The sequence below is a fragment of the Thamnophis elegans genome, chromosome 2 (assembly GCF_009769535.1).
Source record: "Thamnophis elegans isolate rThaEle1 chromosome 2, rThaEle1.pri, whole genome shotgun sequence".
In the NCBI taxonomy this organism is placed as follows: domain Eukaryota; kingdom Metazoa; phylum Chordata; class Lepidosauria; order Squamata; family Colubridae; genus Thamnophis; species Thamnophis elegans.
The window spans coordinates 84,963,387-85,035,475 of record NC_045542.1 but is presented as its reverse complement, the minus strand read 5'-3'; the positions used below and the strand labels follow the sequence as shown (position 1 = coordinate 85,035,475).

Below are 72,089 nucleotides of genomic sequence, written 5' to 3'. Positions count from 1 at the left end.
AAATCTATCTTCTAGTTCCCGCCATTCAACACTCTTTGGCTAAGAGGATTTGCACCATGCCCAATCTGCTGGACAAATAGAGATTGTTGGAAAAAGATCATCAGTTGGATAGCCCTTCTTTTCACACCAGAGAATACCAACTAGAACTAGAAATGCACTGGCTTAATTTTTCCCTTTGCTTCTGTCTCTCCAACAGTTTGCTTCCAGCTACTTTTGTCCAACAAGCATTGTATTGATCTGAAACAAATAACCAGCCAAAGTAACCTAGCTATGTGATATCGTGCAAGAACCACCATTAAAAGACAAGATGTGCTAGATGTGAAATAATTGAAAACACTGATGGGGTGTTTACCATGAACAAATGGGATTTGAAATTAGTAGTCTGACATTTAATTAGGCTAAAAATTTAAGCATCTATTTGAAAAATAATCTTCTGCTGGGATTGGGTGGATTAATATTATGAAGCCAAGTTAAAAGCCCTAGTTGTGGAAACTTTTGGTTGGTGGTCCATTTTCTTTGTTTTGTCAGTTCCCATTAAACATCTGTTTTGAAGAAAAATTAAGTGCACAAGTGGCTATAAACCAAACTATTTTCATGATGTCATCATTGAACAGTTTCTGTTTTCTATATATTAAAGAATTATAAAGCTGTTTTAGGGTGGAAATGTAACTCATATACAGTAACTAACAGAAACAAAGGACTAAAGATATTCCAGCTGAAGTAGAGATGTCAACTTGTCAACAATGACAACTTTGTATAAAGGAAATGTTTTAGGAAGAGACCACAGAGTACTATGGTTAAGCTGAATAATACTGAGAAATAGTTTTGGGTGGAAAATCTGTTTACCCACATATCTGCATGTTTGGGGACAAAGGTTAGACCAGCTGTTTATAAAAGGCTTACAATTTTAAAACTATAAAATAGTTAAAACAATTAATACCAATAAAAACAACCAAAGATAGAAAGTTAACCAGTTAAAATAAAGCCAAGAATGGGGCCCTTAACACATTTTAAGCCTTAGGCCTAGGTAAACAGCCATGTTTTTAAAGTCTGGTGAAAAGCATGTTCCTGTTCTTAAGGTCCCTTAAGGTTGACCCTTAGTTTCCTTCTCTTGTCTCTTTGATTCCTTCTCTTGCCCCTTAATTCATAAGCTTATAAAACATCAATCATATGTTTGTGTGCACATGCATCTACACCCCCCCCTCTCCGCAATACTTCATGAAAGAGCTTGCATCCCCTGGTTCAGTTCCCAAGAACTCATTTGTAGTAAAGCATACAAATGCTCTTGAAAGTTGCTGCAAAATATTTATTTATGCAAAGGAATTCTCTATGATAATATGATTGATTGTGAACTTACTTGATAATTACAATGCAAATGTAATAAAAATGTACTTAAATATGACCCCATAAAACTGCTGTATCATTTACTTCTAAAACAAATTCTAGAACTGAGCACTCATCCAAGAACAATCATTTGAATACCTCTTTTCCATCTCAATCAATCAATCAATCAGAATAGAGCTTGGAGGTCTTCTAGTCCAGCCCCCTGCTCAAGCAGGAGACCCTATACCATTTCAAACAAGTGGCGGTCCAGCCTCTTCTTAAAAACCTCCAGTGATGAAGTTAAGATTAAGATTAAGATTTAGTTTATTTGTATGCCGCCCTTCTCCGGGAGGGACTCAGGGTGGTGAACAACTCAAAAGGGGAAAGGGGATACAAACACAATACACGTAATTAAAATACACAAGAGTCATACAGCCATACAAGTCGTGAGGGGAGGGGAACTCATCAACCCCAGGCCTGCTGGCACAGCCAGGTTTTGACGGCTTTCCGGAAGGCGTGGAGAGAGGTGAGGGTCCGAATCTCCGCGGGGAGTTCATTCCAAAGGGCCGGAGCTGCTACAGAGAAGGCCCTCCCCCGGGTGGTAGCCAGATGGCATTGGCTGATAGACAGAGCCCGGAGGAGGCCAACCCTATGCGATCTAACGGGTCTATGGGAGGTAATTGGCAGCAGGCGGTCTCTCAAGTACCCAGGTACAAATGATTTCTCTCTCTCATATTTTTTTTTGCCACTGAATACCACTGCTACTATTATTAATTTATTACACTTGTATCTTGTCCAACTCTCAATGATAAAACACACCAGGTTTTTTAAAAAGCCTTCACAAATAATAAAAATTAAAGGAAAAAATATAGCAAAGGCAATAAAGAGAGGTCTCATTCTCCCCCGTGGAAAGCCTGGGTAAACAGCTAGGTCTTCTAAATAACAGCAATAGTGAGGGACCATCTGGATCTCTGGGGAAACATTATTCCAGAGGGCAGGTGCTGCTTCAGAGAAGATACACTTCTGGGGTCCTGATAGAATAAATGTATGTGGTGAACTTCAGTATGCAGGGGTGGATTCTAGCTGGCATTATTGCTGGTTCGCTCATGCCCTTGCACTGGATGCGTGCTGCATGAGCATGCACGGTTCAATGGAAAGTGTTCTGCGCATGCACAGAGCTCAAAAACAAGATGGCAGCGGTGACGGTGGTTAACGTGGAACTGGTTAAGAGCTGTATCCAGCCTGGGTCTCTGTTGGTTCTGTGAACCAGACCAAACTGGTAGGAATCCACCTTTGTCAGTATGTTACCACGAGTCAAAGACGAGTGACCATCCACTTCACAATGGCAGAGGACACCGAAAACAAAAAAGGACATCAGCATGGGGACAATACCATCACCCAAGAAGAAATAAATAATTCTTAGATATTTTTTTTAAAAAAAATTTTTTTATCTTAATTTCACTAGACAGGCAGATTAGTCTGGAAAACATTGTTGGGAATCCATACATCTGATCCATACATCAGAACCAGAACTGGGTATTGTACCCAGAGATAGGCTAATATTAATTGTGTATGAAAATGCTGCTGAAGATTCTAAAAGCATTTCTATTTTGTTTTGCTAAAAATAAAAAAAACCTAACAGGGCACACTAACAGTGAAGGAGTTGGATTAAAGTTGGGAAGATCCAGATTCAAGGCTTTCCTTGGTCACCGAAACCCACTGCATGACTTTTATGCCAGATGCTTTCTCTCAATCCTAGCTACCTCATAATGATGTTGTTGTGGGGAATAACATGAAGAGAGATCTCCAGCTTAATCTCACAGAGCTTGTTGGGGGGGGGATGGGATAGAAATCTAACCACTACCACCTACATGTAATTAAAGTCTTATAATATTTTAGAAACGGAAGCAACAAGGTGCTGAACTGAAAGAGCTAGCTTGATTTTGTATTAGGTTTTGTATCTTAAAATATTGTCAATCTACATGCCTTAATGTGGGGGATGGCGGGGCTACAACAACAAGAGTCTCAAGGTTCAAATTATGGAGTGTACTACATGAAGATTAGTTCATTGGCTGAAGATGACAATGCTGAAGACTTTTTATATGTTAATACAAAAGGTGACATATTGATTCACTAGTTGAAAATGAGGAATAGCCCAACTAAAAACTAAATACTAACCATTAAATACATACATAAATACACACACACACACACACACACACAAACACACACTTTATTGTGAAAGAGAGATACTTGAAATTCAGAAATTCAGACTTGCAATGTAATCTTTTCATTTTAGCTACTTAGCTGGCAGGGTTTTTCATTAAGTAGAATACCAATATGTTTTACTGAGTTGATATGTAATATTTTTCCATCATCACCACCTACAAAGTATTGGAGAGGCCATGAACTAAAGGCAAAAACGGAAACCTTTTTCTGTTGCTGTACATCTTCATCAGCATAATCAACAATTGCTTGATCTTATTTAGAGGAGGATTAAGTGCCTCCTAGAACACCAGATACCCAAAGCACTATGGTAATTTTCAGGGGGGTGGGAATGAGGAAGATCTGTCTTACTTCCTAAATCTGAAGTAGTGTTACTCTTTTAAGCTTCTACTTACACTGAGACTTAGCTTTCAAAATCAGTTTTTTTAAAATATTATAAACTTCTGAACAGAGTATTTTCTATTTGCAAAAAAGTTTATTTTGTACTTTTTATTTTATTGATGATAATATTTCCAAGCATCACCAATTTCTTTCCAACTAATGAAAGTTCTAATTTTATTCTTTAAAAAGTCCCCCCCCCGAATCTACTCGAGATGAAATTTCTTTGCGGCTTTCACTTCTTATTTTTAACAAAAAATAATAATTACCTCTACTAGGTGTTTCCTTAGTATTTTTTTTTCAAAAACCTCAACAACAACAACAACAACAACATCAACACAAAACAAAAACCTGTAACATAGCAGGAAGATGTGGACACAAGGGTGGAGTTCAGAAAGCATTCTAGAAAAACAAACTAACCACATCTGAAAAACATAATTTTCACCCAGGTAGGTGAAATAAACAGAATGGTTTCTGGCCAATTAGTAGTGGCTCATATTGAGCTGATAAACAAATTGCTCCTTTGATGAAGTTTCTCTACCAAGCTATGTGCAGAAAATAAGACACTTTTGGGGAAGCCACTTCTGAGCTCGGAAGGAGAAATGATTGTAAAACTGTTTGCATTTCCTAGAAAGGTCTTCCTGGAATGGATAATGTAACAGCTACTGGTTTCTCTTTGCTTCCTTAACTATATTTCTATACTCACCCATATTGTACATAGAATATCCTCAGAGAAAAAAATATTGACTGAATTTGTATTGCACTAAACTGAAATCAAACCACATTATGGCTTATCATGATGTACATACCCAGCCACAGGCCTTCAAGCCAGCAGGCATATAACACACTAACTCATACACATTCACTACCTTATTTTATTCATGTAATATCTGTGTCAGTATTCATATATGCCTTATCTTTATAGATTTTGTTAGAACAGTTAGTTAGTTTATTAGTTTTGTATGCCGCCCACTCTTGGAAGAGATATGTAGCTTATACTGGCTGAGCTGAAAGCAGTATGCAACTGTTTGCAGTATCTTCTCCAGGTTAGGTCTAAGGATACCTGGGGTGAACAGTACCACATCCCTAAAGCCTAAAACCACATAGGGATGTATTTCTGTCTTAAAGAGCAGAAGAGGGAAAACACACTCCCCAACAACTTCTGTGTTGTTTTTAATCTGCCAGATACTTCTTGTGTCAAGGAGGTATCTGAACTTTTTGTTAGTTTTAACACTTGGAACTCAGAGTTCATACAGTTTCAGAACTTAATCTTAACTTTATAGCCAAGGCGCTTGTCACTATCTCCTTTTTCTTGCAATAATGTTGTCGTTGCTGAGATAGGTATTTCAGCAACTCCGAATTTGAGAGTTCTCCTGACAAAGAATGATATGAAGCACTCTAATCTTTTTTCTTCTTCTATCTACAGTACTTCTAACATTTTGCAAGGACACAGCCATAATGTCCAGGAAATCGTATGTCTTATACAGAGGTGGGTTCCTACTGGTTTGGCCTGGTTCGGCCGAGTAGGTAGTAACTCAGCCTGCCACCCCACCCCACCCCCGAACTGATTCTATCGGCGGTGCCATAGGCACTACCATCTTGTTTTTTTATTTTTTATTACTGCGCATGTGCACGTAGTATGCACGCCCCCGAAGCACATCCCTGAATGAACCAGCAGTAGCAGAAGCCGGAACCCATCCCCGGTCTTATACTGTAGCGATGAGAAAAATGATAGGTACATAATTGGTGCTACCAGCAATCTTTCGTTTCCTCTTCCCTCCCCCTCCCTCTCTCCTTTGGTTGTTTCTGTTTTTACTGTTGACATACTGAGACATGTTGGTCAGAAATAAGAATGAAGAAGAATTCCTAGGATATTCTCCTTGTAAATGGTAAAGATTCTCAACTCCCAAATGCTGGGTAATTCCATGGTTTAAAGAAATTGCTTGAGTTTCTTTTTTCATATAAAGACCAATTAATTTGATCAAACATGATATGCAGTGGTTCTAACACTAGGGAGATTCCAACCTAAAACATCTTTTTTGGGGATGCTTTTTGTCAGTGTTGACTCCTGGTTACCGCCTGGAGAAGGCCCTGCAATTTTCTTGGTAAGATTTCAGAAGTAGTTTACTATTGCCTGCTTCCTAGGGCTGAGAGAGAGTGATTGGCTCAAAGTCACCCAGCTGGATATGTGCCCAAAGTGGGACTGGAACTCGTGGTTTCTGATTTTCTCTCCTAATCTTAATCACTTAATCACTATACCAAGGCTGGCTCACCTAAAACACAGGTAGTCAGTCCTTGATTTATGATCATAGTTGAGCCCAACATTGCTGTTGCTAAGCAATGCAGTTGTTAAGTGAGTTTTGTAAGTGTGAGAAACGGTCATAAATCTTCTTTTCAGTGTCATTGTAACTTGAAGCAGTCACTAAATGAATTGTATCTAATTAAATAACTGTTTCTTTCAAGGCTGCAGCATGGCCACATGATAAAAATTCGACACCTGGCAACTGGCACATATTTATGATGGTTGCAATGTGATCCCCTTTTTTGACCTTCTGACAATCGAAGTCAATAGCAATAGCAGTTAGCAGTTAGACTTATATACCGCTTCATAGGGCTTTCAGCCCTCTCTAAGCGGTTTACAGAGTCAGCATATCGCCCCCACAGTCTGGGTCCTCATTTCACCCACCTCGGAAGGATGGAAGGCTGAGTCAACCTTGAACAGGTGAGATTTGAACTGCTGAACTGTAGATAGCAGTCAGCTGAAGTGGCCTGCAGTACTGCACCCTAACCACTGCGCCACCTCGGCTTCTGGGAAAGCCAGATTCACTTAACAACTGTGCTATTAATTTAACAACTGAAGTGATTCACCTAACAATTGTGGCAAGAAAGGTTGTAAAATGGGGCAAAACTCATATAACAACTGTCTTGCTTAACAGAAAATTTGGGCTCAGTTGTGGTTTTAAGTCAAGGACTATCTGAATTAATACAATTGGGCAAGGGAGCAAACCTATATCTTCCCATCAAAAATAGAGAAAGCCAAGGCCGGCAACAAAGATTCAGCACAATACTTAAACTGCTGAAAAAAGATTTTAGAAATGTGAAGTCAGAATTTAATATATAATAGATTAGAATGCTTAGAATACTTAGGACAGTATAATCAAGAACATTAAACACTGCAAGAGTTTTGTACAACTGTCTTGAATAAGAGATGCACATGAACTGGGAAAACCCTAATTTATAGCTTAGCAATTATGCTACAGTACAATGGGAAAAAATCATTCTTACTCTAAGCTGATGAAATAAACTTGAAATGTTCAGTTTTGTTATGTGCAATACAAACTTGGGAAAGATTTCCTATGATGAACTTCATATCTCCAGGTCACACACTTACTGTAGTTTTGTAGGCAGCTTAAAATTTCCTCAATTACACTTTTCAAATGTGAATCATTTTTGTGTCATATCATACTGAATAATTCAAATAATAAAAAACAAACTGCCAGAATTTGAGGGGAAAGTATGAAAAGAAAGAGAAAAAGGTCTTAGCAATAGCAATAGCAGTTAGACTTATATACCGCTTCATAGGGCTTTCAGCCCTCTCTAAGTGGTTTTACAGAGTCAGCATATTGCCCCCAACAACAATCCGGGTCCTCATTTTACCCACCTGGGAAGGATGGAAGGCTGAGTCAACCCTTAGCCGGTGAGATTTGAACAGCCGAACTGCAGAACTGCAGTCAGCTGAAGTAGCCTGCAGTGCTGCATTTACGGTAACCACTGCGCCACCTCGGCTCTTCAGAGTCTTGGATTTGGGGTGGTCATAAATAGCACCCAAATGTTGAAACATCTTTGAAAAAGAATTGCTGCTGTTGGGAGTTGTTTTGTGTCCCCCCTCCCCCCAAATCATTTTTTTTGCAGCCAATATGATTTCAAACAAATTCAGGGATTGTGTAGCTTGAGTCACTTGACCCTGTGTCATCATGTGGTCAGAATTGGCAAAGAGAGGGCATTTTTCTTGGCAAACAATGATCTTGTAGTAATCCAACCCATGTAATATTTTTAAAGCTATAGTATGCTTGTTCAAGGTGGCTTAGTGGCTAAGACGTTGAGGTTGTTGATCAGAAAGGTCGGCAGTTTGCCAGTTCAAATCCCTAGTGCCGCATAATGGAGTGAGCTCCTGTTACTTGTCCCAGCTTCTGCCAACCTAGCAGTTCGAAAGCATGTAAAAATGCAAGTAGAAAAATAGGTCACCATGGAGACGTCTTCGGACAGGGCTGGTTCTTCGACTTTGAAACAGAGATGAGCACCACCCCCTAGAATCAGGAACAAATAGTACATATGTGCAAAGGGAACCTTAACCTTTATCTTTACCTTATGCTTGTTCAATTCGAAGACTTTTCATGAAAGGGCACATTTAGCAACTTCTTCCTTCCAGGGTGAAAAAAGATTGTTTCTCAAAACTTGACACAGAACTCAAATGAACTTGACATGAAGTAGGAAGGACATGAGAGATTGTCTTGACATTTTTTTCTTTGGAAGCTGCTGCCTGCACTGCAAATTTGACAGGGGAAGTGGTCCTGAGTGTTTAGTAGTTTCTCCTTTATCACACACACACACACACACACAAAACCCTGCAGCTTCTCTCTGAGATTTCTATGGGTCTCTATCCCCATGTGAGGCTAACAACAGCTGGGGACAATTGAGTTTGAAGAAATGACATGGAAAAAAATAATATGACTCCTCTGGCACTGTACTGCTTCCCCCATCAAATTAACCCTCTCCCACAGTTGCTTTGAAGAAAAACAAAACATCTGTTTTGCCTTCAGGAGTAATAAAATTTTATAAAGTAGCACCATTATGTATGCATGCATGAAAAAGTGATCTTCAGAAGATGGCATCAGCAAATAGACATAAGGGGATATGAAGCAGAGTAATGAAACCTAATCCCAATGTAAATATAATTACCAGTAGAACAATATAAAAGTATTTATCCAAGTTATTATGCCCATTGGAAGATAAAAAGGATGTTGAATTTCAGGAAGGATGGTTGCTCTCTCTTTTATCTTAAAAAAAAAGAGGAGCTTGAGGCTTTCAGTGTTGCATTCAAAGATCTGAAAACTCCAGGGGCTGTTTTAAATGTTTATTGAATAGTCGAAAATGCCATGTTTCTCTTTTGCCTCCCTCTCTCCCAAGAGAGTCCACATTTTTTTTTACATGATGGGTCTATAATACACACACTGTTCCATGAGATTCAGGAAAAATATTGGCAAATGTTTAAAATAATCACTTTACATAAAAATCCAGGAGACTATTTGTATAATGACATTGACATAGATTTCAAGAAATTATTCTGAATCTTATATTGTTCCCAATATTGTTCTATATTGAGAATGTTACATAACATTTTTATTTCTTTTTTAAAGATAATTTTAAATAACTAGATTTTTAAATAAAAAGATAAAACCAACACAAACAATTAGGAGAGAAAAGAGAAAAAGAAAAAAAAATTAAAGAAAGGAAAAAGAAATGTAGAGAAATTACTTGCAATTTTCTTTGACAACAGTTATAAAATGTAGTTAACTCTTACACCAACATAATTTACATGTTTTCCTATTATCTATTTTTCCCATCATCAAACACATATATCATGACAGTTTTTTCCTGTTTCACACAGAAAGTCCCAAAGGGGTTTCAAATCAGTATTAAAATAAATCAATGTCTTTTCTCTAATCAATATTATCAATTTTGCCATCTTCGCCAATTCAATCAACTTTATTTCCTTAGTTATTTGTACAATTTATTGGCCGTCCATCTTACCACAAGGTACCACTAGTCGGCATTATCCTCTTTACCAATAATGTCATATCTTTCCATCATTGTACATATAAAACTCTTGTTCCTGTTAATATGCATAAAAATAAACATCCATGAGTCGTCCCCCCCAACTGTTTGTCAATCAGTTGCAGAAGAAACATCTCTGGCTTCAGTTGTATAATAATTTTTAACATCTTCCGAATTAATGTATGAACTTGAATCCAAACATTTTTGGCTTTTTTACATGTCTGCCAACGGTACTTAAAAGCCTCTGCTTGTTCATATTTCCAACTTAAATTCAAAGTACATTTGTACATTTTAAACAATTTTTCTAATAACACATATCAAAAATACATTGTTTTATAAAAGTTTTATTTAAGGGAACAATGGAAATTTTGATGCTTTTATTGCACATACTATTTGTATGTGTTAAAGCATTGATCTATTTGTATATTATAACCATATTTCTCATAAATTCTTTTACTTGTTCTTCTTCCACTGTGAATTTTAGTAACAGTTTATATATTTTAGGAATAACTTGTTGATAAGTTCTGTTTTCAAATTCAATCCTACAATGTTCAAAACACAGTTACTGAATATAATTTCATTTCTACATGTCCAGCAAAATTCCTGTGAGCCATTTAATAAAATCCCCTTAGGAGTCGCATTCTTTCAATAAATAAGTCTTTATTTTGAGTTCTTGAGTTTCTTCTTTATAGATTTTTCTGAGATGAGCAAGAGACGAGAGATTCTCATTTCCCAACTTTGGCTGTTTTTCTCTCTCTACTGCCTTTTCTTAGTATTTAGGCACATGTTTGATTGTCTTCCAATAGTAGAGACAACTGTAAGGCCTCAGTATAGGAGTTTCTTGCCATCTTCTCTACACAACACCTGGGAGTCACAACACCAGGGAGGAGACTAACCTGACTATGTTCTTTCCATTTCTTCCTCATCTATCTTCTATCTATCTTCCTCATGTAGCTAGATCGCTCTCTCCCCATCTTACCCCCTTACTAGGGATTCCATCTTTAATAGTTTATCCATGTTCTTTTCTCTTGATACATTTCTCTTAGCAAATAGAGACTCTTCTTCCTTGACACATTCTTCTATACTTTCCCTTTAGGACACTCACCCCCAATTTCTCCCTTTCTTCAACCACTATTTTTGCTCTTCCTTGGCCACTGTATTCCTATGACTTTTTTCTCCAAATATTTTTTTCCTCTTTGCTGAAATTCTTTTAATTTCAGCCTGCTGTTCCTTGTTTCAATAGAGAACATGTCTGTAGCCACTCTACAAAACAGTTTTCTAGCTGTATGTAGAACTGGATCATAGTGCATCTCCTCTTAGTTTTCTCTTTTGCAAGCTAAAAACATCCAGCTCCTTTAAATGTTCCTTAGGGGTTTGGTTTCCAGACTCTTCTCATCTTGTTAGTTCTTCTCTAATCCAGTCCAGCTTTTCCATGTCTTTTTATACTATAGTTCTGCTGAGAATGGCAGATTCAAGTGTGCAGCAGAATTGAGTACTGTGTTCTGTTTGGTCAGGACACAATGGTTCTATTAATATTATTTCTCTACAACATAGGTGTGTGTATATGTACACACCTACAAACACAATGATTTCTATTTTTTACCATTTATTTAATTAAACATCTAAAGGGAAGAATATAAACTATGAAAGATAAATGAAATAGAAGAATTAAAAAAAAACAGGAAAAACTAAAAATCATGATTAAGCATTTAAATGAGAATCCCTGATTAATGTGATATAAATTACCAACTAAAATCAAGGTAAATATTTTAAGGAAGGTAATATTGAAGCACTCACTGTTTAATTATCCAACTGATAATATCAGGGTATTAACTACAGAATCGAATTCAGAATAGACAGCTGCTGCAGTACCACTCACAAATAAAATCTAAAAATGCATCTTCAGTTTCAGAGGAACGCTACACATGGTCGAATCTTGATGCTTCTGATCTATCCAGCATATCACGATGATTTGCTAAGTGTTACGCGAAGCAAGATTTGCCTGTGAAAATTCTTAAGACATTTAGATTATGGTTGTTTCAAAAGGTGCTTTTCCCACCTTCCAAATGTCAGTTGGACTTTCTTGATTTTTTAAGGTGATGTTTCACTTCTCATCCAAGAAGCTTTGACAGTTCAAATTAACTTGAGAGGAATGGAAATATTTATGCTCTTTGCAGAGTGTTTCCATTCCTTCCATTCCACTCCAGTTAGTTTGAACCAAAGAAGCTTCTTGGATGAGAAGTGGAATGTCTTCAAGAAAAATCAAGAAAGTCCAGTTGCCATTTGAAAAAAAAAAGTACCTTTTGAACCAAGATTTATTTTCTTACATCATCTTGTCATGGAAGGTTTTAGTCTCCCCCTACAGATACTATGTGTGCATAGCATGCTATTAATTCTACATGCCTGACAGTTTAACATGGCCATTTATATTTGTTCATTCACTGTCATTTGTTCAGTGTTACTCTGAGAACTACAGTATCAGGGAAGTAGTAATCATTCTCTGTACATATATATCTAAGTGTAAAGTACTGAAGGATAGCTCGAAAACAGAGAAGATATAACTGAGAGAGCAGGGAGGCTGTGCGTGCGTCCATGCAAGCTTGTCTATCTGATTTCGAAACACTGCTGCCATTGCCTTCCGCTACAATCTGAGAGTATATCAAAATGACGATATATCTGGGCCTTGACTTATGTCTGTTCAAAGATACAACAGACCTCCTTAGGGATATTTATAATAGCAATAGCACTTTAACTTACATACCAGTTTACAGCCCTCTCTCTACGCTGTTTACAGAGTCAGCATATGGCCCCCAACAATCTGGATCATAATTTTACCCCCCTTGGAAGGATGGAAGGCTGAGTCAACCTTGAGCCTGATGGGATTTGAACTGCCAAATTGCAGGCAGTCGGCAGTCAGCAGAAGTAGCCTGCAGTACTGCACTCTAACCACTGCACCACTGAGACTCTAGATTTAATCTGGATTTGAAGTTGTGACAATTGCCCCATCGCCATTAACGTGATTGCATTTGGGGTACTTGACAACTGGCACAAGTTTTCAAGCATTTGCAGTGTCCTGCAGTTACATTACTACGGTTTGAATATTTTGCCAGAAACTGGTGTTTGTTTCTGGCAAAAGAGGTCATAAAATTGGGCACTGTCACATGATAACCCCTTAATGTCTGGCATGATTTATGACTCTAATTCCATGCTTAATTATGGTTATAAGTTAACCATGTATGACTGTGCTGTAAATCCTGCCCTTATGCACTTGCATCCTGACCTCTCATGCATATTAATGCGTAATTTGTCATTCTCCCTCCTCCTATTCTAGAACATGACTGTTTGCTGTTCACTGGATGCTGATATCTAAAACCTAATTGAAGAAACCTGTTCTCCTTTACTGCAAGCCAAGAATACGGCCAAAGAATCACTAACCAACTTGTAACTTTGGACATTTCATAGGCTCTTAGGCCTCTGTAGCAGTGGTGGGATTCACATTTTTTTTACTACCGGTTCTGTGGGTGTGGCTTTGTGCGCATGGCGTGGCTTTGTGGGCGTGGCAGGTGAAGGATACTGCAAAATCCCCATTCCCTCCCCACTCCACTAACCTGCTTTCCAGTTCTGTTCTCCTGTTCAGGGCAACAAAAGAAGATCAGCTGGGAGGCTGGGAGACAGTGGGGGTGGGGCCAGCTTTTTTGCCTGTTCTCCACTCATCAAAATTTCCGTTTATTGTATACCCAGCAACAGCCTGTGCTGCACTCTAATTGGTCGGGTCAAAGCACAGCCTGTGATTGGTGGTTGTAATGACAGTTAAATGACAGTTGGTACCTGAGAGTATAAATACAGTGACCGTTGTAACAGAATCTGAATCGCTTGTCATCTACTAATAAACATCTTACTCTCTGATTCCATGGCTCCTGCTTCTTTCCCTCACACATATACAACACTGGCGACGAGGGTGGGATCGCGATTCTGCAGAGCCTGGAATAAGAATAAAACTAAACAATAAGCCAGTCGCAACGCAACCAAGCAAACGCGAACGGAAAATACTTTGAAGACCTGTCAGAGCTGCAGCAGCAGTTGCCACCGCCTCAGGTTTCGCCTCCGATCACGCCAACCTGAGTAGATCCACAGGCGCGGACTCCATCAGTCACACGGACGGGCAACCTACGCTTAACCTTGGCTGGAGCCATTGCCTCTGCTCAGGGACGAGCTATGAATCGCGTTGGCTCAACCATGGCTGAAGCTGCCTGTCTGCCTGCCTGTCTGCCGAGAAGATCTTCCAGACACAACTTTAGAGTCTATCCGGTCTACTCGGAGCTGCCAAAGACACCGGTCTACCACACAGACCTCCCTATCTACTTCACAGACTACCCAGTCTACTGTTATATTCTTTCCTGTTACCGCGCGTCCAGCCCGGTCTACCTACGTTACTTGTTACAAAGTTATTGGTGTATTAAAGTGGTTACAGTTACTGTTGCCTAAGAAGCCTCTGACTCTTCATACAGCTTTCCAAAGAAGCAGCTTTCGACAAGCCTGCTCTTCCTCCAAAGCCAGCAGCCTACTACCAGCCTGTCAGAAGCCTGCTACATGCATTACAAAGCTGCCTGCCTCCCAAGGAGCAACTCTAGCCACTCAAAAGCCTCGCTCAGAAGCCTGCCTGCTGCACAGAAGCCTCTGGCCACTCAAAAGCCTGCCTGCTGCCTTCCTAACGAGCCAGGATCTCCAACCCAGCCGCAAATGTGAATATGAAAATGTACCAAATAACTGGGGGGAAGGAGAGTTTGTAGATGTTGAACATAAAACAAAAATGCAAATAAATAAACAGATAACATTGTAATGTTGAACAGATAACACAAAAATGCAAACAAATTACACGCAATTTGACAATACAAAAAAATGCAATAAATAACATGCAAATGATTGGTAATTATTGCAAATAACTGGGGGGAAGGAGTATTGTATACCCAGCAACAGCCTGTGCTGCACTCTAATTGGTCGGGTCAAAGCACAGCCTGTGATTGGTAGTTGTAATGACAGTTAAATGACAGTTGGTACCTGAGAGTATAAATACAGTGACTGTTGTAACAGAATCTGAATCGCTTGTCATCTACTAATAAACATCTTACTCTCTGATTCCATGGCTCCTGCTTCTTTCCCTCACACAATACAACACCGTTACCGGTTCTCTAGAACCTGTAAGAACTGGCTGAATGCCACCTCTGCTCTGTAAGGAAAATTGGAGAGATGGCCTGCTCAGTAGCAGCCCATTTAAGACCCTACAGGATCACAGGACGTTGCTTAGAACAGGGATCTCCAACCATCAGTCCACAGCATGCCAAAAGCCAGGCAGGTAGCCCCGTCCATGGGATGCAGGCAGCACATGTAACCATGTCCCCTCCGATCAGTGGAAAAACCTCTCTCCACAGAACCAGTCCCAGATGACCAAAAGGTTAGGGACCACTGGCTTAGAGGACCATTATCTAGGCCCTCAATTGTATGTTATCTGAAGTCCATATGTTTCTCAGGCATTGCAAAAAGCTAAGAATTCCAGCTACTGCTATGAACAACATTTCCTTCTTCCAGTCGTCATATACCAAGACTTTAATCCTGTATAAAACAAGTCTAACTTAATTCAGTGAGCCTTCATTCTGAATAAATATACTTAGGATCACCTTACCTTTATAACTTTATAAATATAATTATTTCAGCAGTAGGAAACATTTGATATACTGATTTTGTTAAACTCTTCCCATCATGTAAGAGTGACCTGCACTTGTGAAGAATGGGGAGGAAATTCAAAGTACTATTATGTGACACATAACTCCTCGTGGTGTTTCTTTTCTTATATTTGTTTATAGAAAACATATGATTTCAGAAGCCAAAGGCTTTGGAAGAAATAACTTTTTCTTTGTGTGATCTACTTTGTTTTTAAAGCATTTAAAAACAACTGCATGGAATTAATGTTACAAAAACAGTGTGGTTCATAGAGATTCTAGGATTCTTTGCTGAAAAGAAGGCTGTTCATAAAAGCAGCTTAAATCTGGGACTCCTTAGCTGCATTGCTATTTTCAAGATATTATTAATGGTTATTTTACAGCAAGTGCTGTGTGTGCCCCCAAGCTTGATTTTCGCTGGCAGAGGGCTGCAGGAGTTTGTCACTGGCAAAAATGGATACGCCCACCCCTGGCCCTCCCAGGTCAAACACAACCTTGATGCGGTCCTCAATGAGATCAAGTTTGACACCCCTGTTCTATCAGCTTTAAAAACAATTATGGATGCATAATTGTAGGAGAGTAGGAGTCTAGTCTCTGTAGGAGATTAGGAGTATGTGAATTCTAGTCTCATGTTAAGAATGAAAGCCAGCTAGGTGAATTTGGGCCAATCACTCTCAGTCCAATTCACCTCATTCCCGTTGTTATGGCGAAAATGGGAGGAGGAAGGAATATAGGTAGTCTATGACTTACAACAGTTCATTTAGTGACCATCCAGAGTTATAACAGCCCTGAAAAAATGGACCTATGACCATTTTTCACACTTATAACCAATGCAGCATCCCCTTGGTCATGTGATCAAAATTTGGATGCTTGGCAATTGGTTTATTTATTTATTAGACTTATATACCGCTTCATAGGGCTTTCAGCCCTCTCTAAACTGTTTACAGATTTTTTAGCAAATTGAGTCAGCAACTTGCCCCCCCCAGTCTGGGTCCTCATTTCACCCACCTCGGAAGGATGGAAGGCTGAGTCGACCTTGAGCTGGTGAGATTTGAACCGCTGAACTGCAGATCACAGTCAGCTGAAGTGGCCTGCAGTACTGCACCCTAACCACTGCGCCACCTCGGCTCTTTCATATTTATGACAGTTTATATTTATGACAGTTCATATTTATGACAGTCCAGGGGTCATGTGATCAGTTTTTGCAACTTTCTGACACGCGAAGTCAGCGGAGAAGCCAGATTCACTTAACAACCATGTTACTAACTTAACAACTGCAATGACTCACTTAACAACCGAGGCAAGAAAGTTTGTAAAATGGGGCAAAACTCATTTAACAAATGTTTTACTTAGAAACATAAATTTGGGGCTGAATTGTAGTTTAAGTCAAAGATTACCTATATTAGATACGTTTACCGCCTTGGGTGCATTAAAAAAAAGCATATAAATAAATATATATAAATAAAATATATACTTTTATGAGTTTAGTCTGGTTTGGCGGCTGGATCATTTTTCTTATTTTGATAGATGACCTCTTGTGGTAGGAGACAGAAAAAGTACAACTTTATTGATCTTACTAGATCCCTGGCCGCTTTTGATACTCTTGACCACAACATCCTTCTGAATTGTGAAATGAAGATTGGAATCATTCTTCTGTAGTGAATTTTCTCTACTTGGCAGAATGTTTGAAATATCTGTATTGTGAACCATTATTCTCTGGGATGTCAAATGGTAAACTATCTTTTTCCTAACACTCTCTACCACTATATGAAATGTTGAAATAGTCACCAGAAGCTTACATAAAGCAACTATCAAAATACTGATAACATCCAGCTGTTTTTCATGGTGACTTCTGAAAGCGGACAGGCTGTGCAAGTCATAAACTGGAATCTGGATTATGAAGGCCAATAAATTGAGGCTGAATCATGACAAAATGGAGATCCTGTAGATGGATGGAACCTGAGCACAGTCTGTCTGTTCCAAATAGTTTTATATTTCTGCAAAAGAAGGTTTGTAGCAAGAAATATTTGTTTAAACTGGAGACCAGGACGCATTACCCTGAAGCACAAATTGGTTTATTGACAGTGCTAGGGGGTTAGGGTCCCTTTATAGACTTATAGAAGGTCTGTGGGTATGTAGCATGGAAATCATAACAAAAATAAGAGGAGGAATCAAGGAATGAGCAAAAAAAAAAAAAAACAGTCTAGCAAAAAACAAAACTGAAGAGCCAATATAGGAAAGAATATTTCTTTAGGCATAGCCTACTTTATTTCAGATAGCCACAAACACAGACATGTTTTTCTATGGAGTAATTTAAAAACTCGTGGCTTTTAAAATCCTTCTCAAAATATGCTTCTGGAACGTCCTTTTCAATCTCCGATTTGTTTGATTCAGATTGTGGGATTTTCAATTGCATGAACCAATATTTTGGTAGTGGAATCTAAATGTGTATGGAGAGACATGATAGCAGTGTTCCAATATTTGAGGGGTTGCCACAAAGAGGGAGTCATTGTTTTCCAAAGCGCCAGAGGCAGGACATGAAATAATGGATGGAAACTAATCAAAGAAAGAAGCAACCTGGAATTAAGGAGAAACTTCCTAACAGTGAAAACAATTTGCCAGTGGAACAGCTTGCCTGTAGAAATCGTGGATGCTTCATCACTGGAGAATTTTAAGAAGAGACTTGGACATTTTAGACATGTTGGACAACAACGTGTCTAAAATGGTGTAGGGTCTCCTGCTTGAGCAGTGAGCTGGACTAGAAGACCTCCAAGGTCCCTCTCTATTCTATTCTATTCTATTCTATTCTATTCTATTCTATTCTATTCTTCTATTCTAATTCCATTCCATTCCACAAAATTGCACCTATGTAGGAAGAACATCAGGGCTGTGGAGTCTGCTTCTGTATTGCTACCAAGACAACAATATGAATGGGTCCATACCAGTGGTGGGATTCAATTTTTTTTACTACTGGTTCTGTGGGCGTGGCTTGGTGGGCGTGGCATGGCATGGCTTGGTGGGAGTGGCAGAGGAAGGATACTGTAAAATCTCTATTCACTCCCCACTCCAGGGGAAGGTTACTGCAAAATCCCCATTTCCTCCCAATTAGCTGGGACTCGGGAGGCAGAGAATAGATGGGGGTGGGACCAGTAAGAGATGGTATTTACTAGTTCTCCAAACTACTCAAAATTTCCACTACTGGTTCTCCAGAACTGGTCAGAATCTGCTGAATACCACCCCTGGTCCATACTGCCATTGGGATTCATACTTAATTCCTGACTTTACCTTGGAATTTTCTAGTTGCAGCTTAAACTGACCTACTGTACACTGTTATGATGGCTCCATCATTGTGACTCTTTTCCTCCAACCCTAGAAAACAATAACATACAGTAATAATAAATGTAAATGACAGCTGCAACTTTAGCTGGACAGCTAAAACTTTAGCTAAATCTTAGTTCATTTCTTTGTGGCTGAAGGAAATATTGCAATATCAATGGCTTTGCAGAACACTTTCAACCCATATCCAACAAAGAGCTCTACACTTCTGTTGCACTTCAATTCCCATCACTCCTAGCCAGCGTGGCCATTTTTAAAGCTGAAAGTTCAAAATGTCTAAAAAGTGTTGTGTTGGAGAGGGCTATGCTAACCATGTTTTAGAAATCCAAATGACTTTTTTATACTGTTGGAAGAAATGTCCTTCTGGGTTGAGTTCCAAGTGGGGAAAAAGACTGGAAACATGGCGGCTGCTAGGAAAGATGGTTTAATGGTGGACAGGACCACACGGCTTGAGGTCCTGAACAGAAAAGGTGATCACATGCTTCAGATATTGGGTGAAGAAGAAAAGAGAGCGAGATGCTAAAAGTTCCTGGTTTTATGCCCTCTCTGAGCTTTGATCTTGATCTTGGATTTTGATTGGTTGTCAGACTCCCATGGGGTCATGCAGGGGCAACGCTCTAGGCTGTGTTTTGACTCCAAGTTTGGTTGAGCATTGCTTCTTCCCAAGTGTCCTGTGGTGAGACGGGTAAAGGGCTAATACTATCATGCCTTAATCCTATCACCTTGGAGCTGAAGGGAGATCTTTGTTATGCAGAATAGACTGGCTCAGACATTTTAATGGCCAATTGACAAAAGTGGGGGCTATTAAGAGTGAGTCTGTTTCCTACCTAAAACATGGTTCTCCATTTCTTATCCAGAGAAATATAATATTCTGCCTTTTTCAATATTTCCCAGGATATTTCATTTTTCTAGGAGAAGGGTGTGTTTTAACTTCCTACAATAAGCACATAAATATGAAACTAAAACAAGCAACAAACAAAGGAAAATCACCATTTCCTTAAATAGAAACATACCTGTAAGTGATCTCTGGGCATAAGAGGACCCACCTTATCAGGCACCAATTATTCCTTTACGACCAATCAGCGGGGGAAGCTAAATAGTGTATGTCACATCCTATAGTCATTTTTAAGGATTTCAATTTTTGAAAAGTCAGTTGCATCCTTCAATTGTTCCTAACTAACTAGATGACCTACAAGGTCCCTTCCAACTCTGTTAACCTATTAATGGGCTGGTTGATTGTCTCTTTTGCACAGTCTATAGATATACAAATAATGTCTATGTGTCTATGTCTATTTGAAGGCTGATTTGTCAGAGTGCCAGGCTTCTAAAAATTCCCTGGCATTTTTGGACTTGGCTTGTTCTAGGATTGTCACATTTTCCCAATTGAAACTATGGTTAAATCTAGCTATATCTGGGGAAATTAAAGAATTTTCGTCATGCCTTCTGACTGCCAGTTGGTTTTCATGGATGTGTTCTGCCAGTCTTCTGCCTGTTTGTCCTGCATAGTTGTTGCAGTTTTTACTGCAACATGTATGTTGTATGTTATAGATGACTTCTGTTTTTTTCTTCTGGGGTTGCTGGGTCTTTTGGTTTGCTTAGGATGTTTTGAAGGGCTTTTTGAAGGATATTTTGAAGAGTTTTACTGCCATCTTCTGGGAGATAAACATAACAATGAAAGCCTATTTTCATTTTCTATTAGACGTATCTTCTTTATAGGACTGCACAGAGTTGTCCACAAAATGTGTAACAGTATACATTTTTAGTGGCCAGATTTGACCCCACATATATATCATGATACCAAAGGAAAGTTACTGAAAGATATAGCCTGCTTCAAATTAATCTAGGGCATTTCCTATAAAACCCTGAAACAGTTAACATTTGGGTCAGATCAAGTTGCATCTCTGGATCATAGAAGACTACCGTATTTCCCAAGGACTCTCCTTGTTAATGGTGAAGTCATTTAATATGAATTTACAGAAATTAAAATAACATTTTTTTCACTGAAATAATGTCTCCAAGATTAGAGTCATGTGGAAGCCCCTTTACTACAACAATTAATGATCTGTAGCAGCTAAGTGAACAAGCACCACAGAAATAAAAGTAAAGTGGCCTTATTTTCGGGGAGGTCTTACTATTTTTGAGGTGCAGGAGGAGGCGAGCGTGCTCACCTCATGGCTGCTGCTGTGTTGCAATATTTTCGGGGAGGGCTTATTTTCGGGGGAAGGCTTATTTTAGCACATGCGCTCAAAAGTCTGATTGGGCTTATTATCTGGGGAGAGCTTATTTTCAGGGAAACAGGGTATATCTGAAAGCTGCTTTACCCACAATCTTGGCCTGCAGAAAGAAAGTGGCATCAGATAATATAGTAATTACGTTTTTTAAAAAACCCCTTAAAACAACTATAACACAAATAAGAATTGGTTAAGGCACTAGATTAGAAACTGGAGACTGGGAGGTCCAGTCCCACTTTAGCCACAAAGCTGGGTGACCTCAGGCCAGTTATTGTCTCTTAGTCATAGGAAGGAAGCAATAGCAAAACCACTTCTGAAATCTTGCCTGCAAAACTGCAGGGACTACCTTGAAGCTTTCCCCCATCACTGCAACCTTAACAAACCAGTGGTGAATCAGACAGTAAAAGAAAGAAGCTACCAAAGAGAACTGAAGCAGCACACTATGAGTATGTGAGACTGTAACAGGGAATGGTATCTGCTGTTTGTTTATATTATTTACAGATCATCAGATTTATAAGGACTCCCAGTTCTTTCTTTACACTGTATTCATAAAATCATAAAATAGAGAAAGACACAAAAATGTCAGCTCTGCCTCAGCATCCAAGTTCCAGCAACTTCACAGACTAAGCTTTAGAACATAATTCTGTTTTCACTACTTTCCTAAGACTGTCAGGAAGGGGTTTATAAGGACCTCCAATAGTAAGCTTTCAAACTGTTCCCTGGGGAATGCAGGTGGAACTGAAAAACATTGTTCTCCTCCTTTCCTACATCTCAAATGGGGGGTGCGGGTGGGGAGATCCTCAACATCACAATTTGGGACTCAGACACCAAATGGATTGATAAGCTTGAAGCAGGTAATTGGCAGGTTCTTAAATTCAAAACAAGGTAAGGCTTGATAGATAACAACAAGGACTTTGCACTGTATTTGGATAACCAGTGAGTCTGTGATCCTGCCAGCTCTCATTCAGCAATGGACAGACTGTTGCATTCTGTTCTCATTTTACTTTATTTCCATATGCCAGTAAATGCAAAGTGAACGCCAGGGCAAATATAAGGTGGACAGTGGTATGATTTGCTATATCATTGGCTGGGAACTGGGGAAGTAATTGGCCAGAGATTACTTGAGACCTGCCTTGAAACTTGAGGGAGCAATCAACAATCGATTAGCAGGAGAAAGGAGAGGTAGAGATATGAGTATTTCTTGTAACACTCCACTTTTCTAGTGTCAAAGAATTCTATGAGTTGCTTCTGATGGATCACAAGGAGTTTGTGAGCAACAGGAATGCATATCCAGAGTTAGATAGTTAACTCTAATAGCTGGAAAAGGACCTGGGGGCTGCTCTTATCTATAGTCTCAGATACTGCTCCCTTTCCTCTCAGATATGTGTTTTACCTTTGTTTTGCCATCTGTAGTGCTGGCATGCTCTTGGGCTAGGCCTCTTTATCTCAACTGGCCCCCATTTGCAGAAGCTCATTATCTCCAAGAGCTGCTTCAGGGGATCTGGTTGCCTGCCAGGTCTTCAAGCTGACAGTTTGGAAGGTCTGCCTTCTTTAGCCTCTGACTCAGAGAAGTCCACAACACTTCTGGGTAGTCTTGGGAAATTACTTCTGCTCTGCTCTGTTCTAGCATCCAAAGAAAGTAACATCCCCACTAAAAATATTATTAAGTTATTGGCCATCATGAATGAAATACATCAGTGGTGAGATTCAATTTTTTTTACTACCGGTTCTGTGGGTGTGGCTTGGTGGGTGTGGCTTGGTGGGCATGGCAGGGGAAGGATACTGTAAAATCTCCATTCCCTCCCCACTCCAGGGGAAGGTTACTGCAAAATCCCCATTTCCTCCCAATCAGCTGGGACTTGGGAGGCGGAGAATAGATGGGGGTGGGGGCAGTCAGAGGTGTTCTCCAAACTACTCAAAATTTTGGCTACCGTTTCTCCAGAACTGGTCAGAATCTGCTGAATACCACCTTGCTTGATCTTGAGAAAATTAAGCAGAGTTGAATCTACTTATAATCTGAATAAGAGATAGAGCCTGTAACTGGGACATTTAAAAAATCTTATTACAAGGCAATGTAAATCCATTTCCATACTATTACCAAATATATCCGTGGGACTGCAAGGAATAAATCCTGACTCAAGAGAAAATTGGCATTATGTATCTTGTCAGAGTTGATGGCATGCCATGTGCTGAATTACATTGTCTGCACAGCCACATTATTTAATCCGATGACATGAATGAAACTATTGAGTCTGAGAAGAAGCACTACCTCTAAACAGAAATAATCAAAGGCCATTACTCTCAAAGAAATAGATTATTAACTTCCCAAAGTAATAGATTATTGGCCTATAATGCAAATAGCCCGGGGGGGAAAGAAATTCAAAAGCTTCCAAGATGAAGATGCTAATAAAAGAAGGCTGCCTTAGTTGTCACAAGCCTGGACTCCCATCCATAATTCTTGGCATTAAAACTAATGTAAGAAGCTCGTGAATTTTGCTTCCTTACTGCTCTTTGGTTACCAATTTTGACAGGTACTGAAGGTTTTATAATCAAGCCTCAGAGAGAATATAGTATGAATATGAATATAATATGAAGTCTTAAAACCTAAAGGGAAGCCATTGAGTTGCATCAGAAGGTGCATCAAAGTCACAAAAACTGAAGTAGAGCAATAATTGTAATTGGCCCTGAGAACGTTACAAGTTCTCCATCATCTGAGTGCAGCAAGTTGGTTTAGGCGGCTCAAGGCAGGTTAAATTGTTATTCATGTCCTAATCACTTCTAGGATAACTCCCATGGATTGATGTATCTTGTGGGAGCTTTCTGGGGCCACTTGGAAGGAGCTTTGCTAAAGGGGGTGTGCCCCTATTGTATCTTTTATGGGTGGCAACCTGATTGTTAGTTGGTCTGGCATGGGTCCTAGCAGCATTTTTGTTTCTGGCACCAATGTGAAACTTTCCCAATTATGATTTGCAACATCATCTACTCACTGCTTTGCAATGTCATTTAGTGATGACATTTATAGGTGTTCTTTTTTTTTTTGAGAACTCAGTGTGATGAATCAATCTGTCCCAAGGAGAGAAGGCAGCATGTCACAAGGCTTCATGGCCTTTGGATTAAGAAGCTATATACAGAATTCTGCAAATGACTCAGAAGACTATCTGGTTCTCCCTTTTGGAGGAACTGGAAGGTTGTGACCAGCTGAGTTTTGAGGGTCAGTCACAGCAGAAAGCAGATGCCTCAGTATTGTCATGTATCATATGTAGCAAAAGCTATTTTATTTCTGGCTTTCAAGAGAAGGGAAAACTAGATTGCCCCTGGAGATCAATGAAAGGTGAATTCGACTGAACGTGGGTAATAGTTAACATTTAAGATTTATCTTATTGTAGTAAGAACAGTGGTGAGAATGCATCTCTGCCTTATTGTATCTACAGATTGCCATTCAGTGGTCTTGTTTCAGGTGTCCTGATCTTTCTGGGCAAAGGCAACCCAGAAAATACTTGAAGGGCTCTCACAGAGAAGGAGGTGAGTCAATGCAGGGAGATAGGACTTATCTGGAGACCTAAGGGCAGGGCAAGAAGCAGTAGAGGGAATCTTGTCAGAGGAAGATACAACCTGGAACTAAGGAGAAATTTCCTGACAGTAAGAACAATTAGTCAATAGAACAGCTTGCCTCCCTAAGTTGTGGGACATCCATTGCTGGAGGTTTTCAAGAAAAGTCTGGACAACCATTTATTCAGGATAGAATAAGAATTTTTGCCCCGTCCTGGAGGTTGGACTACAAGATCTCCAAGGTCCCTTCCAGCCTTATGATTTTATGATTCATCTGCAAGATTGAGCAGAAGAATTTTCACAGCATCTGTTGGACAAAATCACTTAAAATTTGTTCCCACTTGGAGGCCATAGATCCAGTGGGGTACTGTTGGGTTTGAAGAATTGGATAAGATCATTGGACCATTGGCACAGCTATCTGCTCCTTAGACCCATGTTCCTGCAGGATGACTAAGGCTGGATCCCATGATATTGGACAATTTCCAGTCATTGTCCAACCTTCCTTTTCTAATGATCATGCAGCAGTGTTGTGGCCTATTGGCCACAGGCCCCTCCAGCAGCCAAATCAGAGGAGGAGGCAGCATGGGAGTCAGGGTCAGCATCAAGCCAACCTGAGAGCTCCAAGGGGGAAGAAGGAATGGAGTTGGCAGAGAGAGACACAGATGCAGAGCCTGGGCTATCCGTCAGCCCTCAGATGGAGATTCAACATTCCCCAGGTTTGGAGGTGGCTGATGGGGAAGAGGAGGAACAGCTGGGTCCAGTACCTGATGCACAGATACACAGAAGGCAGAGAAGAGGAGAGCAGTGGAAATCTGTGGGCCGGTCCTTGGGAAAGCAGAACCACCTAGCAAAGCCCCACCCTAGCTTTGGGGATAAAAGGCAGGGGGTGGAGATGAATAGATGTAGCAGTCAACTATTCATCTTCTGTCAAGCCGGACTTGTTCTCCTGCACTGAGAGAGAAACTTTTTGCCAGGGCTTCTGGCACTCATAATAATGAACCTTTGAGTTCAGAAGGTTTATCGTATTTGGGAAGCTGGGTCAGAACAAGCAGCTTCAGGGGATTCTGGATGAAGCAGATTATCTGGATTATTTTGTCAGGATCCAGGCTTGGCTTGAAATGAACATGGTATTGATCATGCTTTTGGGTGATTTCTGGTGGGTGTGAGATGAGGTGTGCATTCATCCCACCCTCTGGAACATTAGTTCATCTTGTGGTGAGATTGGCACCAACTCTCATGGCTTTCCAGAAAGCTTAAAAATGTATTTTTTTCCCAATAAGCCTAGAAATCACTTCATACCTGGGAGCCCATGTGTTGGATTTATACTGAATATAACATTATCCTGCTTGTGGTTTTTTAAAACTTTACTTAGTTTAGTAAAAAAATAATTTGCTTTAATTACTTGTAATCAATTTTGAACATATTTTTTTTAAAAAGGTATCATTGTATGCTGCTCAGAGTCACTTTCTGTGAGATGGCAGTCATATGTAAAGGTGACAAATACATAAATAAGAATATTTGTAGCTCAGGGTTGAATAAAGAGGTGCTTGGTGCTATCTAAGCTTGGCTGTTTTCTTGGAGACATTTTCTCATCAAAATGTGGTAATCTTTTTGGTTTATATCAGCATTATACGTGACTTAATGTTTTTATGACTTCAAATGCCCACATCGTGATCTTGGTAATTGTAACCTGAAGAACAGTTGCAACATATTTCTAAATTTCAGCAAAGTATTACTCCAGAGTTTCACCATAAGAAATATTTCTTTAAAAGCCAAATCAAAGTAAAAGGGAAGAAAGAGGAGGCAGAAAATAAGAGTTCTAGAATGGCCAATTGACATATAAATAAGAATTTTGTCTATGGAAATGAGCATCTGTTTTAAAGTGTTATTTACATATATATATACATGGTTAACTCCCTGCCTGGGAGGCAATAGAGCACAGGTTCGATTCCCAAAAACTTGGGTATGGCTAGCTGATGAGAGCTAAATAGCTTGAAATAGATCTATACTAGTCTCCCTTTATTTATTTATCAGCATAAATATAACAAATGTAACAAAAAAGGCAACAGTAAAAAATATTGGGTTTCTGTCTGGATGGTCTCTTGTGACGAGCCTAATGACAGAGAGTGGAAGTGTGACCTTCCTCCCATACTTGGGCATACCAGGGGTTGTGATTTTAAGTATATACCTCCCACCCTGGCTGGCTGATAAAGGAGTCGTTCTCTGTAGCTCAAATGGTTAACTCCCTGCCTGGGAGGCAATAGAGCACAGGTTCGATTCCCAAAAACTTGGGTATGGCTAGCTGATGAGAGCTAAATAGCTTGAAATAGATCTATACTAGTCTCCCTTTATTTATTTATCAGCATAAATATAACATATATATATATATATATATACACACACACATACATACATACACACAAAAGTATGCCTTTAAAAATATGTATATATTCCACATTGTTTTCACATAATGCTCAGTGCAGTCAGGAAAACAAACCAAGGGATCATCAAACAAATCAACCCAGAATTCTTACTTGAGACATTAATGACCAGGCTCAAATTATCCTACTTTGGACAAATTATGCAAAGACTAAGCTCCCAAGAAAAGGATCTAAGGGAAAAGTAGAAGGAAAGAGGACCAGCAACATTGGGGGGGGGGGGTAGATTTAGTTACAGAGGCAATGAATTCACTAATAATATTGATAAATATTATTGATATTTTATATCAATAATATTGATAAATAATATTGAAAATTTATCAATATTATCACTAAGTCCACAAATAATTGATGGCACACAGTCAGTCAGTCATAACTCAACGGATATTTTACATTTTTCCTGCAAAATTGGCATTTGCAATTAAAGATGTTTGGAAAGGAACATTAGTAGTGTAAGTTGAACTGAAGTTCTTGAAAGAATACAAATGTACCTATAGTGATATCTAATTGACAAGTAAAGTCTGTAAAAGTTGTACATGTATAATGTACATGTTACTTTTAGGAATTCAGAGTCAAAAAGAATTTAACAAATTCCTTTGCATGCTGACCTCAAAAGTTATTTTTGAGCAGGAAGCTATCCCACATATGGCTTAGCTTTATGTGAGAACATAAGCCATGAACACAGTTAAAGCAAACAATGAGAGCACCTGGACCTGTCCATCACATTATGCCACAATTGGATCAGTAAGGCTTAGCAAGTGAATCCATATCTTGTGATTCAGAATCTATGCTGCTTGAATCTTGCCAATTGTGTCTTCTTCAATAAACCCTGGTTAAATATATTCTGGCTTAGGGCTCGAAGCAATAGCATCTTATGGCTAGCTCCCATCTCTTTCCCCTTCAGTGTGCTTAACGGAGTTTGCTCACTTCTTCATGGAGCTAAACCAACAGGTCCAGAATTAGGATGAACTGCTCATCCTAATTCAGTTCATCTCCTCCCCCAAGATGTTGACCTGCACGGATTTGGGTGAGGGCTAACCAGGCCCTTCCCCCCTTCTTTTCACCACCTCTGTAGATACAGTACCAAAGGCAACGGCGGATCCCGCGCCTTGCAGCTAAGAGCCGCCGCCACCCCCGCCTCCTCCGGACATCTGGCATCTTGGCGCACTCCCGGATGCGTAAAAGACGCAAGAGACGACGCCCTTGGATTGGCGGAGTCGCTGCCTTGGCACGGAAAGTCCTGCCTCGCTTTTCGCTACCCCTCCAGCCCTCAGCCTATCCGCAGCCTGGGGGCAGGCGAGCGTGTGCGACGCCGGGGCAGGCACGTCCTTCTGCGAGCCGGGTGGTTCCATCTGTTCGCTTGCCAGAGCCACTAACGCTGCGTGCCGGGTTTCCTCGTTTTAGCAATGCTGGGCTCAGCGCAGGGGAAGCCCGCCCCGTTCCATTCCTCCTCCGTCGCCGCTTCTGTCTCGCCAGCTGTCTCGCCTCCGAAGCCTTGCTGCAGTCACGAAAAGGACCGGGAGCACGCGGTAAGGCAGGCGAGGCCGCTTTGGGCATACGGCGTCATGGTGGACCAGCTGCGGGAATCGGGAAGAAGAAACGGAACAGTGGGAGTTTGGGGGGGGGGATTCGCTGGAGGCAGAAAGCGAGCTAGCGCGGATTTGCTTCTGCCGCCATTCGACGCCCGCAGCGGTAGAAAAAGATGCAGGGAGAAGGAGGAGGGAGGGAAAGGCTGCGAGTCACGACGGGCCTCCGGAGACCTTCATTCGGAACGGTCGGGGACAACTTTCTCGCCTTCCAGCGGTGATCCGTGATTGCCCTACCTACAGCATTTCAAGGCCGAGGGCGTCCCCCGAAGCCCCGCATCTCGCGCCGGTTTTTTTGGCGCGTTGCAGACGAAAGGGGCATCCGTTCCAATTCCCTTAAGGCTAAGTTCAGGCCCGGCTGCTTCGGGAAGTTTTGCAATTCCGTCCCCGCCAACCTCTCTTTTTCTCGCCCGTCGTTCCTGCTTCTCCTCCCATCTCAATCCCCAGACGGCGGCTCGGCTGTCTCCCCTTCCCAGAAGCGTCTTTTTTTTGCTTGCCGTTTGGCTCCTATTTTAAGCAGCGGCGGAGGATGCGTTTGCCTGCCTGGCCTTGAGTCTAACAGCTCTGGGAACGAGGAGGAGGGACAGAGAGAAAGAAAGAAAGGGTCGTAGGGGGGAATTGTGGTCGCTTTTCTTCGCTCTTTATGCGCGCGCCGAGTTTCTGGGTGACCTTCCCGAAGCGTTTCCTTTCCTTCGGCGCTCGTCATTTGACTCCATGTGCGCGCCTTCTCTCTCGGGCACTCTAGAGGCCTCGGGCGGAATGCGAACTGCGCTCGTTGGTAAAAAAAAAAAAAAAGTGGCGGCCGGCACTGAAAGGAGGAGGAGAGCAAGGTCGGGCAGCCATGTCGTTGCCCACAGGCAGCAGCTCCTTCGCAAGGACTCGATTCCAAGCGATCCCTTCCTTAGCAGCCCTTGCTGACTACTTTTCAGCCTCTTTCCTCTGGCCAGCTCCCTTCGCTTCAGCGTCTCAAGTGCCCTCCAAGTGCCCTTCGTGTCCTTCCCTGACCTTACCCCTGTAGGAGGAAAGCGAGTGATGATGAAGTGAATTCCCGAGGTTTTGTTGAAGATAGTTATTTGTCTTTTTGACTGAATTTCCAACCCTTTTCCAGTACAATGGAAGGCATAGAATGAATGAATGAATGGCATGTCTTCAAGGGTGTCTGGAGGCAGAGAGCAACCAGATTTGCAAATAATTGTCTGTCTGTCTGTCTGTCTGTCTGTCTGTCTATCTATCTATCTATCTATCTATCTATCTATCTATCTATCTATCTATCTATCTATCTATCTATCTATCTATCTATCTATCTATCATCTCTTATTCTGATTTTATCTTCCCTCTTCCCCCACCCAAGAAAGCCAAACTGAACCTGATGCTTAAAAATAATTTCATTGATTAGAATAATGTAATCCAACCGCATTTTGCTTTTCCAGTGGATACCAGTTTAATATATAGTAAAAAGGATCGCATCTGAAATCCCTTGATAATGAATTATGTCTAGATTTTTGGAAGGCTACCAGTGTTGCAGTGGTAATAATTGATAGATAACATTTATGGCTGGATGGGTATCACTAGGTGGTAGCTCCTCAGGGAACTTGCATGGGCTCTGAAATAAATATGGGTAAAGCCTGGTTGATTTTTGGATGAGAGAAATATCAGGAAAAACCAGAGCTGGCGTTAAGTATGCCTTCATTTCCAAAAATTCCTACGGATCCCATAAGCTTCTTTAGAACATCAAAATAATGGGGGCTGCTACTGGATACTTTCTTTTGCAGTATGTTTACCTGCCTAGGAGAAGGAGTGCCATCTATGGGAGAGAGACCAGAGTATCTTTGTAACTAGATATGCCTCCTTAGCAACTGAACTAGCCCTTTTAGCAAAACTTAAAACAGCATTCAACATATGCATGCCACCTTTTCAAAGCCTTGCCTTATTCAGTCAAACAGGTATTCCTTTTATGTTTGTTTAAAGATAAGGGCAAAAGATTCTGATTCAGTACTTTATTTAACAGACTCTTAAAAATACAGATATGGGTAGTAAATTGCCCAAAACTTCATTCAAATCACAGCTATTATTTTTGAGAGAGTATGTACTTTAAGAATACAAGCTTTATTTATTTGCTAAATAAGTTGCAGAAATCTACCCACTGTTTATTTGATAAATAACATTTCAATGATTTCTATCCATTCCATATCTTCATCTTCTTTGCCAACTTGGCAATGTGCTTACAATGTTTCATCCCGAGTTTGTCAATATGTATCAGTATGGTAGATGAGTTTCACAGTGATTACACTAGCATGAACAACAAGTTTCAATATGGAAACAGAAAATGAATAACCTACTTTTACTTGTTTTATCAGCTACAGAAAAGTGCAAATTAATCTTTATGGTTGATCTATGGTTGAATGTTGGACGAGAGTCAAGCATAATTAAACCCAATAAAATGCAATAAATATCTTTGGCAAAAGGGTTTTCTATTTCCTCATACAAAGTAGCAATATAATTCATGCAATTGTGTAACCTCTAAAGGATAGTTGTGCAGAAATGGAGGTACTTATGATACAGGAAGTCAGGGCAAAAATTGGTCTCCCAATTTCCCCATTTTCAAAAGTAGACCTGTGCATTTTGACATGCAGGCTGATCACATAACTGTCTGCTAACGTTCTAACTTCCACTGCCTTCTTTATATTTTCAAATAATATAACAGGGCAGAATAAGGAATGTGTTGCAGCATGGAGCATTTTCTAATGAAAACTTGAAATAAAGTTAGGAGTAGCATTGGTGTTGCTTAGAGAGAAAATTACTTGATTGAGAGTTATGCTGACCCTGTTCTATCTACATTGCCATAAACCTCTACAGAAGCAGGGTGCGCACATTTTTGCTGTACTGATAAGGAACAACAAAAATTATAGAGGAATTTTTTTGGGAGGATGTGTGGTTTTGCTTGCTCATACCTTAATATAATGAAATAGCTCAGGAAGACTTCCTTTCTTTCCTTCTTGTCTGTGTTCTGCAAGCAGTCTTCAGAAAGCACAAAATATTGCACTTTAAAATAAAAGATACTTGATCCATCTTTTAAAGCTACTTTTAAAAAAGAAGGAAAAAGAGGCCAGCATTTGCAGTTCTTTCCAACAAGAAAACATCACTGAATTTCTCCTGTCATTTTTCTAGGGCTGTTTCTTTTGACCTTTCCTACGTCTATGGCTAAAAATAATTTCTAGTCAGGGCACTGCTTGTGGCAGCTGCAATTCATTACATTCTCTCTGCTGTTAACCAAAAGAAAAGCTAAACTCTGTAAAATCTTAACATGATTTAGCAAACACCTGCAATGCTAATTTGTTGCCTTCACAGCATTTTGCTTGCCATATTTGGATTGCTTGATCAACATCAGTATCTCAGTATCAACCTTTTTATTTTGTGGTTGCTGGTTAGCTAGAATTCTGTATCAGCTATCAGACACTGGAAAAAAATCTTATGTCACTTAAACGTTTCATTAGGTATATAATGTAGAGCTGGGGTGGGGAAACTGGTTCATTACCAAGATGACTTTTCTGGCTGCTTTGTTGCCCTTTTTTATTATCAGATGCAACTTTGAAAGCTTTTGCTTTTCCACTTTTATTTTTTGTGAAAACATGGAAAAGTGCAGAAGGGATACAGGGATTTCCTTGGAGAAGGAACAATGCAGTCTTGCAGCACTCTACATTGTGCCTACCATTGGAAATAGCTTTGACCATCATTTAGTCTAGATATGTAATTATGTAATTCTCCATAATTTATTCTCCATCAAACTAATGGATATTTCCCATGGGTAATGACCCTTTATGTGCAAAAAAAAGTTTGTGATAGATTATTCTCATCTTGTTACATGTGTGACAATTTTATACATATTTTCCCTGAAAAAAGTGGGAGAATTAATGTCTACTAGTGTTTCAGTCCTTGCCATTGTATAAGCTAAGTCAAAACATTAGAAAATATTTAAATTGTGAAAGGTTGCTGCATGCTCACAAGGATCAAAAGTGAAACATTTTTTTAAAGGGAGCAAAATTTTAACTCCCCCCCTCCCTAAATCACTTTTCTGAAATGATGATTCAGGTACACAGGCATTTCGGGAATTTCAACTTTAACTTTTCATTCATCAGTGCCAAGATAGGTAAGAATGGACTGTGATTGAGCAAGCTCTGAGCCAATCCTTCTATAATTTATGAAGCAAGCAGTGTAATAAAATAATAGTTCAGGTGGTGGAAAACAATAGCTACAAACATTTATCTGGATGTAGGTTTGTTAAGAAGCAGAATTCTACTAAAAGCAAAGACCTGAGTTTTAGTTTGAACTGCTAATAATATATTTTATATATTCAGCTTTGGCACTTGCTTTCATACATTATATTATATTTTCCTATGGTGTTTTGGTTTGGTTTTGGCTTAGCCAAAGAGTGAACTGAGCTATGATAGGAGTTTTGATGTTTGAAAGACTTCCAGGGGGAAAAAAAAAACATTCTGGTAGTTTTACTCATAGTTTAAACCAGGAATTTCCAAACTAGGTAAGTTTAAGGATTTGTGAACTACAACTCCCAGAATTCTTCAACCAGTCATGAATGGTTGAGCCATGAGGAATTCTGTAAGTTAAAGTCCACAAGTCTTAAAGTTGCCAAGTTTGGAGGCCCCCTGGTTTAAACTGTTTTTTTTTCCAAACAAGAAGAGCCTCCTAAGATTATCAAGACTATTTTTCATATAATTAGGTGGTTTCAAATCTAGGTTTCACATCAATTGTAGGCTCTGATGAAATTTACAGCACCTATAATAAACTGCAATGTAGGAAGATGCTGAAGGCAGATATCACTTTAGTGACAATGGCAAAGCATTAATTCATTCTGTGTAGGAGAAAGAAGTGGTAAATCACTTCTGTATTTTTACCAGGAAAGCTATATGGATTGAAAAAAATAAAATGATTGATGATATTATGCTGAATAATGGACCTTTCAGCTTGGATAGCACTCAACATACTACTGAAAGAAAATGATAATCCTTCTAAATACTAATCAAGTTTATGATATGGTTGGATTAAAGTCTTCATCTAGTTGCTAATGTTGTCATATAGGTGAAAAAAGTCTTGAGCCTTGAAGGACAGTATTACAGTAGGAGCATGAAGATGTGAAATCTTAACACAGTGAAAATATTAAATGAAACAGCTATAAATTGACATCTTAGACAAAATGAGATGGACTGGGATTGGACATTTTCAGTCATAAGATCACAGTTTTTGTTTCTCAGGCCATGAAAAACAAAAGGAATGGTTCTATTTTATAGTTATGAAAGGTATAGCAAGACTGCTAGAGTCATTGGCTATAGTGTAGTCAATGGCTGAATAATACTGATTGGACAATCCTTTAAATATGAGTTTATGCTTTGCTTAACTACTGATGCAGAAGAAGAGTAAATTAATAAGTTTTATGACCAAGTTGTATTTGAAATCAACAGAACATGCATGCAAGTTTGTTGTGAATCACTGAGAGTTCTTTAAGATGAGCAGCTATATAAATATTTAAATAAATAAATAAATAAATAAATAAATAAATAGTGTGCTTTTTGTAATTGGAGACTGAAATACCAAAGCTGAAACCATGAAAGAGGAAAATGTAGTCAGACTTATGGCTTAGGAAACAGGAGACTGATTATAGGTAATCCTCAACTTACAACAGCTTATTTAGTGATTGTTCAAAGTTACAACGGCATTGAAAAAATTGACTTACGACTATTTTTCATCAGCATGGCTACATGATCAAAATTCAGATGCTTGGCAACTGGCTCATATTTATGGCAGAAGCAATGTCATGTGATCAGCTTTTGCGACCTTCTCACAAGCAAAGTCAATGGAGAAGCCAGATTAACTTAATAACGATGTTTCTAATTTAACAAATGCAATGATTCAGTTAATAACCATGGCTAGAAAAGTCATAAAATGGGGTAAACTCACTTAACAAATGTTTCACTTAGCAACATAAATTTTGGGCTCAATTGTGATCGTAACTTGAGGACTACCTGTAATCAATTTCTGCCACTCCAATATCTTCATAGCTAAAACCATTCAAAGCACTAAAATGACAACTCTGCATGTGGACATCACCAAATAAAATATATTGGAGGAGAAACTCAATTACAGAAAGATGTGCAAGTTTCAAGTTATGTTAAAGAAGAAGAAAGCCAATTAGTTTTATTCTAATCATTAACAAGTTGGAAGGCTACAGGAACTGTTAGAATACCCACTGAAATATGGCAAACAGCAGCAAAAAAAAAAAAAAAAAAAAGGTTTCTAACTGAGCTATACCAGTTAACCTGAAGAATAACATAGTGGCCAACAGATTGGAAGATTGGAATCATTCCAATATAAAAAAGGAGAGTTAACAAAGTGTGCAAACTATTAATACAATAGCCTTAATTTCATATCATAGCAAAATAATCCATAGGATCTTTCAATACAGATTGGAGTATGAGTAAGAGTAGTTTATTTATATGCCGCCCTTTTCCCTGGGGGGGGGACTCAGGGTGGCTTACAATTCGAGCCCTATATGGAGCCCTATATGGAAGAAAAAATGGCAGATATTCAAGACGGCTTTAGAAAAGGCCAAGGGACATAAGACATTATTGCTTATGTATTCTAAGGAACAAGACATTATTGCTGATGTATAATAGAGAAAGCCAATTATAGACTTTAATATCTGTTTTTCTGGTGGGTAGTAGAATAGAATAGAATAACAGTTGGAAGGTACCTTGGAGGTCTTCTAGTCCAACCCCTTGCTCAGGCAGGAAACCTACACCATTTCAGACAAATGGTTGTCCAATCTCTTCTTTAAAACTTCCAATATTGGAGCACTCACAACTTCTGGAGGCAAGATGTTCCACTGATTACGGTAATTGTTCTGTCAGGAAACTTCTTAGTTCTGGATTGCTTTTGATCTTGATTAGTTTCCATCCATTGTTTGTTGTCCTGCCCTTGGGTGCTTTGGAGAATAGCTTGACTCCCTCTTTGTGACAATCCCTGACATATTGGAACATTGCTATCATGTCACCCTAGTCCTTCTTTTCATTAAACTAGACAAACCCAATATAAAGTATTCTTATAGCACTTACAATAAAGACTCTTAGTATAATTTGTGGAGATCAGAGGTGGGTTTCAGATCCTGTTCCAACCGGTACGGTTGGAATGGGCCCAGTGGCATCCACATGGACGTGCACAATGTGCACATCCATCTTATCGCCTCCACGAGCCTCCGCGGCGCTCCAGCTGTTCAGCGGAGTGTCGTGCAGGTGGTGTACGGGCCATGCACGGAAGCGCCAAAGACTTAAAAGACCAGTAAGGAGCTTGTGCGGCGGGCCGTCCGGAGCACCATACTGAAACGGTATCCGGTGCTCCAGGCAGGCTCTGGTACACCTGTACCGAGGCGTACCGCCTGCAAACCACCATTAGTGGGGGATGTAAAAGTTAATGATATTTAGTAGATAAATGGCAGATTGGAAAAAAGATTCCATGTTTAAAATTCATTTCATTATATTATACATTATTTTCCAAAATGGCTGAGCCACCAAATGAGAGAATAATGATTCAAGTTGATTGTTACATTTCCAACAATTTAAAGAACTTAAAAGATGTATATAACTTCTGCCCTTGATACTCATTAATACTTGCCCAAGCCTATCCTGCCACACTTTAAGGAGGATGGATGGTGGCGATTTTCTCTGTTATCTAATGATATTGTTTGGGAGAAAAAACAAAATCGTTCTGCAGATGTCTCTCCTTAAATGTCTTAACAGTAAATATGCACAGACAGGAGACTAACTTTGCCACCGAGGAAGATTAGGGCTTGGCCTTAGTGTATGCCAGTGTAAAGTATCCTGGTATATTTTACATAAAAGGTTTGGATGGCCCTGACCCTGTTAGCTTTTCCTAAGGCACTGAACAGCTGGCTGTTTCCTCAGTAGGTTGGATCAGCTTTGCTTTTGATGATGTGCTTTCTTTTTCTTTAGCACTACGGTTAAATATAATGGGTATTTTTCCATGTTTTAAACCTTCTACATCCAGAGCAGCGATGGCGAACCTTTTCAGCACTAAGTGCCCAAGCTGGAATGCATGTGCAGATGCGTGCACAGGAGCACCAGAAATCTGAAGACCAGTTGGGGGGCATTTTCAAGCTGTTTGGGGGGCATTTTTCAGGCTGTTTTCAGGCCGTTTTTTGGGTTGTTTTCCGGCACCTGCAAAGAACAGCTGGCGATGGCATGCATGTCCACAGAGAGGGCTCTGTGTGCTACCTCTGACATGTGTGCCATAGGTTTGCCATCAGGGACCTAGAGTCACTCTGAAATGTATAGCCATATCAATCAGTCAATCAATCAATTTCAGCAACTTCCATTGTTCTTACATATTTATATAAATCTGAATTTTGAATAGATATGCTAACTTTTTGGTGAGGAGGAGAGACACTGCAACTGGAAGCATCATTTGTGAACTCATAATTTACTTCTGTTTGTTTAAATGGTATCCTAGGTTTACTGCTAGGTTTACTGAAGAAGGGGAGAAGATGGGAAGAACATCAATGGGGCTTGGAAGATGTGCTCCCAAAATAGAGCTACCACATATCCAAAAAGGCAAAGGATGACACAACCAATTGAAAAGAAATGGGAGGGGAAGGGAGAGAACACACTAAATGTTTAGCTTTCTTGACACTTGGAACAAAAATTACAAAAAAGTATTTAGGCCTACATGTATATATTGCATCAGGAAGACCCTTTCTTCATGGCAGAAATGTACTAAACTGAGTTTAGTACAATAGCTTGTAACTGATTTAAGGTCTTGTCAATTTCAGGCAGCAGCTGCAAAGGGAGGGAGAGTACTAATCAACTAATTGAGTCACAGAGCTGAGCTTGTTAACTTGCAGTTACCACTAATTAGGAAAGTGCTACATTGTGCAAAAACCTATTTAGGAAGATGTAGTTTGTTAGATCCTGAAAAAGACAGACAATATTTGATTTCAAAGCTATGCCTGCTAGATAGAGACTGTGAGGACAAAAAAAGAAGAGGAGGACATGTCCTCTTTTTGCCTCAACTTCTGCTAACCCCACCCAAAGTACTCAGTTGCTCTCTTATTTAGCTAGGCATCTTTACAACAAACCTCCTAGGTATAGTTAGGATAGTAATTCCATTGAGCTCAAATTGGCAAAGAAAACTTCTTAACTTATCCAGCAACAATATTCTGTTCTGGCACTTAATGCTTCATGCTGGAAGTAGCTATTAAAATACTTAGGAAGCATCACTGCATTTGTAATACTCTTATAACATAAATTGGTTCTCCCAGGGAGCCAAAATGAGCAATAATTCAAACCCTGATGTTTCTAACTAAGTGATTTAGGGACCCATGCCAATTGAGAATGCTTACCATCTATATCTATTGCAGATTCCTAGTTTTAATTTATTTTCTGCTTGAACAAAATTAAGATAATGCAAACTGTAAATGACAAAATATTTGCCAAACAGTAGGCTTCCTTAGCTGCTGCTTAGGAAGGCCAAGAGGTAGTGGTGAGTGCAAAATAAATTAACCTATGCAGTTTAAAGTCTCATGAATCTTCTGCTTCATTAAAGAACTGAGAGTGAAACCTTTACAATGAACCATTTTACATTATGCATAAGTGAGATAACGTGGTTCTTTTTCACAGATAAGTTAAATCACCAGGGTCTCATGTATTGAATCCTTCTTGGCTATGCCATTGAAGCTTATATTATGGCTTTTGTAAGGGGAAGATTAAACAACTTAAATTAGACAGTGTTTTTCTTTGGTGGGAATATTTGGAAAAAAAGGTAATGTAAAACATGAACTTTTAACTGGAAGAAGAGAGGTACTGTTATATTGCAATGGAATGTGTGAATGATCTGAAGGGAAAAGATGCTGCCTAGGAAACATTCAGACAAGAGAGGCAAGAACCTCCAGATGCTTAACATCTAGGGAAAGAAAGAATGTCCTTTAAAAAGGACCTGCCCTAATGAGTCAAGTAATTAAAAGTGATGATGGAAAGTTTGTACCTTCAGATTTGCAAGATTCTGTTAATGTAGCCCAGGGGTGTCAAACTTGATTTCATTGAGGGCGGCATCGGGGTTGTGTTTGATCCCTGCAGGCCAGAGTGGGTGTGGCCATCTTAATGTCATTTCTCTTGGTGCCTGAGGTGGCCCAAGTGCTCTGCCTGTGAAAAGGGGTTCCCGAGCTCCGTTGTTGGCTGCGACGGCCTCCCGCATCCCTTCCGAGTTCCATTTTCACTGGCAGAGGTTTGCAGGAGGCCGTTGCAGTCGACAATGGAGCTCGGGAGTCCATTTTCACTGATAGAGGCACTGCGGGCTGCTCCTTCACCATTTCTAGGACAGTCCTGCGAGCCACATCTAACCCCCCCATGGGCTTTCAATTTGACACCCCTGATGTAGCCTGACAGTAAAGTAGATTTAGTTCATCTAGTGATGTTTCCTGTCTGGTTTACCTGAGACAGCTGACAAATATCCAAAACATTTTCTGGGTAATATAATAAGCTAAGCTAGAGTTTGTTGTCCAGGCAAGTCAGGTTTGCATATTGCAAAATTAATAGTTACTTGAAAATTTCTAGTTTGTTTCACCTCTGTTTTTAGTTGCTTTTATCTTGTCCATGGTTAGGAGCTTGGGCAGGGCCCAAGTACAAATGAAGAACTAGGAAAGTATAAATCATGGTTTTTCAATGCTGGCTAGGCAATTTTGGGAGTTCACAAAGTTGCCAAGTTTGAAAAACACTGTTATAAATCAACCATGTATTTCTACCAGCTCTCTATGAATTCAAAGCCTGAGTGTGAATCAGCCATAGGGAATTCTTGCAGTATATCACATGGACTCAAAGCTTAGTTTTTGGTAGCACCTGGTACAGAGAACTTTGCATGAATCAAAATAGCTAAAGCAATTAAATATTTAATCTTGTTTTAACTTTTTTTTATAACAAAAACTGATCAAGTGTGTTCAAGTCCTCTGAATTCCTCACAGAGCTAAAGTCTGGAATTTGGGATCCAAAAGGAAAATTATTTGCTATAGGTAACTTCAGCTTGTTTCTTTTACCAAGATTCTAAAATTATAATTTTAGAATCATAAATACAGGGCAGATCTTTGGGCTGATAGAAACATAATTGTGACATCTTTATTTTAACAGAAAATGGCGGTGCCTCCTCCATATGCTGATTTAGGGAAAGCTGCTCGAGACATCTTCACCAAGGGATATGGTAAATATTGCCAAGTGAAACTTTTACTTTCTATCACTTTCATCCAAATGAAATTACAACATTTTAACATTTTCCACTTATAATTGGCACACAATGTGGGGAATCAAATTTACTATACGAAATGGCATTTTGGTGGTCAATGTTAGGCTCAAAGAAGAATTTATATTGCACTGTCATTGTATAGCTAATTAATCTGCTGAGCCATGGCTTGTTTTATAAACTATATATCTTGATGTATTAAAAACAAGTAAACCACAGTATGGCTTAGTCCAGTGTATGAATTCATATTGCTATTATATTCTGTACTTTAAATTAATGTCATTTTGTTAAACTTTAGGATATTATATTGTATGTAGTGAATTAACTTCTCTATGATTTCCTGAGCGATAGGGAAGCTATATAACAATAAGATTGATGGATAAATAATAAATGAATATAATTCAAATATTCTTTTGTATATACTCTATTGCTTTCAATTGGTTTAAAAACAAAATGAACTTGTGGTATTGTCAGTTAGCAAATCAATGTGTTATACTTCTCATTTTTATCCAGGTTTAATAGCCTGTTTGACAGCTTATGTAATCATGTATGTGCTTTACTTCTTATTTGAGATCTAGCAACATTTGATTTTTGAGTCTGAGAGTTTTATATTGCATTTGGGTTTATTCTAGAAAGTGGCAGCTCTAGTTGTCTTTATATAATTCTGGGGGGAAAAACATGTTTGGTTAGTACTTACAGGTAGATGGAAGAAAACAAAAAATCCCAAGAATGTGGCTTAGAAAAGCATCCCAGAAGGCTATGGCAAATTTGTTGTCAAGGCTTGTCCTTGTAGTTACCAGAAACTAAGCTTATAATATTTTCCTTAGCAATGCATTTCCTACTCTTATCAATGTATAACTATATACTAGGCTATTTGAACCCAATTGCATTATTGATCCAGAATCCAGTTGTTATTTATGGATGGCCTGTAACTTAACCTAGTTATGTCTTTATTATGCAATCAGAATGCATAATGCCTCTCCTCAACATTCATTGTTTTCATTCTCCAATAAATAAGTAGAAAATTGCAAATCTAACTGTTAAAGGACAAGCTGGTGGAACAAGTAATTTAACAATTTTTATATGATAGAAGTTTCCAGCCTTCTTTTCTCTTTCCTCTAATTTTCTTAGTTCAAGAAAATGGGTTATTACTTCAAGCAATGGGTTATTCCAGGGGTGTCAAACTCGTGTTGTCAAATGACAACAGTTTGTCACACACTGGGTTACTCCCTGAGTAAAGAAGGGCCAATGTCATTTTGAAAGTTCAAGTCATACAAACTAAAACCTAGTTTTTAATTGAAGGGGCTTTGGAGCCTTAGTGTTGAAAAATCCAGTTCACTTAATAATTAAGTGGCTGTATCTTTTCTGCTACTAAAGAAAGAACCTATTATGGAGTCTTTTCTATTCTATTTTAGATTGAGCACATACAGGCCAGCTTGATTTACAAATGGTGAACGATGAATAGCAAGGAGTCAAATGCAAAGGTAGATAGCGCATGTGTGTAGCAAGTACACAAATTATATATAGCAGAATAGGCGGTTGTTTCAGAACCAGGCAATTAGTTTAGTCTAAAACCAAATCTTGATGTAGAGCCACAAGTGTGGTCCCAGATAGTCCAGGGGTCCAAATGCCAAATACTTGAGTCAACTGATCTGGTTCGAAGAGCCGAGATGTAGGAGACAGAGCAGGAAACAAGGACACAAGGCTGAACATGCGAGGATGGCATTTATTCTCAGCCAAGAGGCCAGCCCCTAGTGGTTTCCCCGAAATAAATGCAGGCATGACTCAGTTATGGGTATTTGAGCCTTTATTTCTAAAATAACTGAGCAGAACAGTTCTGCATATTCCTGAAAAGTTACTGAGGGCATTCCTTAGACTTGATACTCTGCCGAGATGGGGCCTACCAGCCTCAGGATCACTTGAGTCTCCTGCCCACCCATTGGATCAGCCTTTAGCACCCTGAGACCTTAACAGAGCCTCAGGGACTGTTCTGCAGTTTGTTTTTCACAGGCTGAAGCTTGAATGACTTTGTCCAAGCTGTCCTTTGGTTGTCCTTGACTTACAACCATTTTTTTACTGACCATTCAAAGTTACAGCGGCACTGAAAAAAGTGGATTATAACTGTTTTTCACACTTAAGACCATTGCAGCATCGTCATGGTCACAGGATAAAAATTTGGATGCTTGGCGACCAACTCATATTTATGACCTTTGCTGGGGTCATGTGTTCACCTTTTGCAACCTTCTCTGACAAGCAAAGCCAATGGGGAAGCCAGATTAACTTAGCGACCATGCTATTAACTTAACAATTGATTCACTGAATGAACGTGGCAAGAAAGGTCGTAAAATGGGACAAAATTCACTCCTCTGTCTTAGCAAGAAGCAGAAGGAAATTTTAGGTTAAGTTGTGGTCGTAAGTCGAAGACTATTTATGCTTCAATTTACTTTTCAGCACTGCAAAAAGCAGGGGGTGCTGAAACTGCCAAGGCATAGTTTAAATATTTTTTTTTCTTTTTCTTTAGAAAGGGCTTTATTTTTAATATTTTTTCAAAGTATTGAAAAAATAATGGGAAAATAAGTTCCAAAGAGATGATGCATTCCCGGTAAAATTCCATAAATAGGGCTGACTAGATTGCAAAGCATTATTTGGAAACACCTGAAATATTTTCAGTAGTCTTATGGGCAATATTCAGTGTGACTAAAAGAAGCCAAACAAAGCAAAATAAACTTGATTTCTTAAATGTTCTTCTTCCTGCATAGGAAGCTCAAATTTTATAATGAGATATATTGTGTATTTTCTCTGGACCTGTGTGTTATTAATACTTGCCTACTTGTACTTGTTTAGGATTTGGTTTAATAAAACTGGATTTGAAAACAAAATCTGGAAATGGACTGGTGAGTAGGAAAAGCTGAGCATTCATTTTGTTATTTAAATATAAGCTTGAATTTTATCTCTTGACCATTTTGGATTTTAACTTGCATTTCACCTTGTTACAACATTTTGGGTTTTTTTTTTTTTGTAATTATTCAACTGCCACAGAAACATAAATCGGGATTATTCGAGATTTTGCCCTTTATGTCATTATTGTACATGTTGCAGTACATGGGTTTGGTAGGTGAGGGGTATTGATCATTACTTACCTCAAATGACAAATGCTTATCATTTCCAGTGGTGTCCGAATTAGCGCAACTGACATAAAAATGAAAATGAGAATTTTTTTCCCAATAGATTATAACATGCTTCATAGCAGAGAACATGAATATCTCATCTAAGGTATCTTTGTGAATAAAAAAATATTATATTTTGATCTCAGGAATTTACAAGTTCGGGTTCTGCAAATACAGAAACAAGCAAAGTTACTGGAAGTTTGGAAACTAAGTACAGATGGAAAGAATATGGCTTGACATTTACAGAGAAGTGGAACACAGACAATACATTAGGAACAGAAATAACTTTAGAAGACCAGGTGAGTGACCATTCACTTGCAAAAGACCTTAATTGATCAAATATTTAAACAAACTTTTTTCAAACTATATAGTCAACTACTGGATTTCTTTTCAGCTGGCACATGGACTGAAATTGACTTTTGACTCGTCATTCTCACCTAACACTGGGTAAGTAATAAGTACATTTCAACAATATTATATCATTTAATATTGATTACCTAGCTTGTGGAAAATCTGGATTACCACATCTGTGTGTGTATTTGCCTTCAAGACAATGTTGATTTCTGGCAACTGCCTGGACAAATCCCTGAATTTTTCTTGGGAATATTTCAGAAGTCATCTGCAATTGCTTCCTTAGTGCTGAGAGATTGTGACACGCCAAAGGTCATCCAATCTGGCTTTGTTCCTAAGGCAGAAGTAGAACTCACAATCTCCTAATTTCTGGCCTGTGTCTTAACCATTACTTCAAACTGGTACATATCTTTACTTGTTGTTCTTTTATTAAATACTGTAAACATTGTTTTGAAGGGAGCCAGGCGCATTGCTAGTAATACAAAACTTTATGAGGTGTACAGTCTTTTTTTTTAGAATTCTTAAGTAGGAATTTCTGCAAAATGACCAGTTTTGACCAGGAAACCTCATACAGTTTGGAAGTGTTCTTAATATAAAAGCAGAGTGTTAGAAAAGCAGTTCTGCAAGCTTGACACGTTCCCAAAATTCTTAGTATTGTGCATTTTGCATTTGAGGTGCGATATTCCATGAAGTTTATTGCTCAAAACTTGAATGAAATGTTTTGCATACCTACACTACCTATATATAGCTATAACATAGCAGATTAGAATCATGTAGGATGAACACATTTGGGAATGGGTGTTATGTAAATGTCTTTTATTTACAAAGTAAAAATTGTACTATTTCAGACAAGAACTGACTCCGTCCATCTTCTTCTAACGCAAAACATATTCAAGCTCTGAATTGTTATGATATTTAAAAATATTTAATATTTGAGCTTATTGCCCTAATTATTGCTAATTTCTGCCTATAATAAATAGATGTGTCAGAAGTTGGCAGTGCAAGATTTCATTGGTGCTATTGAGCTGTTAGTTGCCTCCTTTCTGTATTATCAGCCATACTATTTTGTAGGCTTATTTTCTTCAGGCTGGATTTTTTTTCCTATTGTTTTTGCCTTTTTAAAGAAAGTGTATGGCTTTTCATAAAGTTTGTTAGCCATGCAAGCTTATACTGGCCCGCTGTTGGGTTGTTTTTTTTTTGGTTAGGAAATTTCTGTCACTTCCTTTTTGGGGTTTTTTGGACTTCTATTAAGAGTTTGGAAGTGGGAAGAATGGATTAGAATAGGGCACAGAGAAGTGACCAAATGCTGTGGCCTGCCGGCAGCCAGCAGAGCTAGCAACAGAGACGTGAGGAAGTTGAGGAGGAACATGGGCCAGTCCTGGGGACTGAGGAAAGCTCAGATGAGAGCTCTGTGTCAGAGACAGAGAGGGAGCTAGACAGCAGTGAGTCAGAGGAACAGCTGGAGCCTGTTCCCAGTGTGCGCATGCGCAGAGCTGTCAAAAGGCAAGAACAACTAAGAAAGCAGGTTGACTTGGGAGTAAAGTCATACCTTGGAGGTGATTAGCCCCTCCCTAAGGAAACAAAAGAGGAGTGAACAGGGAGTGGGCTTTTGCAGGAAACAGTTTGTTCCTTTGGTCATTTCAAGAGTGGAAAGTTCTGTTTGTGACTATAAGAGACTCCGTGCCAAGTGTTGCCTTGCCCTGTATTTGGAAACCAGTTATCTGGCAGTTATCGCCAAGCGAGATAAGGTTCGTGTTGATAAATATTCTTCTGAAAGACTGTTTGCCAAGCCTTGCTGACTGTGAATGAAATGAATTCACAGTCATGTAAATAAAAGAGGTTTTGCCGGGACCAAAACCCTGCTTCATGCTTTTTAAGGAGGCCTAAGTCAGAACATCAAATAGCTAGTAGCAGGAATCGTAGGGAGGAGAAGAGTGACAAGTAGCTGTCCTTAACCTTTTTTCTCTACCAGTGCAATATCACTCTGCTTTTAGAGCAGGAAGTGTCTCTCAGTGACACACTCTTGCATGCAAAAGTATACCATCCCAGCTTCTGCCCAATACTCTGAAGGAATGTCCAGATTTTGTAGTACCTCAAGGACAGGAGCCTGAAACCTTTGAATTGTTTTGGATCATAAGAACTCCCTCTACAGTGCTGATGGCATCCTCTCTCAACCTGCCATTTTCCCCTCATTATTCTGCCTTTACCAATTCATCTGCTCTGCTCAGTTCTCAGGTTCATCTACTACTTGCCTGCCCCCTTGGTTTCTTTTCCTCCACTTCTTTCTTCATTTCTATCCATGATTACACAATGCTTTGTTTTATGCTAAACTGTTTGAAGATCCACTATATCAAACACTTATCAAACCATCCCAGCCTCAGATTAACCACTACTCTGCCTTCTTACTCTTTGAGATTCATTAGTATAGCTCTCTCATCTAAATTAGAGTAATATGTCAATTGGGTTACACAATAATATGCTACTTTATTGCTAGTAGTGGCATATATATTCAGCTGGAGGGCACAGACTTTCCTGAAACCCCAGTATAGTTAAATAAAGATGTTGTGGGTTGACCATTCATATCTTGCCTTACTAAGCCAAAATATGCAAAACATGTGAAAGCCAAGAATGGATTATAAAAAATTCCCTGGTATTATGGAAAGCAAAGTCTGTCAGTCAGTGAACTTTATAGCATGTTGATGCCAGCTGGTAAGTAGATTACTATACATTTTTAAATGGTTTATTTCATATGCTTTTTGTTTGCTATGTTCTTGAGATCAGAATCAAAATGTGTGTCTCATCCTCCTTTGCAGCTAATAAGAGATTCCCCGAACATTTAAAAAAGCAGCAATATAAAACTTTGTTTTCCCATCTAGAAAGAAGAATGCTAAGATCAAGTCTGGATACAAGCGGGAAAATATCAATGTGGGCTGTGATATGGATTTTGATATTGCGGGTTCTTCAGTACGTGGTGCCTTTGTTTTTGGCTATGAAGGCTGGCTGGCTGGCTACCAAATGACGTTTGAGACAGCTAAAACCAGAGTAACTCAGAGTAACTTTGCTGTTGGCTACAAGACTGATGAGTTTCAGCTTCATACTAATGTGTAAGTACTGATGATATTGTGCTGGGTGAAAATTTATAATCAAAAGAAAAAAAACTGGGTGAAAACGAAGAAACTATTTTCAGTATTTTTTCCATTAAAAAAAAAATTCTGAGAAAAAGCAAAACGTATTTTGAGTACCCTAAATACAAGCTTTGAAAGGATGAATTTTGCATATGTGTGTGCGCTTGTAGAATTTTCCTTATGAGGAACAGTTTTGGAGATGGGGATGGAAAACCCTCCCCCCCAACCAATATTGCTGAATCATAACTTCCAGAGTCCCGTACTATTGTCTTGGTAGAACTTTCAGTATCTGAACTTTAGGTAACAGCTAGAGGGTCACATTCTGTGCCCCCTGCTTTATGATCTTACTTTGCCTTTTTGAATTAGTACTAGTACCTTCTGAATGCATCGTAATAGTGTATACAATCTAATATCCATATATGATAGACTAGGAATAAACAATATTTTAGACCATAATGTGGTCCCTTGCCACTGGATATATGCCTCCTGGGTTTTATAGAAAACAAAATCTAAAAGATTTGGGGGATGTACTGTAGGTTCCTGTCTCAGGCAGTAGAGCAGTAGTTTTAAAACATTTTGTGGTTGAAGGTAACCTGAACATTGTTTTCAGTCTCAGTAAGACATTGGTTAAGAAACTGCTTTTGATTCAATGTTAACATTCTTATCAAAACCAAAACCATGTTGTGAAAATCATCCCAAAAAAGGTCTTGCTGACATAATTAGAACTCTGCTAATGGATTTCTATTGTCAGGAAATTCATGTAAGGTAAAGTACAGATAATTCTTTGCTGTCCCACAGCTCTCTATTAGAATGAAGCTGTACTATATGAATAAAGTCATACTATAGCACAGATGGAAGGAGAAGATCTAAAAATAAAGCTCATTGGCAATGAGTGTGATATTGTTGTTCTACTCTTTCACTTTAGGAACAAGAATCTGACTACCATAAAATAATGTATAGTATCAGAGTAACCATTAAAAAGTACCCGATCACTGCAGCTGATGCATGAGATAGGTGCTTCATGAAGGGATAACAGTACATACATTTTGTATTTATCTGTATTAAGATTTTTTTTAATCCCTAAAATCATCTGGAGTTCATAAGCATGGGACTGTAAGCTGATCAGCTGTTTTATTTTTAAAAATAATAGCTCAAATGATTTTCTTCTTTAAGAAGCTTTCAGGCTATTAGGTAAGGATTTTCAATAGTTTTGCTGAATTTTGATGATTTTATGAATTGTTTGCTACCTTACTGACCAACAACCTGACCAACTAAAAGTAAGCAGAGTCATGCCATTTCGTATTTTATTAAGAAATGCCATGGTTTTAAGGTTCATATGGGAAATCAACAAAATGTCTGGGAAAAAAGGCAAGTTGTTGCCAAGAAAACATAAACATAATCCTATGAAATCACCAGGAGTCAAGCTGAACTGATGGTGGAGAAATTATTAGGCTAAATGTACAGTTTTTTTGTTTATGGTTTAACCTAAACATGTATTGCATTGCGAAAGTAGAATCTACTTTTTAGAATAAACAGAAAACCAAATAATTAAACAAAAGGAAATAGAGTTAAGTTTGGATCATGATCCATTTAAATTGATCCACAAAGGCCAGTAATCCCTGGAAAGGTATAAAATAAACAAACTTGGGAGAACATCAAATCTTATCAGATTTTGGCTTTCTTATCCATAGCCTGCAAGGTTTGATAGGAACGTATTCTGAGATTTTGATAATCAATTAAATGAATTTTATTTGGTGTTTGGCACTTGCTATGGAATCTTTAGGCAATTATGTGCCACATGTGGTCATGGTAAAAAATCTGGTGTAGTGACCTGCATAAGCAAAAAGGTTGAAAAAGAATTGATAGGAAAGCAGGATGAATGATATCCAGGGAGATTCAGTTCTACATCAGTTTTCTGTACTCAGATCACTTTTATTTCTAGAGTTAGCACCCTAAATGTACTTAAAAAAGTAATAATGTGAAAGCCACTGAAGAACATGAATATGTTCCATTCTCCATGGAAAGCTAATAGATTCCAAAATATACAAGCAAAGGAATTAATCCAAATGATATTATTTTTGCTTTACAAGTAGTTCTCAACTTAGTACCACAATTGAGCACAAAATTTATGTTGCTAAGCAAGACAGTTAATGGATTTTTGTCCCATTTTATGACCTTTCTTACCACAGCTGTTAAATTAACCATTGCAGTTGTTAAGTTCCCCACTGACTTTGCTAGTCAGAAGGTCACGATCACATGACCCCGATATACCACAACAGTCATAAATACATGCCAGTTGCCAAGACTCTGAATTTTGATCACGAGACCATGAGTTGCAACAGTCATATGTGTGAAAAATGATCATAAGTCAAATTTTCAGTGCTGTTGTAACTTCGAATGATCAATAAACGTATGGTTGTAAGTCGAGGACTATCTGTACTCATATTGAAGCACTCATCTGCTTTTACTCACATGTTGGCATTAGCTATAAACATGCAGAAAATACATATAATTGTTACTGCATTGGGGATGTGAGTTGGTTGGGCCCTTGGGATATTTTTCTTTACATTGGGAAGGATTGTGTAAATCTTTCTGTAACTTGAAGTAAGTTTTAAAAGTGTTTTAAAATATCTTTCAAAACTAATCTATATTTTCATGAATAAGATTCTCATGGCATATAACATTTGAATGTATTATAGAAATGATGGCACGGAATTTGGAGGCTCCATTTATCAGAAGGTGAATGATAAATTAGAAACTGCTGTCAATCTTGCTTGGACAGCTGGGAACAGCAACACTCGCTTTGGAATAGCAGCTAAATATCAGATGGATTCAGATGCATCTTTTTCTGTAAGTAGAATTTGATTCCATGACAATAATGGACTAGAGAGCCTTCCATTCCAAAGGCAATTGTTGTTTGAACAAATGGTTTCACTACAATATTTAGTCAATACTCCCTTTTCTTGTTTCACAGAATTGTTTCTTTATCAAATGAGGTACAAGCAAGTAAAGAAGCATTGGGAGAAAAGAGAAACTTGTACCATATGCTTTGTCATAAATTCAGGTTCTTAAAATGCTGCTTTCCACTCAGTGGCATGGTCTTAAAATCATTTCACCTTTTTCTGGTTACCTTTAGATAAGTTTGGTGTATGCAACTTATCTCTCACTGAATTTCCCATATCAGTATATTAACACTGCCTGATTGTGTACTTTGAGTAACTGACACGTCTGGATTATCACATGCACCCTGATAATAATTGGGTGGAAGTATGTATGAACTACCATATTTTTGTTCTGTTAACAATAAGCCACATGCAAATTGTTATTATTTTTCTAAATCTCAAGATTATAACAGGAAAGTTTCAAAAGAAGTATCTGGTTTTCTTGTTTTTAAATAGAGGCTGCAGTGAGTGCTTCTTATTTAATGGATTCATTAATAGATTATGATTTAGTTTTGATGTAAAAAGGAGAAAACCTATTCAGGTTTCAATTATTTATTACATTATTTACTGGAAGACAGGGTTTTTTTGGCTGTTCACTAAATCTAACTTAATTTGTGCCATTTGAAAGTCAATGAAATATTCTACTCAGATAATCTTTTTGGTTTAGCATTCAAATCAATTTGTCCAAATTGTCATAAATACTGTCACCAATTTTTTTGAGGATTGATTCTACAGAGTTGGGAATCAATGGCTTATAGGAGACAGAACCCTTCTGCAAATATGTAGCACATGTCCATTATTGGCTGAGAAAAAAAATTCTCAGTTCCTTCCTTCCCTCCCTCCCCTTTTTAACAAGTTAAAAGGTACTAATATTATAAAGGACTATAGAAAGCTGTGTACATCTGGTCTGAAAGAAAGGCTGTGTTTAATATTTATACTTGCTGTCTTCTGCATATAGATACAATCCTCACTACAGATTTTTTCGTACTCTGCTTTAAATCTATAGTTATAGTTTTAATTATAATCCGTCCCCTCCCGAATGATGAATGAATGTTGCTTCTATTTTTAATTACGTACTGTTTTTATATGTCATTGTGTGTACTCCCTTCCCTATACGTTGTAAGCCGCCCTGAGTCCCCTCAGGGAAAAGGGTGGCCTATAAATAAATTTATCTACAATCTACAATCTATCTTTTGAATTAAACATATTTGAATGCAAAAAATCAGTTTTGCAACAGTAATAAATGTCATAAACATAACTCTCAGTGTATTATTATTCATTTCTATATAATTGAAAAACTTAGCTACAAATTTCATCTCATTCTTATTAAAACAAAAATGTTATAGAGGCTTCTGTTTTTTCCCCATCCTAAAATAGAGTCAATATGCAATGCAAATTGTAGACAGATGTAGGTATCAAATCATACTGAACTATTTTAGTTGAACAGTTTTAGTTGAACAACTTCAAACTAAAATATGATCTCTGCACATCTCTAGTTGTTATAAAGTTTACACATGAACTTAGTTGCACTTTCACTGAATTTAGTAAAATAATAAAATATTATTTGACATACTCACTTTCTTGTATCTGATCTGATGGATTGTTTATGAGCTATGTAGCAAACACTTTGAAATAATACTGTTACATGATTGACTTTGTTTCGCAGGCTAAAGTGAACAATTCCAGTCTGATTGGTTTAGGATATACTCAGATTTTGAAGCCAGGTATGTAAAGATAAAATGTGTTTGATATGACTGACATTTTTTTTAATGTATTTTTTTTTGCCAATAATTAAATTGTTGTGTGTCATTTATATGAATCCTAATCATATAAATGTAATGAAAACTAATCAGTTCTTTCAGGCTCTGAATATTCATTTAATTGAAGAAATATTATCTGCTACTACTTTTGCCAAAGGAAAGCCAGCAAATGCTTTCCTTCTGTGAATTCATAAAACTAAGTCCTGATGTATCTATGGTTTATCATCAAACTAAATCTAAATAGATAAGAATCATAGATATTATTCTGATCAATCATTTACTATTTGGTAATGCAGCAATTGAGTTGGATTGCATATCAGGAAAGGTAAATGTGTCTCCATAAGTTCCTTTTTATAGAACTTCCAACATTTTTCCTAATTAGGTTCTTTGAAATATCCTTGCAATGCTAACAAATAAATTCTAATAACTTTTCTCTTATTTCCTGCCTAGGTATCAAATTGACATTGTCTGCTTTACTGGATGGGAAGAATATTAATGCAGGTGGCCACAAGCTGGGTCTAGGACTGGAATTCGAAGCATAAAAGAAAGGATTTTACCATCACTAATTCTGAAACACTATACAGCATAGCTACCTTCTGGATTTAGTGTACTTTTCAATGTTTTACGTCTGGGATGCAATTATTGCTGTGTGTCAGTCATATTAAATCTGGTTAAAGGCTAAACCTCAGAGCATGTATTTTCAGAGAAAGATGGAATTACTTTCTCCAGTTCCGGGCATTTGGGGTATATTGTTGGTTGGAGCTACGTGCTTATCAACTCTTGTATGAAGGAATGATGATGATTGTAGTGGAAGACACATCTGAAATTCATGCTGTGAAAATGCTTGTTCATCACAGGGTGCAGAAAACACAATCTCTGCTATCTAAGTCATCAGGCTTTCATTCTCTAATGGAGCATTCATGTTTATTTAAGAGGCTGTCAAGGCAGGTACATCACACCCATTTAATTCCCACTTTTCCCTCCTACAGCTCTCTTTTACACCCAACAGCTTTAGAGTGCTTTAGAATGTTCACATTGTACTATTTTGGTGTGTAGAAAGTTTGATGTAAATCAGCCAATCCAACTTAAAATTTCACATCTTTTCCCTTGCGCTGATTATTGAAAAGCTTGTACAATGGAGCAATGAACCGAAAAAAACCTGTTGTTATTGTAACCCCTTAGTGGCACTGCATTAAAGAAAATGGACTTTTTGTTTTATCACTTTTTTTAAAGCAGTTTTAATGGATACATCTTCAGTCTTCCATTTTTGTGTGTGTGGAACTAGACCCTAAATGCTGTACTGGACACCACTTAAAATTAAAGATAAACAAAGTACATCTTCCTTCCAACATAAATAAAACACCTTCACCTCTAATTGTGTCTGTCTTATTAAATAGTTTTAACATTTCTATCCGGAGTTTATGAAACACTCTTAGCTTTTTTGTTTATAACTAGTGAAACAGCATTATGACCTCTGTGAAACAGTTCTGCTCATTATGATAGAACAAACAGTTCTGGTTATTTTGATAGAATATCTTTTCAAAAACCATTGCTTTCCCATGTGCATTTCAACATCCTTAATTAGCAATGAAATTGCACAAAAAAGCAATATGTGAGGATTTTTATCTTCTCATAGATATAGCTGTGCATGCTCACTTCTGTTTCTAGAATCAAAGCAAGTGAGGATATAGTATGAAGTGCAAACTGAGTTTTTGGGTTATTTCGGTCAGATCACTGTAACATGACATTCTTGATCTTGCCTTTATCTCTAAATTAGTAAATTATAGATTTTTCTTCACCACTGTAGACTGCTATAAATCTTTCTAATCCTTCCTTCCAAACAGTGAATCCCTAGTTCTAATTTGTGAGATACGGCACTAGGTATTTTTCTCAACAAAGAAAAACAAGCATTGAGCAAAATGGGCTTACCTGTCCCTTTGTAACATTCCGTGAATAATACAAGTTGATATAAACACCTTGGCAGGAAATAATTTCAGCCTAAGCCAGTGGAAAAATATTAGAGAATAATTGAGTAAAGGATTTGAATGTAGGCTTTTTAGAAATGTAGCATAATAAAAGAAAGTTGTGACAGGCCAGTTAAAAACAGTCATTGTCAAGTCAAAGATATGATCCTTTGGGCTTGTCAATATGGTAATTATAAATATGCTTAAAGAGACTATTACTTCATCCTGAACATAGGATAAGATCCACGAATCAAATGCTAAGTTATAGCTATACCTTTGAATATTCTGTGAAAGAATATAATTACGTGTTTTGCATATGTACAAAAGGAAAAGCTGTAGGTGCCATATCTCCATGATAAGAGTACTATCCACCTTGCTAGTAGCAAATGGAATTTCTTTTTTGGTAGTGTAGATATTAGATTATGCTACAGAATAAATGTGAATTCTAGTCTTGCCTTAGGCATGTAAGCCTTCTGGGTGACTTTGGACTGGTGACTCTCAGCCCAAACCCACCTCACAGGGTGGTGGTTGTAGGTAAAATGTGAGGCAGGATTACAGGTAATCCTCGCTTAACAACTGTTACCGCAGATTTCAAGAAAACAAGTTAAGTTACAGTAAACAGCCGAAACAAAAACAAAAAGACCATTGGGCAAGCCAATGGTCTGAGCAAACCCCATTCCTTACTACCACTGATGATGTTACCTAGTTTGGGTAATGAAGTTTCTGCAAGAAAACAAGCCCAGGGAACCTCACATTTTATTTTCCAATACAAATTACGTAAGAATTCGTACAGTATTATACCATCAAAGCCGGAAAAAAAATATGCCTGGCGCCTTTTAGGTGATTTCGCATTTTTATTAGACTCCGTGAGAGATGAAAACGTGAAGAGTGACATACACAGAGCATATATAGGAAACCCGGAAGTGTCGAATTCAGACGAAGCGCCCCTCTACAAATGATATCGCACATATATCTTCGTAGGAAGTTATATTCCTGAGCTGGTCAGGAAGCCTGACCAGCTCAGGGGAGGAGAGGCTCGTTTCGTCAGAGGCTTCCCCCCTCCTGCCGAACGCAGTTGCCTAGCAGCGCGGGTGGGCGGGTCTGGACGAAGCCACCTCCCCCAGCGAAGGTATGGCGGCAGCCATGGCGGCCACCGAGCAGAGTCCGAAGTGTATCGCCATGGGGGAGGCGCCGTCGCTGGCGTCCTTGGCGCGGACGTCGCTCTTCCTTCTGCTCTTGGCCTTGCCGCTTCGCGGCCAGCTTACAAACGGTAAGGCGGGAAAGGTGCCTAAGCGGCGTGCGCCAAGTGGCGGCGGAGAAAGCGGCGAGTCCGGGGTCGGCTGGAGGAGGAAAGTCACGCAGCCGGCGCCGCTGTCCCATCTGCTCCCCCACCCCTTTTACCAGTCTTGGGCGACCTGCTTCTTTCCGCCCTCTGCGTAGACGGCGTAGACCACGCACCTATTGTCCACAGCCGGGCGGAGAGGCCGTTCTGGTTGGGGACGATGGGGTTTGTTGCCTCAATACATCGGGACGGTTTCCACCTTTTTTGTTCCGCCTCACCCGGTGAATCTCGGCAATGCCAAGAAAGGAAGGGGGGCTCTCGGGCATAGGAAGAGGTTCCTGGGGAGGAAAGTGGCGCTTTCTTTCTTTTTGTTGGTTCGGTCCGGTCTGCCTGGGTTGCCCCTAAACCTGGCTCCCGCCTAATTAACAAGTTCTCTATCAATATCAATATTATAAAGGGATGTACAGAACTGTATACGATGGCTCTAAAAGAAAGGCAGTTTTTAACCTTTCTGTCTTTCTCAAACACACTACGTAGGTACACACTTTCTGCTTCCTCTTTTGGTTCAATTGCTCCTAGTTGTGCAATGGAGGGAATTGCACGACTAACCGTTCTTTTGAGAGGTGTGTTTGTGTGTGTATACATACATACATACATACATACACACACACATACATACATACACACACACACACACACACACACACACACCTAAAATACTGTTTAGTTTTGAGGCAAGTTAAAGCATAGAGTAAAGAGTAGTTCATAGAATAATTATACAATTTATGAATAGTTCTTGGATTGATTTATGCATTTTGGGGCATTGGGAACTTGGTTAGTGAAAGAACCTATTTCAAGTAAAAGGCTTGACAATCCTGTTTGATAACTTCATTCATTTCTTAGCTACCTTTCAAGAAGAGGCACTTCTCAAAGCAATTTATAGAGTAACATGAAAAAGAAACATAATATTATTAAATATAAGAACAGATTGCAGTACAATTTAAGTACCCATTAAGAAAAAAAATCTTTTAAACTACAAATTGGAAAATAGAATAGCTAATTTCTAAAAGCAGTCATAATGTTGTCCTTAGGCAGTTTAGTAGAGTAATGCCATCACTAGAAAAACTCTTATTCCTAATGCATTTGTACTGATTATAGTGGTAGCCTCATGAGCCGTCTATATTCATAATTGATGTTAAACTCAAACACGCTCATGAATGTAAGCAATTTTTCAAATAGTTTTATAAAAAAAAATTAAATCACATCTTTATTATTCTTATAAATAACTCAAGGCAGTGACTGTACCTAATACTGTACTTCCTGCTATCTTCCCCAAAACATCAATTCTGATATGAGTTGATCGGAGAGTGAATGACGGGCTCAAAATCATGCAGCCTGTTTTCATGCTTGAGGCAGGACTAGAACTCACAGTTTCCTGGCTTCTAGCTTGATGCTTTAACTACTAGCCCAACCTTTTGGGCTTGTAAAAAAATTATTAAATTAAATTCCAGTTCGCATTCTATCATTGATGTAAAAACCATATCCAAACATCTGTTCAAGACTTTCACAGTCTCTCTGATACTAATAGATTAAAAATATTTGTATATATTTGAGATGCTACATACTTGAATTCCAGTAGACATAAAGCATTCATGTCTATACACAAGGCAGATCAGATCTGTTCCTTTTTCCTCTTGTAGTGTGCACTTGTACTGTATTTTAACAAAATTTAATAAAAGTATCCCCCGAAATTGTTTAATTTATATTGATGTAGCCCAACATAGTGTGAAGGAAGACTCATTTTTAATATACTGTATTATGCATATTTTTAGGTTAATAATCTGTAGTTTTCTTCTAGTCTTCATATGTGCCATTTAAATGCCTTCTTTTCTGATACATTATTCTAATACTTATCTCAGTTCTTAACTAGAATCTTCTAAGTGCGTAGTTACATAAAATGTTAGGGGTTCACCAAGAGTTACAACCTCAACATTTCATGGTAAATGGAAAGCAAGTTCATTGGTTTTGGACCTTATTTCTTAATTTCTTTTTCACAAAGCTTTTCTTCTTAGATGACCATGTCGAAACAAAGAAAAGATGGTATTTTGTTTCCCATTTACCATGAAATGTATGCAAATAAATTTGTTCATTTTAATTAAATATGAATCAAATAGCTTCTGATCCCATTGATTTCTGTGGTTCTATTTTAAATACAGTCCTGGAGCTAATTCATTATCTGACTTGACACATAAATCATAATAGGTGGGGTCATATACCAAGCTAAGCAAAAAACAAACCAATGAATTATGTGTGGATCAGGGTTTAATCAATTTAACTAGAAGCAATGTTAATAGTAATATAGATCCAACCTATGTCATATGAATCATGAGATAGTGTTGATATGGAAAATGCCTTGTGCAGCTGTATCTCGTTTTCACAAATTTCTATGTTGCTTGATTGTTATACATATGTATATTTCTGCTTAAAACAGGCACAACTCTGTTTTGCTAAAGGCTTCAATACTTAAAATAGTAACTATTTTAAGCAAATTTCTATTGTAGCCTATCAGTTTTTTGTTTTTGATATGCTAATACTAGTTTTTACTCTTCCGTGTTTTATTTGCTATAAATTTTGGATGCATGTTTGTCAGCTGAGATATGCCTAATCCTCAAACCTCAAACCATATCAATTTGTGTATCATTGTGCACTGTAAAATTATTTGTTAAAGATTTCAAATTATTCTTATCTTTCCCTCTTCAAGACACTACACCTAATGCAGAAATAACTCAGAACTTTAACTCAATTCATAAGGATGAAAAAGATAATTTATCCTCAATTATTTCTGCAACCAATGAGAACAGTATGAGGAATAAAACAAATGAAGATATGATCCCAACTTCTTTGAAAGTTGATGCTTCTGTTGTACATGCACCCATTCTAGCAGAAGAGAAAGTAGTCCAACCTCCTGTATCACCTTCAGAAACTGTTAGCATTAATCAACAAAATATTGATGTTTCAGAAGATGCAGATAGTAAAGAATATGACATGACGGACAGAAATATATTTACTAGTTCCCTACCAACAGCAAAAGAACCTAAAGATTATGTCATCTATGATCTAGCTTCTAACTCTCAAAATAATCAAGATGATCAAGATGTATCAGAATTTGCAGAAGAGTCAAGTATGAGGAACTTCGAGACTAAGAAGTCATTTGCTCATAACGTGAAGGATGCTACAGTCTCGGGATTGGAAGATGACAGCCATTTCTTTTTTCATCTCGTTATTTTTGCCTTTTTGGTTGCAGTAGTTTATATCACATATCACAATAAAAGAAAGGTAGGATGGGCTTTTTAACAATTTTCAGTTTGATATTAATATTAGAATATTGTTATTTTGAAATAAATTTAGAGGCAGTTAATTAGCTTATTGGTAAATTTTATAAACTGAAAATCTTAATACTCCAATATCAATTTTTTTTAATTTTCTTGATTATTCTGGAAAATAAGGGCTAAGCAAAGTTGAATACTATAAATTATAAAATGCAAAGTTGCAAACTTCAGAAAATATCAGAAAATCATAAATTTATTTTTCTGAGACGTACATTAGTTTAAGTATCATTGGTATTCATGGCTTCCTTTCATTTATTGTGGATTTCTAATCAGACATGATGAATTGATGACAAAAGTACTTATTCAAAGTGGCAGAGTAGACTTTGTCCATAAACCTATTTAAATCTGAGATTTGTCTTCTTAGTCAGTAGTTATATTTTCTATAATATCTGATATAGAAAGCTTCTTTGTTACAAGCTTTTAAGGACAGACAATTGTTCCATTGAAGCTTTTTAAAATTTTTAATCCGAAACATTGATTTTTATAGTTTAAAGACTTGCTATTGGTAATGTATTTTAACTGAGTTTTAGATTCACAAATGCAACCTAGACTAGGGCAAATTAAAAAATACATCCAACATCCATGGAAGTAAAAATCCTTTCTCTTAAATCTTCACTCAGGTTCACTAATAGGACATTGGGTTTTCTATTGCAGTTTATCCATTGTTATAATCTGAGTATAACTGGGGTCTTGTTGAATGGCATAAGGATGTGTATCAGGGTTTATCATTCATTTCAGCTTTTTCTTTAATTGCAGCATATCAGGTTTGTCCTAGTGTAAAGCTGGCATCGATTTATAAGAAAAATGTTTGATAGTAAATCATTTTTAGCTCAGTCATAAATAACAAAAACCAACCAAAATGTATTTTATGTAATTAATCCTATGAAACCTATCAGTCAAGGATAAGGTAGGCAGTTTGCTTATTAAACACAAATAATCTTGTTATTACAAACCTAAAAGATTTGACATGAATATGAAGATTTCATGAAAAGTATATAAAATTTGCAAAGAATAATCTGAAAATATTGTTGTAAATCTTTTTAAACATGCAGAGATTTAATTTAATATGATCTAATTAGTTCTTTTCTTTTCAGATAATTTTATTGGTTCAGAATAGAAGATGGCGAGATGGCTTATGTTCCAGAACAGTTGGATATCAACGTTTAGATCAAAATGTGAATGAAGCTATGCCTTCATTAAAAATTACCAACGAATATATTTTTTAAAAGTAGCGTGACTCAAATTTGCAGAATTAGGAATTTTCATTGCCTCTCAAAATATAATATGAATGATTGCCATAAGCAGTGATATGTGTGCTCTCTTTTTACTTTGAAGGTTTTAGCCTTATATGAGGGTATGCAAAATGTTTATTTTGGTGAAAGTTGGACTTTATTATTTTTATACATACAGCTTATTGTTTATCAGTTGATTTATTTTTCTTTCATTCTCTGCCTGGAGCAGTTAATAGTCCTAGCCACAACCTTTCCAATTGATCAATATTCAGTATATTAAAGAATGTACCAGATTCCCTATTTGGATAATTGACCTTATTTCTCTCTTAATTCAAGCTGCTAAATAATACATAGAGTGTATTAATTTAATTCTAGCCAAATGATTTCTTAGAAGATCACGCTAATATTCCTTCTCTGGAACATTTGCATAAACACATTTTTAAAAAGAATATGATTTCTTTTTCACAAATTGCCTATTCATTGATCTTACACAATGTAGAAATAGGATGTCTGATGATTCTGATCTTAGTTTTTCTTAGCAAGAAGAAGAACAGAAGAAGGCACCATTCAGAATGAAGAAAACATTTTTCTGGCTAGAAAGTGCCAAAAACCATTTACTCATTTGCTTTTTCCATGTTAAATAAGGTTTATGAAGGCATATCTTTGTAGTAGGTAAATCTGAATGTTGAAGAGAGGTAAATCTGAAAAACAAATATTACATCCAATGGTGGCATTCTGCCGACAAGTGCAAGATGAACATAGATGGCAGAACTGATTCCTTTTTCCTCTTTATTCCATCTCTATGCCTCCCCAAAGTTCTGGAGAAAATTTAATATAGTGCAATGTATGGATATAAAAAGAATAGAAAATTCCACTGTATTAGTTGACTATTATGGATGTTGATGTGAACAATTTAAATTGTTTAGGTATAAATACAGTATAATATTAATTGCATGTAGTTAAAAAAACCTCCAGGATTTGAAGCTAGGATTTGATGCCCATTTGATGCATCATTTTCTTTATCTTTGAAAATTTCTTCTACTTGAAAAGGGTGACAAATTACTGGTATGATTGCAATTTTTTTGAATGCATATTTTGCTATTTATATTAATTGACATAAATTATAAAATATTTGCTAGCAGTTTTACTTACTGTACAAATACTGTTTGTGAACTGTAATCACCATAGGGCTGAAAAACATGTAAATACTAATGACCTTATTTTCAAGTGATGCAATGTTATGAAAACTTTGAGAAAAATTTACAATGAGCATGGTAGCCTTTCTTTTAGTAAATTAAGCTTTTTAATTTACTTTTCTTAAATGTGAATAAGTGAAATACAGAAATACATGTAGGACTGTTTCCTTTCAGAATTCTTATGAACTTGAATCATTTTTAATAGAATCTTTCAAATAAACTCTATAATGTTGTAACTAGCTTGATTTGTATATCCTTGCAAAAATACTTTTTTGGCCCTGACATGCATATGACATTTAACAGTACAGTTTCAATCAGGTGAAGGCCAGCTATTTGTCACTTTTTATTTTTGAAATATGAGGCTTATTTTGTCCCAAAGTTCACCGAGATTAAAAAAAAAATCATTCCTTCTTTGATGAAACCTGGAAAAACTTTAAAGTGTTGTACCATTTTTGGAGGATAAAACTGTCAAATTACAAAATAACATTTGGAAGACTTTTATGTGAAACCACTTCAATTTGAAGGAATACTTAAAAAAGATTTGATAATTTTTAAGAGAAATAAGTGTGTGTATACATATTTGTATAAATAAATAAATAGCTACCATGTAGAGACATGGGTTAATTTCAGGTTGATACAAAGTTGTATCTTTTTTAACTAGTCAGGAAACCATAGCTCTGTGTAAATAACATGGATTAATGTACTACTTGACATTAATTATTCCTTAGATATGGATCTAATAGTTCATAACATAGCAAGAAAATCCTTATATTTTTAGATGTCCCTAGTTTTTATATACAAATAGTGATCTTTATTTGGACTGTCATATAGATACTGTCTACAGATCAAGATCTAGAAGCTGTCATATACCGTATTTATCGGCGTATAACACGCACCGGCGTATAACACGCACCCCCCATTTTAACACAAAAATTTGAGTAAAAATTTTTTTCATTAAAAATAAATGACTTGGAAGCTCGGAACTTAATGTTGGATTAAAATTTATAACATTAGAACATGAATTATAACATTAACTCCTCTTAAAAGGCAAATATGAAATGAAAAAACACCTCTTTGAGCAAAAAAACTTAATCAGAATCACTGCTTTTTGGAAAACCAAAAACCTCTTCCTCATCTTCACTCTCTCCCTCTTTTTTCCCTTCCTTCCCCCTTCCTCTTGCCTATCAACTTCATCCTCTTTGTCTTTCTGCTCTTTCCCTCTCTTCCCCTTTTCTTCCTACCTCCTTCCTTCTCCCTCCCTTCTTCTTTTTCTTCCTTTCTTCTTCCATCTTCCTCCTTCTCCTTCCATTCTTTCTCCTTCCATCCATCTTTTCTCCTTCCATCTTCTCCCCCCCTCCCTTCTTCTTTTCCTCCCCCCTCCTTCCTTCCTCTCCTTCCCTTTCTCACACACAGGAAGGGGAGGGGGGCTATCTAGTCGCTTTCACAGCATAATTTCTTTATCTAACTTTTAAAAAACAGTGTGCAAATCAAACGAGATTTTCGTAACCTGCGAAGCACCAAGTTATATTATGTTGTTACAAATTCGCAGCTACTCCATTCTTTCTGATAGGGAACTACATTTCCCAAGATGCCTCAGGTCCTCAAAGCGCTGAACGCAGCTTTGCAATTGACTCCAGCGAGGCCTGGCAGCCGCCGGCTGGGGTGGTTGTCAGGGCGATGCGGAGCGGACGCGCCGTTTGTTACTGCTTCCAGCAATCAAGACGGAGAAGGGAAGCGACTGAAACGGACGCTGGCCTCGCTCTCCTGCTGCGGCTTCTGTTTCAGTAGGGAAGAAAACTTCCTTTCGCTTCCCGAATTTGACTGGGTCCCGGGGCTTCTGCCGGGCGGCAGAAGCCCGGGAAGCGAAAGGAAGTTTTCTTCCCTATTGAAACAGAAGCCGCAGCAGGAGAGCAGGGCTGCTGCCGGCCGTTTCACCTTGCGCAGCGAATTTGACTGGGTCCTGGGCTTCTGCCACCCGGAGTATCGGCGTATAACACGCAGGCAGGGTTTAAGCTTGCAATTTTAGTTTTAAAACTGCGTGTTATACGCCGATAAATACGGTAATTAAACCAAGATTTGCATATTATCTAATTAAAGATGCCTGTCTTTGCATATCACCAGGATCACCACTGATTAGCAAATATCTACTAATAATAGATGGATATACATCTCCTTTCAATCTCATGGCTCACTAAGTTCTTGTCTGAGCAAATAGTGTACAAGACCCATGTTTTAATAATTACAGAATTGTTAAAACTAGGCTTCTAGGCTGAATGCTGTTAGGGGTACTCAAAAGTTGTGACATGCCTTGGGGACTGTAAAGATATTTTGGTTACTTTAATATAATTTAGATATGATAGTTAAATAACTACATAAATATCACTTTTTAATGTTTGTTTCATTTCACAAGTTCAGCTGTCTTTCTCTTTGTTAATGTTCTTTTGTCTTGAGTTTTAATACTTCTGGCTTTGTTTCCTGTGAGTTTGATAACTGATCTGTAATGGCTTCTAAAAAAGTGTTCCCAAGACTGGGAAAATTCATTCATATGAACAACCTAATTGGGACTGGCAGAGATTTGTTGCTGTCTGAACTCCCAACACTGAGAGACACTGTCAGGTATGGCCTACTGCTAAGAGAGCAAAGTAGTGATGATGCTAATAACTATCCAGCAGCCAGTCGTGCAAGAGACCATGGGAGCGGTGAGTGCCTCCACCTGTATACTGGACCCGTGCCCCTCCTGGCTGGTCTCGACCAGCAGAGAGGTGACACGTGGCTGGATCTAGAGGATAGTCAACACCTCTCTTCGGGAGGGATCCTTCCCGCTCCTAAAGGATGCGGTGGTGAGACCCCTCCTGAAGAAGCCTTCTCTGGACCCAGCCATTTTAAGTAACTATCATCCAGTCTCCAACCTCCCCTTTGTAGGGAAGGTTGTTGAGAAAGTGGTGGCCTTTCAACTCCGGCGGTCCTTGGATGAAACCGATTATCTGGATTCCTTTCAGTCCGGTTTCAGGCCTGGTTACAACACGGAAACTGCTTTGGTTGCGCTGATCGATGATCTCTGGTGAGTCAGGGATAGGGGTCACTCTATCCTAGTGCTCCTTGACCTCTCAGCGGCCTTCGATACCATCAACCAGGGTATCCTTCGGCGACGGTTACGGGAGGTGGGAGTGGGAGGCACTGTTCTTCGGTGGTTCTACCTCTCGGACAGGTCGCAGTCGGTGTTGGTCGGAGAGCAGAGGTTGACTCCTAGGCCCCTCAATTATGGGGTGCCGCAGGGTTCGGTCCTGTCCCCCCTCCTATTTAACATCTACATGAAGCCCCTGGGTGAGATCATACGACGGCACGGGATTAAATACCAATATACGGACGACACGCAACTGTATCTGTCCGCCCTGTGCCAACTCAGTGAAGCGGTAGAAGTGATGTGCCAGTGCCTGGAGGCTGTTAGGGTCTGGATGGGAATGAACAAGCTTGCACTCAATCCCGACAAGACCGAGTGGCTATTGATGCTGCCTCCCACAAATGGTCCAGCTATTCCATCCCTTAGCCTGGGGGGTGAAATCATACGTCCCTCAGAGAGGGTTCGCAATTTGGGAGTCCTCCTGGAGCCACAGCTGACGTTAGAACATCACTTGTCGGCTGTGACTGGGGGGGCCTTTGCCCAGGTTCGCCTGGTGCACCAATTGCGACCCTACCTGGACCGGGAGGCCCTTCGGATAGTCACCCACGCCCTCGTCACCTCAAGACTGGATTACTGTAACGCACTCTAGATGGGGCTGCCCTTGAAGAGTGTTTGAAGACTTCAGTTAGTTCAGAACGCAGCCGCGTGAGCGATTGTGGGTGTCCCTCGGTACACATGTTACACCTATCCTCCGCGAGCTGCACTGGCTGCCTATTGGACTCCAGATGCGCTTCAAGGTGCTAGTCCTTACTTTGAAAGCCCTACATGGTATCGGACCTGGGTACTTGAGAGACTGCCTTCTGCCTCCCAAAGACCGATTCAATCGCACAGACTAGGACTTCTCCGGATACCATCTGCCACCCAATGTCAGCTGGTGACCCCCTGGGGGAGGGCCTTCTCTGTTGCAGCCCCGGCCCTCTGGAACGACCTCCCCGTCAAGATCCGGACCCTTACCACCCTCCCGGCCTTCCGTAAAGCTACTAAGACCTGGCTGTTCTGGCAGGCCTGGGGCTGTTGAAGTAATCCAGCCCCACTTTAACTATGAATGTTGTTGTAATTTTAAATTGTTGTATTGTCTTACATACCCCCTCCCTTTTTTATTGTAAGCCGCCCGGAGTTCTTCGGGAGTGGGCGGCATACAAAACCAATAAATGAAATGAAATGAAGAGACATATATCCAAAAGTGCTTGAAAAGTGGGAATGAGCAAACATATCTTTTGTGACTCCTGTTGTAAGTTCATGAGTGGCAATCTTGAACAAGATCCAAGAGAGCTGAGAACAAGCCAAAAACATACCTTGGTAGAGAAAAGCTAGATGTCAAAGAGACTTTCACTGTGAAACTTGACAAACTGTTTGACATCCTCATCTCCAAGTATCAAATTGTGTGTGCCGAATTCGGTTTCCCTGCTGGCTGCAAAAAAGCTCACATTAAGTCTATGTGCCCTAAGGGGAGGAAGATACCATTGAAGGAACTTACTTTTGTTAAAGCTCAGAGGGACAAGATTGGTTCTTTTGGATCGCACTAGATTGGTTTGCCAGGTGTGCCCAAGCAGAAATGCCATTGTCAAAAGGCAAAAGTGGCAAGATGTTGGAAGTCAAAGGCTCACTAAATATAAACAGAAATATTCCAGACATTTTGATACTGACAAATGAAATAATTATGCTGAAGATGAAGAATAGATGACTGATGAAAATGTTATGGAAGTTATGAAGAGACTTTAGACCAAACACGTGCCCCGCTATTTCAAAGAAAAGACAGAATACAATAGATTAGAAATAACAAATGTCGCTACGCAGAGCATAAGATGTGGTGTTAATGCTGCTATTACCACAGCTGCCTTCATGGATGCTGACGTGATCCTCAAAGAAGACTAGAGACTTGTAATTGACTACAATAAACTCAAGGGAGCCCAGGAATATGAAGTCCCTATATCAAGAATTTGATGAGCTTTGTAAAAGAAGGGGAAAATAGAACACATCTTGTTTTACGGTCGTATAAATGCAACTAAAGTTATGCTGAAAGCAAACAATCCAGACCAGCAATTCATCAGTACCATCAAAGAAGAACATTATTCTCTGTGCAGTGAGCCGTGTGGACGATATCTTTATCATTTCACTCCAGATAAAGGCTGAAAAACAGGAAGACCTGCTCAAGTGATTGCAGATAATTTGGTGTATATGATGAAGAAGAATGGCGTTGACAAAGGTTTGAAGGCCATTGGAAGAGATTTTACAAATTAATACTGGCTGTGAAGGTGGTACCATGCACTGGGTAGAAGTCAAGCTTGACTGGAAGTTGAACTGGTTGGTGTGTGCACTCCACATAAACGAGTTACTCCTATGACACATAATCACAAAATTGGATGGGAAGTCCTTGTCTTACAACAAATAGGCTGGTAAAATTGGCTACGTTCTAGACACTATAACAGAACTTGACATTGATTCTTCATTCCCCAGAGTTTCAGTTGGTCAGCCTCTCATTTCACTAAGCGACAGTGTTGTAAAGGATCTCTCTACCGAGCAAGTGGATATAGGATCACACAGGCAATAAGGACAGGAGAACGTCCCACAGATCTGCCTCTTCTGGAAATTCACCCCGTAAGCCATTTACACTGGTTGACAACTGCAAATAGGCTTTGTTGAATATGGGTTTCAAAATATGGTTTAAAGGCAAAAGTCTCCAAAACTTAAGAATGATAATGGAATACATTGTTAGTGTGTATTACCCTTGCTGGTTTAACATCAAAGCAAAACATTCCTGAATTGTAGGCCCGTGTTGTGTTCCAGCTGCAGCAAGTCACACTGCAAATAAATCTGTATTAGATGTTGTTTTGCCAACTATTCAGTGAGCAACATGGTATGCTTTCAGTTAAATGATAATCCAGACACTCTTGTGTTCAGATGGTATTCAAGAGAGGAGAGCTGGTATGCAAAAGATCATTGACTTGAGGGGTGCAGACGTGCTGGGAAATTTTTCTGTATGTGCAAGAAAAACATATTTAACACCAGAGCACCCACTCTACTGGTCTTAAGGTGTATATGAGCCACCTGCAAATAGCAGAAATAAAGAAGTTGGCCCTGTCATGACTAATCAATAGAGAGACTTGTGAAACAGGTCACAGGCAGCAAGCACAGAGTGCATACACATGAGAAATGTGAGGGTTATATCAGAGCCAAAGAAGGAAGTTGGTAGCTGATGTCAAATAACAAATCAAAACAACTTGATGAAACTGACTTAAATGCTTTTGTAACTCAGCTAATTGCTTTCTGATGTTTGTTTATGATTACAGTGATTTTTTGCTTATCTAGATAAAATTCATAACACTAATTTTTGTAGCACAGTGCAATTTTGAGAGGATAAACTTAACTGGGTTACAAGAGACTTGTGGGCTATATGATCAGATGTGGATTTACCATACCAAGCTAAACGTGCAAATGCACAAATAACAGCAAATTTAAATTCTTGATGTAAAGACACATTTTTAGAATCCTTCACTGAACAAAATGGCAAAGATTAATTTTCAGCCCATTGATTGACACACCCTAAATTATATATGCATGTGTCATTAATTTATAGTATAAAATACAAAAGCAAATAGGAAATATAGGGAAGGGAAAAAGTGCAGTAGAATAAGATAATATCAAACCTCAGCTTTTCACTTTTAAATAACAATATAATCTAGCCATTTCTATAAGAACAAATGTAATTGGTAAATCCTAAAACCAAAACTTCAATTTTTCCACCTCACATACAAAGTTCAGAAGACGTTTCCAAATAGAACTAAATGAATGAATTTTTAAAATGACTCTTATAAAAGGTGAATTGTTAATTGGTTAATTTGTAATGAGGTAAGCAGAATTGTGATTGTTAGTGATAATAAGCAACATTTTAGCTCATAAGTTTCAAAAAGAAAAATGGTGACTAGGAAAATCAATTGATACCCATATCTTCACCCTCCAAAGCCAAATGTTAACGCTTTGCCAAGCATTTGAGAAGGCACTTTTCAAAAGTATGGATATGCACATTAGATATGTTGCTTGAAGCATCGAGGAGGTTGCAGCTCTGAAAGGCACAATCTTGGTAGAACCTTTACATTGATAGGAATCCTGGTAGATATGGTTCTTTTGCCTGCTTGTAAAGGCCAGAACAGGCGTCAGAGTAGCAATTCTAAACTTTGAGACAATACTATTATCATAATGTTATTGTAAATGTAAGCTGATTTACATTTATGCAAATTTGAGGCAATTTGGGATGACTTCATGATGCATCATCCACTGGCAAAGCTTTTCTGGCCTGCCTTCTGAGAAGATGCCCTTTGCTGGTAATTACACATGGTATCTTAAGTATACTCCCATGCCTACCTAATGTATACTGTTTATGGCTTGTACACTCTTGGCTGGGAGCCCTATAATCAATGCAGTCTTCACATATTTAATAAAGAGACTTGTGGCAGATCTCCATTTGGTTTGGTTACTTATAAAAGTAGTCCAAATTTTCCACAATGGTTTGTAAACAAAGGTTTATAATATAGCATGAAGTGTGATAAACCAGTTTAGTCAGCAAACCATGGCTGCACTAACAATGCTATTCTGTTATGGGTAAAGATCAGTGGTGGGTTGCAGGCGGTTAGCCCCGGTATGGGCATACCGGTGCCTGCCAGGAGCACTGGGTTCTGGTACAGTGCTCCAGGGAGGCCACCCGCCCACCATCCTTAACCTGTATTTGAGCTCTTTGGCTGTTCCACACACGGAGCTTAGGGCGCCTGCGTGACGCTCTGCTGAGCAGCTGGAGTGTCGCAGAGGCATCATGGAATGTCGCAGGAGGTAAGGAAACATGAATTGCAACGGGATCTGGAACCCACCACTGGTAGAGATGTAAAATTTCTGGAAATTTTGAAGCCATGAGGGGAAAAAATGCCCTTCCCTGTTTTTTTCTGTGAAAAATAGAAATTTTGGAAAAATAGAATTGTGTGGAGTAGTTTTACCAGTTTTGTAAAATGCAGTATATATAAAAGTATTATGCTTGCAATAAAACATGTAACCCCTCCATTCCTCAAAACCAACAAAAACAAGAAACCAACATAATCAGACTTGTCCTTTAGCACCAATAGCAAATAAAGTTAAAATTCACGTCAATATTTAAGCTCCATGGAAGCTTTATCTTTTGAGTGAAAAAAAGAACAACACATACATGCAGTTTTTTCTATTTCATTTTCTGAACTCTCATTTTCCATTTCTTCTTCCTCTTTCATTTTTCTCATGAACTTCTAAAAACTAGGTTTCCATAGGTTGAAATAAGCTTTTCTACCATTTCACAGGTCAGTTAGTTTATTGATTTGGTATGAATATTACCAAACATAGACCAGATTCTTCCACGTGCAGCAGAAGATGCAGGAATCTGCAGTAAGCGAGATGCAAGGGGTGTCAGAGATTGTGTAGTGCAGAGACCTTGCCACCATGCTGCAAGAGGGGTATGTTTTGAAGAATCCCAGAATGCATTCCTGGCCCAAATCCCTGAAGATGTTCTATATTCCGAAACATTTGAAAGTACTTTTCCAACATCAAGTCCTAAGGGCATAGCTTGTTTTGTAATCCAGTAAAATGCAGCAGCTGTAGTTCAGATGCACGGATTGCTGAAAAAAAAAGTTGTTAAAATCTGTTGGGAGTTCTGCAGCTGAACCCAAAACACCTCATCAAGGACATCTTTATAATTATCCTCAATTATTTCTGTTGCTTGAAGAGCTTTGTTTTTTTAAAGTAAACTTTCAAAGGAGATCACCATTCCACCCCAAACGTGTTTTACTACTGCGGTTCAGTATCACTATTTTATTCTGTGCATTTTTTTCTTGCTTCTTGAAGACTGGTGACAACATGAGTAGCTTTTACAGATTTGATAACTTCTTTAGCTCTTCTACAAATCCTTTGAAGGGTGTCCAGTTTCATTAAGTCACTAAGAAGTAAGTTTAGGCCATGAGATGCACATCCTATGTGGATATTTGTCCATTATGATTTCCCATGCAGCTTTCATATTATTTGTACTGTCGGTCAGCAAAGAAAGTACTTTACCACTCTCAATTTTTGTTAAAACTGCACATATTTCATTGCTGATATACTCTGCAGTATGTCTGTTCTCTCCAGTTTTGATGCTCCTATAAAAGACTGGTTGAGGTGTTATCACAAAGTTGATTCTTTCTCCCCAAACATTTGTTTGTCCATCTATAAGACATTCACTTCACTGATTTTTCCTTGTATAAATTCCATCACACTCATATTATGAATCCCAAAGAGGCTTGCTGAAGGAATGTCTGCTTGGCAAATGGTACGGTGGTCATAATAATTTAAAAGCTTCCTGCCACTACGCATTTTCAGTTATTGACAATACTGATCCAGAAGCATATATTGCTCTTGCAAGATCAATGTGATCAATTTTCTCCTGATTTTCAGGTACCATTTAATCTATAACAAAGGTATTGTGTATTTTTGTGAGCCATTGGTTTGCAACACTTCCATACTTGAAGATGCCACTAGAGAAGAAATACTTGTGATGATGGAGAAGCAGCAAAAAGAGTGTTTCTGGAATTAGAACTCTGGAAGAAAAAGCTACTTGCACTTTCATTCTGGTCCTCATCGTTTAATTCCACAAAGGATTTTTTTAACGCCATTAGGGCACCTCTGGCATGCAAGGATGTGTTTTATCATCCTTGTAGCATTTGGAAAAGAAAATTTCTTCTTACAATATTTGCAAATTGCAGCTTTGCAAAAGCAGCAGAAATTGCACCGTGGAAATGTTTCTAAACTCTAGATGTTGGAGTTTGGATTTTACTGAGAGGAGGAAAAAAAAACAATTTACTGACCAGACTATAGGTAAACATTACACTGTGATGGTGGTGAACAATAATATGAATCATTTAAGGTTTATAAAAGATAAACTAATTCGTTAGATAAATTTACCCTCTTACCTGTCAATTAAAGTCTGGGAGGAGGACAGAAACTGTCATCTACCATATAACAACAATTACTCAATTGTAGGAGATTGGAGGTACAAATGCAAACTAAACTGGAGTCTTTTTCCTGCAGTGCCCCCTAGTGACAAAAATGCATATTTCTCTTGTTTGAGAACTGTATTGAGAAGAATAGAAGTAAAAAAATACTTGAATTGTATTCCAGGATTTGCTTGTCTTCAGCTGAGAGAACTTGCAATAATTTAAGACTTTACAAAACATCTCAGAAATCTTTCATTAATCTTTCATGTTATATAGGTTGTCATAGATATATTATTTATCATGGAAAAAAAACATATCCCATACACTTCCCCCCCCCCCAATTTTTCCAGAAAAAAAAATGGCTTTGGAAAAAAAATGGAAAAAAGCCTGTTTTTTCTTAAATTTTTCTGTTTTTTCCCCCGCAGGCCTTCCCATCTTTAGTTGTGGGTGAGTCAGTGAACAGTGCAGGATCCCGAGATGCATATATTTTGCCTTCATCAATGAATAGTGTTTAATTTTGCTCTTTTTTGTCTTTTGGTAAAACTAAATTGGTGTAGGTATCTGTGTTAAATGAAACACCCACTTATTTCTTTACATCAAAAGAGATCTGCTGACTATGCAGCAGAGGGCAGTGTGACTATATATTATAACTTTTAAAACCTGAAAAAACCTGTTAAACCTGAAAAGAGGAATTAAGTTTCCAAAGAGACACTGAAAGGTGTTCTTGTTTTATGTTTGTCTAGGTAAGATGGAACAATTCTGGCAAGCAAGATGAAAAGTTTTGAATGCCTCTTCTCATTGGCATTGATCACTTTCCCCACTGAACTCCCCTGTTTTGCATGATTTTCATCTGTCATCTCCAATTAACTACGATCAGCTGGAAACATTGTATTACCACTAGAACTCAATCTTACTATGTGACACAATATTCACAGTTAAGAAAGAAAGAAAAGTCAGTTTTCTTCTTCTCATGAAATAAGAGCAAAACACTTTGTCAAGGTTAAGAATTGTATTTGAAGGATGATGGACATAATTAAATCCAAGAGTAAATTGGAACTTTCTTATTGGACTTACAATCCATATGTATATTTTTGGTTTCAACTCTTGCTTGATTGCTGCAATACATTTCTTGTGATATCTTTCTGTAACCTGAAAATGAATGTTAGTTTAAAATTAGTTTTTAATTTGAACCTGTATGAATTCTGATATGATCCCATGAGATTAGCAACTTACTACTATTATCAGATATTTGTAAATATTATTTAAAATAGACTTTATAGTACTGAGCCTACTAAATAAAGATTTTGATGGTCTAAAACATTTGGAAGGTACCAGATTGCCAATTGTGGTAGAAACAATGATATCAGAGCAATCCATATATCAGCAGACAAAGGGATGGTCTGTGACTGACCTTTACCTATTTTTCATAGTTTCAGCTGACCGTGAAAACTTTTGCTATGATTTTCATAATGAATGTTAGGTGTCCTTTTTAAAGTTTATTCCGTGTCTTAAAATGCAATCATCATTGTTTTATATTTGATCCCTTGTAAGATTTCTGCTAGACTGGCCCAAGGCATTCTGCTGTCAG

General features: G+C 38.4%; 2 protein-coding genes across 2 annotated transcripts; both read left to right on the top strand.

Annotated features, from left to right (window-relative positions):
- The first annotated feature begins 28,304 nt into the window (after positions 1 to 28,304).
- Positions 28,305 to 52,649, top strand: VDAC1 (voltage dependent anion channel 1). Its single transcript, XM_032210549.1, has 9 exons — positions 28,305 to 28,562; positions 39,821 to 39,890; positions 42,774 to 42,823; positions 43,243 to 43,395; positions 43,491 to 43,543; positions 46,324 to 46,551; positions 49,272 to 49,422; positions 51,181 to 51,238; positions 51,725 to 52,649. Exons 1-9 carry the CDS (start codon positions 28,440 to 28,442, stop codon positions 51,814 to 51,816), a joined length of 978 nt encoding a protein of 325 aa, XP_032066440.1. The 5' UTR covers positions 28,305 to 28,439; the 3' UTR covers positions 51,817 to 52,649.
- Positions 52,650 to 54,320: 1,671 nt separating this feature from the next.
- On the top strand, positions 54,321 to 60,576 carry C2H5orf15 (chromosome 2 C5orf15 homolog). The gene is made up of 3 exons (XM_032211120.1): positions 54,321 to 54,508; positions 57,282 to 57,856; positions 59,004 to 60,576. The coding sequence occupies exons 1-3, from the start codon at positions 54,370 to 54,372 to the stop codon at positions 59,133 to 59,135; spliced, it is 846 nt and encodes a 281-aa protein (XP_032067011.1). The 5' UTR covers positions 54,321 to 54,369; the 3' UTR covers positions 59,136 to 60,576.
- Positions 60,577 to 72,089: the final 11,513 nt, after the last annotated feature.

Bases quoted from the DNA above. Each gene is read 5' to 3' on its own strand.
- VDAC1 (XM_032210549.1), top strand. From the start codon at position 28,440: ATGCTGGGCTCAGCGCAGGGGAAGCCCGCCCCGTTCCATTCCTCCTCC. The intron at 43,396-43,490 runs GTGAGTGACCAT...ATTTCTTTTCAG, and splicing joins AAATAACTTTAGAAGACCAG to CTGGCACATGGACTGAAATT. The intron at 49,423-51,180 runs GTAAGTAGAATT...TTTGTTTCGCAG, and splicing joins ATTCAGATGCATCTTTTTCT to GCTAAAGTGAACAATTCCAG.
- C2H5orf15 (XM_032211120.1), top strand. From the start codon at position 54,370: ATGGCGGCAGCCATGGCGGCCACCGAGCAGAGTCCGAAGTGTATCGCC. The intron at 54,509-57,281 runs GTAAGGCGGGAA...TCCCTCTTCAAG, and splicing joins TCGCGGCCAGCTTACAAACG to ACACTACACCTAATGCAGAA. The intron at 57,857-59,003 runs GTAGGATGGGCT...TTTTCTTTTCAG, and splicing joins CATATCACAATAAAAGAAAG to ATAATTTTATTGGTTCAGAA.